General features: G+C 28.3%; 2 protein-coding genes and 2 long non-coding RNA genes across 7 annotated transcripts; 2 read left to right on the top strand and 2 right to left on the bottom strand.

Annotated features, from left to right (window-relative positions):
* The first annotated feature begins 38,224 nt into the window (after positions 1–38,224).
* LOC136078235 (uncharacterized) lies at positions 38,225–42,986 on the top strand. The gene is made up of 3 exons (XR_010637624.1): positions 38,225–38,477; positions 40,579–40,719; positions 42,154–42,986. It is a non-coding gene; the product is annotated as an uncharacterized LOC136078235 (long non-coding RNA).
* A 4,292-nt stretch (positions 42,987–47,278) lies between these two features.
* Positions 47,279–57,390, top strand: LOC100215049 (uncharacterized). Of its 4 annotated transcripts, none has more exons than XM_065793505.1 (7): positions 47,279–47,437; positions 49,525–49,640; positions 50,646–51,496; positions 51,597–51,890; positions 51,974–52,043; positions 52,180–52,302; positions 56,774–57,390. In XM_065793505.1, the coding sequence occupies exons 3-7, from the start codon at positions 50,678–50,680 to the stop codon at positions 56,992–56,994; spliced, it is 1,527 nt and encodes a 508-aa protein (XP_065649577.1). In that variant the 5' UTR covers positions 47,279–47,437; positions 49,525–49,640; positions 50,646–50,677; the 3' UTR covers positions 56,995–57,390. The 4 variants fall into 4 exon arrangements, with proteins under 4 accessions (XP_065649577.1, XP_065649580.1, XP_065649578.1 ...); XM_065793506.1 differs by lacking the exon at positions 47,279–47,437 and adding an exon at positions 47,506–47,524; XM_065793509.1 differs by lacking the exon at positions 47,279–47,437 and adding an exon at positions 49,227–49,443.
* LOC124809212 (uncharacterized) lies at positions 49,075–49,446 on the bottom strand. The gene is made up of 2 exons (XR_010637623.1): positions 49,325–49,446; positions 49,075–49,235 (listed from the first exon to the last, which is right to left on the bottom strand). It is a non-coding gene; the product is annotated as an uncharacterized LOC124809212 (long non-coding RNA).
* Positions 57,391–65,881: 8,491 nt separating the features above from the next.
* On the bottom strand, positions 65,882–66,798 carry LOC136078740 (uncharacterized). Its single transcript, XM_065794534.1, has 2 exons — positions 66,446–66,798; positions 65,882–66,371 (listed from the first exon to the last, which is right to left on the bottom strand). The coding sequence occupies exons 1-2, from the start codon at positions 66,796–66,798 to the stop codon at positions 65,882–65,884; spliced, it is 843 nt and encodes a 280-aa protein (XP_065650606.1).
* Positions 66,799–72,089: the final 5,291 nt, after the last annotated feature.

Below are 72,089 nucleotides of genomic sequence, written 5' to 3'. Positions count from 1 at the left end.
ACTGCAATTGTTTGTGCTGATCTTAAATTTGTTTATATTGATTTTAATTTTGCTTCAACCTATTGTTGGAAACTTTTATAAACAAACTAATTACAAACAACATGGCTAGACGTAGAATAAATTATTTCGCTAGTGCTGTAACGTGTTTGCTTCTGGATATATATATATATATATATATATATATATATATATATATATATATATATATATATATATATATATATATATATATATATATATATATATTATATATATATATATATATATATATATATATATATATATATATATATATATATATATATATATATATTTAATTATTTTAGGTGCCCCAAGAAGTCCTTACGGTCTTATCACAGAGCACCGTGGATGAGTATTTAATCAGAAGTTAACGCCTCCTTCCAAACCGAAGTCGCAAAACTTGAAGGTGGGGTTTAAACCCTGACGGATCCTTTGTTTCAGAGGCAAGTTCGCTACCACTGCGCCACGGCTACGTACATTTCAATCATCATATCTGGAGATACTGATGCATACACATCTTTGAAAGAGGGCCAGCACCAGTAGGTTTTAAGTGGGGAAATGATGCCACCTGGTTTTTTCCAAAAACATTTTTAACATATAAAAACAAATCTTGTAATGTAAATTTTCTGGTAAAATTTGGTTCAAAATTCAGGTAAAATTTTACGGTAAATTTACCGGTAAATTTTAATTCGAAGAGGGAAAATTTTCCTTAAAAAAAATTTTTATTTTAAGAATGATAAAAATAAGTAAAAAAAAATTTCAAAATTTACCAGTCGGTAAATTGTCATAATTTTCTGGTAAACTATCAAAATGTTCCGGTAAATTTTACCTTCGCAACACTAAACAAATCTAAATTGCTCCACAATGTTGAAATCTGTTAATTTACAACTTTTTGCTTTTTCTCCTATATGTCACAGCTGTTTTGATACACCAAACTATGTTAAAAATCCATTGAATGTGTACATTATGATTGCAAGAGATATTTTCTTAAAACAAAAACGTCTCTGTTTTGTTTTCTGCCATTATTGCGGGCAAATTTGTAAAACAGGTATGTAAACAATAGTTTGTTGTTACCTATTTTTCTATTTCCATTCAAATAAATGCAGAATTCTGCAATGAGAAAATTATATTTTAAAGGGCACCAGTTGACTGACTTAGGAAGCGCGGTGGGGCAGCTTCCCCCCCACCCACACACCCTCTATGCTGAATGCACCACTGATAAATTGTGGGTGGTGCCTAATTACTGCATTGTGTAAGAATAATGACTAGCTAAAACAAAATTTCATCAGTTTACAACATGTCGTTGCAAAAAGTATTTAATATATTTAATATATAAGATGTAACAAAATAACATTTTTTGTATTTTACAAAAAACCAAAGTTATTTTGTTAATATCCAAAAGAGAGTGAGGAAATATGGGCGTTAGCTTAATTTTTATAAGTTTCGTTTCTTTAAAAATAATCAACGGAACAATCTTAAATCTGAAGAAAAACTTAAATTTCAAAGTAATTTTTCAATTTAGCAGCAAACAAACTGAAACTTTGACATCGATTTTCTCAGTTTGCGAAAATATAGACTTATAACAAGATAATTCGATCGTCACAAAGTAGCAATTGCACTTTATGTGCAGAAATTTTTATAAAATGGACTAAAATTTAATATCGTCAGGGAGTTGTATGGTGTCATCGTTCAATTTGATAACCCCAGTTATTTTATAGTTGTCTGCATACATTTTGAAATGGTGTTGTATTTTGTCTAGTAGATCATTTATGTTGGTGAGGATGGTCCGAAAGCAGATCCCTGTAGTACACCATTACAGACTGTTTTCAATTTAGATATAATAGAAGTGGTCCAAAAACAGATCTCTGTAGTACACCACTGCAGATTGTTTTCCATTCAGATTTGTTATTATCAATAATTTACACGTTGTAGGCGATTGGTTAGCCAGCTCTCTATCCATTTTTGCATGGTGTTAGTCACCCCATATGATTTCAGCTTATGCAGTAGACAACGGTGCGGAACTTTGTCGAATACTTTTGCAAAGGCTGTAAAATGAAGCTTCTGTCATTCATTATAGATTAGAATAGTGAAGCAACTTTTTTCTTTTTGGAATCTGTGTTGAGCAGGGCTAATAAGTTTATTTGAGATATAAGACTTTCCCTTACCTTGCAAGGGACAGAAGTCCGTTAGAAAGGTAGGTATTAAAATGGGTTCGACTTGTAGCCTTTTTTCAAAAGTGGCAAAAATTTTAGCTTTTTTTTTTATTGAGACGGTACTTTGCTGGCCCCAAGGGACTTAGAAAATATGATGCTGAGTGGAATAGCAAAGCTTTTTTTTTTTTTTATCTTTCATTTAGCCGTACAACTATTTACAAGTTCCGTGTTTTATAATATATATAAAAATGGCAAGGACGAGAAGAAGACAGATTTGCCTTATCACCAAGTCCCTTGTTTTTCCTAGACATTTATATAAATACGTTGTAACTAAAATTAAAAATTAAAAATGAGAGAAAAAAGCAAAATGTTTCAAAGAAGTATATAAAATGCAAAATAGTTAAAGTCTTTCAAAGTTGTTATTAATAAAAGTTAAGAAGTAATTTATTCTCAATAACATGAAGGTTAACTTACGGTCATGCAACGCTATATATATTCAAATTTCAAAGTTATTCATTAAAGTAAAATTTTAATAAATCATTCAAGAAAATCAAAACCAACAGCAAAAAAAGAAAACATGAAAAATGAAAACATAAAGGTTAATTTATAATCAGAAGATACTATATATATACATATATAGTATCTTCTGATTATATATATATATATATATATATATATATATATATATATATATATATATATATATATACACATACACATATATATACACATATACATACATATATATATATATATATATATATATATATATATATATATATATATATATATATATATATATATATATATATATATATATATATATATGTATATATATATTTATATATATTTATATACCTACACATACACACACATACATACACATATATACATATGCACACACATACACACATATACACACACATATATACATACATATATACGTACATACACAGAGTTGTTACGACATAATATGTCTGGCAGATCTGTCGACATATTTTCAGACATATTTTCTGCTGACATAAAATATGTCAGACATATTTTCTATCGACATATTTTGACAAAATTTTATGTCTGAATTATTTTCTGCTGACATAAAATATGTCAGACATATTTTCTGTCGACATATTTTGACATAATTTTATGTCTGAATTATTTTCTGCTGACATAAAATATGTCAGACATATTTTTTGTCGACATATTTTGACATAATTTTATGTCTGAATTCTTTTCTGCTGACATAAAATATGTCAGACATATTTTCTATCGACATATTTTGACAAAATTTTATGTCTGAATTATTTTCTGCTGACATAAAATATGTCAGACATATTTTCTGTCGACATATTTTGACATATTTTAATGTCTGAACTATTTTCTGCTGACATAAAATATGTAAGATATATTTTCTATGGACATATTTTGACATAATTTTATATCTGAATTATTTGCTGTTTGATATTCTTGAAGAAAAAATTATTCTAACAAATTTATTGCGCATTTCAACTTAATTTACAGAGTTAAGTAAAAATAGTTTAACAAATTTGTTGCTTTTTTGCAATCAATTATAATTGAAGGTCAACACAAAAAAAATTTTTTCTGGTGCCGAGCAAACAATTTGTTTTTTGGATTGCATTTCACATTTTGATTTCAAATATGCAACTCATTTTTTACCATCACGTCAAGTTTTAAAGATATTTGGGTTCAGATCTTAAATATTTGGGGTAAATTCCCTAATATTGTCAAAAAAAAGTTGTTCAAAAGTATGTCAACTTGGGTCTCAAAAAAAGCGTATTTTAGAAGATAGTATAGAGATTTTAGAAAATATAAAAATTTTTTTCCTAAAATTTTTTGGCAAAAATATTATTTGAAAAAATGCTAAAGACTCTTAAAAAAATGTCAACAAAATGTTTTTCAGCAATAATACAAAAAATACTTATTTTTATTACAAACGAATAACATCTTTAAAATCTCTATGAAAATACGCTTCTTTTGAGACTCAGGTTGACATACTTTTGGACAACTTTTTTTTCGACAATATTAGGGACTTTACCCCAAATACCCCTAATTTTAATAGTATTTGATAGTATTAATTAGTATGGATTAGTATTGGCGATTTCCCTTATTAGAATGTAAAAACCATCTCAAGCTGAGTTTTTATTACTGAAAATGGTTTTTATTAATATGACTAAACTTAAAATTATTCTCTTGATTAAAATAATATTTTAAAAAAAACATTTTTAGTTATTTTTAACTAATAGTTGATTCATTCAATAAATTATTCTCCATTTTTGACTTTAAATCGTAAGGAAAACGAAAAAAAATAATTATTCCAATATATATTTCACTCAAAACATTTTATGCAAGTTTATGGCAGTTAATTATGCTGTTATAATGCAATTGTCAATTATTTTATTGTTAAATAAATCATAACTATTATAACTAAAAGTATATTATTCGTAATTAGTTATAAATTATTACCGGTTAGTCTTCTTAATATGAATTTAATGAGCTGAATATAACTTTTGTGAAATATTTCAAATTCTTCAGCTTAAATGAATTTAATTTGGCACGAATTTTTTGAAATTCTGTGAACCGCTTTTTTCATAGAATCTTTTGAATTCAATTTTTCATAATGAAATCTATTTCAGGATCAACTAATAATTAAAAATAACTGTAAAAGTTTTTTTTTTATTATTATTTTAATCAAAGAAATATTTTAAGTTTAGTCATACTAATAAAAACCACTTTCAGTAATAAAAACTCAGCTTGCGATGGTTTTTACATTCTAATAAGGGAAAGCGCCAATACTAATCAATACTAATCAATACTATCAAATACTATCAAATGATGCCTCAATACTAGTCAATATTAGTCAATACTATCAAATGTCAATTTTAGTCAATACTATCAATGTCAATATTAGTCATAATCAATAAATAAGTCATAATCAATAAATAAGTCATAATCAATAAATAAGTCAATAAATGCCAATATTAGTCAATACTATCAAATGATACATCGCTAAAAAGGGCAGAAAAAGACCTTTATGAAACAACTGATGTTTGCATATAGGGTTTAAGGTAAACGTTTTATGTAGCAAAATTGATTGCAAAGACATAAAATTATGTCAAAATATGTCGACAGAAAATATGTCTGACATATTTTATGTCAGCAGAAAATAATTCAGACATAAAATTATGTCAAAACATGTCGACAGAAAATATGTGGGACATATTTTATGTCGGCAGAAAATATGTCTCAGACATATTTGACAGATAAAAACCCTGGTTACCGGTTTTTTCTCAATCTATTACCGCGGTTTTAAAAATGATATTTTGTTAATTAAATAATTTGGTATTTTGCTTTCATTTTAATTTGGCAACTCCTAAAAGACGCAACACAGTGAGAGAAAGCAGTTCTTTGATGAAAAAGCAATAAACACGAAGATGACCTTCGTTGCAGGAAACAATAATTCCGAGGTATGGAAGCACTTCTTACACAGCAAGGATCTGCAGCTGGCGAAGTGCAAAACTTGTAGCAAAGAAATAAAGTGCAATGGTGGATCTACCAGTGGTATGAGATTTCATCTCAGATTAATGCATCATATCGAGGCCAATGCTATGAAACAAGTATCAGCTAAAGTTGAACAAAAAGTTGGAAAAATTGATCACTTCTTCGTGACCCAAAAATATTCCTTGGCAGTTGTCTTGTCCGAGTTAGTCGTTATTGATGGATTACCAATTCGATTACTGGAAAAAAGTCAACGTTTAAGAGCGGCATTGGGAGCTCAAGGATACCACTTGCCAAAAGATGCAAAGTCTATCAAAGCAATTAGTATGAAGCACTGTCTTGAGGTTAAAGACAATTATAAAAAGCAGTTTGAAGAAATGAAGAAAGACAAAATTTGTTTTAGCATTACTCTTGATGAATACACATCATCTCGTAACAGAAGGTTTATTAATATCAATGTTCATGTCAAGAATCGGCATTGGAATTTGGGAATGGTAAGAATTTTTGGCTCAATGTCAGCGGATAAAGCTGTGACCATTGTTAGAGAAAAGCTAAAAGAATTTGGAATTTGTCTGGACTCTGATATTGTAGCAGCTACAACTGATGGAGCTGCTGTAATGAAAAAATTCGGAAAAGCTATTTTACCAACCCATTAATTGTGCTTGACACATGGCATCCACTTAGCAGTCTGTAATGTTTTATACAAAACAACTCCGGTCCAAGAAGTCATTCCTGATCTCGATGAACAAGAAGATTTTGCACTTGATGATATTTTCATCTCTGATGACAGCGATTACGAAGATGAAGAAGGTGTTGGATAACAGGTAAGTATTATATATAATTATTCAAAAGTATAAGGCATCTAAATAAGATTATTTTTATTAAAAAAATCATCTTATTTACTGACACTTTCAGGTAGTAATTGAAGATGATCAACCTCCTGAAGTCCGTCAAGATCTGAGACACATTATTTCAAAAGTAAGATATTGTGTACGCCTGTTTCGCAAGTCCCCTGTCAAAAACAATGATAATCTTCAAAAGCACATTCTAGCTGAGTTTAAAAAAGAATTATCACTTATACTTGACTCAAAAACTAGGTGGAACAGTCTAAAGAAGCCTATCAAGATATCCTTGATCGAAATTTCTAGTGAAATACGCTTCTCCGATGAAGAATTTAATACACTTGAAGAATTGATTGCAGCCCTAGAACCATTGAAAGTGGGAACAGAAGCTTTATGTAGACGAGATGCAACACTGATTTCAAGTGATCAGATTCTGAAGTTTATTTGCCTTAAATTGAGCATGCAAAATTCAACTTTCAGCAAAGAGTTATTAGAAATGTTAGTCAAAAGAATAAAGGAAAGAAGAAATCTTGATATAATAAATCTATTGATTTATTTAAACGATTCAGAGACCTTGGACAAGCAAGGGCAAAGTACGGATGTCTTTGACACTCCACAAATGAAACGAAATGCCCTTGCAAATACTGCTGCCAAATTATTCTGTCGTCTGTTTGAGGAGAGCTACAATGATGAAGATAAATAGGAAGAAGAATGTCAAGAAATACCCAATATTGATGAAGGACAATCTTCCTTGGCAGAACAATTGGAACAGTCTATCAAGGATGCTCAGAAGTCTCCTCTAGTTCAAAGAGGATAAGAGAGGGCAACAGTTCCAAATCACTGTTGAAGGAAATGGCCGTTTTTGAGCTGACAAAAACTCGCACAAACAACTTAGAAATTCTGTATAATGCATTGATGGGTATACCAGTAACTAGTGTTGAAGCTGAACGTTCTTTCTCTGGTCTTTTTGTTACAAAACTCAGATCAAGCTTGAATGATAATACTCCTGATGCCTTATGCATTTTACGAGCTTATTTTTGGTTGAAAAAAGCTCAGCAATCAGCAGTAATTTCTGTATTGAATGTCTAACAACTGTGTTAAATGTTATATCAGTCAATCTATAGAATTTGAGTTTATTTAAACTGTTTAAGCTCTTTTTTTGTGATATTTAACTGTTATATCTGAAAGTGGATGTATTGTTTTGAGTTTAATTCGAGATTAACTTTATGTGATATAAATCTGTGTTAATTATAAATCGGTTTGCTGCATTTCAAGCCTTTTTTTATTCCTTTGAAAAAACTTTAAATTACCGTTTTACCGGAAATAAAAATAGCAAAAATTTGGAATGGAATTATTACCGTTTTTCATTATTACCGTTACCGGTAATTATGAAAAACGGTAATAATTCCATGCCCTAGTTGACTCATATATAGTTTTGGGTTGTACAAAGTTGTTACTTGAATATTTAGTCATGTATTTGTGTTGAATTTTATTAAATAATGGTTTGAAGATATTTGGTATTGTATTAATTTTAGTTTTATACATAAAAATTAGTAGATGATACATATTTATTTGGTACAAGTTTGATATTTCTAGATTGTTGAACAATGGTCTAGAATGTGAGAAGCGGTGTGCATTTGATAATAATCTAATTGCACTAATTGCATGTTTTTGTTTGCTAAATAGCTTTTTTGTCTTTGTTTTATTGGTGCTGCACCAGGCAATGTTTACATAATTCAAATAGGAATGAATAAATGAGTAATATATGTATTTCAAACATGATTGATCTAAGTATGGTTTCGCTTTATAGAGTAATCCGATATTTTTAGAAATTTTATTTTCAATCATGTTTATGTGGTCTTTCCAGTTTATGTTTTCATCTAGAATTACACCTAGAAATTTCATTGAACATTCTCTTTTTACGATGTATTCTCCAATAAAAAGTATTGGAAGTGCAAGAGGGATTTTATCTTCTTTATGGAGGCGATAAAAAATAGTATAATTAGTTAGAAGTTCAATGTTGACCGTTTTAAATAATGTTGTTATATCACTGTGAGAATAAAATAAATTTGTGTCATTAGCAAATAAAATAGAATCTAGAATATTAGAAGCTTTGCTTAAATCATTAATATATATTAAAAATAAAAGTGGTCCTAATATAGATCCTTGAGGAACGCCGCAAGTAATTGACATATTGTTAGTTTTTTCATTCCCGAATAAAATATATTGTTTTCTATTAGATAAGTAGCTTTTAAACCAAGCTATGTTTATATTTTTGATTCCGTAGTTTTCGAATTTTTTAATTAAAATACTATGATCAACAGTGTCGAACGCCTTACTAAGATCTATGAAAACACCTAAAATGAACTTTTTTTTTTAAAAAACCTTGAGAAATAATCTGAATGAAATGAAGAATTGCATAATCAGTAGAGTGCCCTGTTTTGAAGCCAAATTGTTTGTTATAAAGAATATTATTTTTTTCTAAAAATGAGTATAATTTGTTATACATAATGCGTTCTAGTATTTTCGAGAAGTATGGAAGAATGGAAATAGGTCTATATCTAGAAATATTAGTATCATCTCCAGACTTAAAAACTGGTATTACCCTTTCAATTTTAAGTTTTTTTGGAAAGACTCCTTGTTTAAACGAAAGATTAAATATATGCAAAAGAACTTTTTTAATATAGAAAATACATTTAATAACAACATTACTACTAACATTAAATCCTTGTGCTTTGTTTAATTTTAATGAACTCACAGCATCTAATAATTCTTTTTCAGTTAACTCAGCATTTTCCATAATTGAGTTGCTAGGAGTCAAGTATTTCTCTTTGTTAAACTCACTGTGTTTTAATTTTGATGCTAAATTTAAACCTGCATTGACAAACACCTCATTAAATGTTTTAGCAATTATAGATTCTTTTGTAATATCTTGATGATGATAGTTTAGTTTTTTAGGAAGACCATTTAGCTTAAGTGTTTTTTTTTCAATTACTTCTTTGATGACTTGCCACGTTTTTTGAGTATCGCCTTTAAGTTTTATTATATTATTTGAATAGTATAACTTCTTTAAAAGCTTTATAATTGATTCAAAGTGATCATTTTTTATACCTTAATTCATTTTCATAAGTTCTTTTTTTCAGAAACGCTTCATACAATCGTTGTGTTTTTTTTGATGATTTTATTATTCCTGATGTAATCCAAGGGTTCATAAATGTTTTAGTTTTAATAATTTTTGTTACCACCGGGAAAGCTTTATCATAGTGTTTTTTGAATATTCGAAGGAAACTGTTATAAGCAGTATCTGTGGTTTGACTTTGTAGAATTTCATTCCAGTTTTCAGAAAATAGAGAATTATTAAAAAGTTCTATAGAAATGTCAGTATATATTTGATTTGTAATAATTTTTTTTTTTGAGGGGTGTGTTCGACAACTTTATGCGCGATTACAAATATTGGGAAATGATCCGATATATCAGATATTATTATTCCAGTTTTTATTTTATTTTTTGTATATTCATTAATTATTATTTGATCAATTGAGGTTGCGCTATTCCTAGTAATTCGTGTTGGTTTATTTATTGTTGGAATGAACTTATTTTGAAATATGATGTTCATTAAATTTTTTACATTTTTATTTGTGTCGTAATCAAGCACATTATAATTAAAATCCCCAACAAAAAAGACACGTTTGTCACATAAAATTTTGTTTTTAATTAAATTTTTAAAGTGTTTTTCAAAAATTTGTTATTGCCAGATGGCGGTCTGTATACAACATGTACAATGATGTTTTTAATGATTTTATTTATAACTTCGGTCGTTAATGATTCGCAATCATTACTAATTGCACTAAATTCGGTTAGAGGTTTAAAATTTAAAGAGTTGTGGATAAAAATACACACTCTTCCACCTATTGTCTCAGAATTTCTGACTTGATGAATAACTTTATAGTTTTGTAGTTGAAAATTTGAATCTTTTTCAACTTGTTTATCTCGACACCAGGTCTCTGTGAGACAAATAATTTTAAAATTAATTTCAACACTATATAAAAAATCTTTAAATTTATCAAAATTTTTTCGAAAGCTCCTAATATTTCGGTGTAAAATAGAGAACTCATTAATATCTATATCAGCAGAAAGATTAGAAATATCGGAATTATAACACGGTCGTTTAGACTTTAGAAATAAGTGGAAAGTTATTATACGCAAGCGCAGTGGAGTTAAAAACAATTTAGAATTTTAATAATGGCTACGGATGCAACGTTTTTAAAAACCATTTTAAAAACGTTGTATCCGTAAACGTTGTCAATGATTGTTGATGCAACGTTTACATCCGTAAACGTTGCATCAACAATCATTGACAACGAGTAACTTGTTTAATTTTAGATAATCAATTAGGCTTTTAACTATTTTTTAAAATGAAATTATTGTAAAAAATAACTTGCAGCTTTACTAAGAAATGTTTTAAATAAAATACAAGACCTGAATGTGAATAAAATCTACTTTCAGCTAAAGCTACTTTTACTGTTTTTGTTTATAATCTTTAAACCTTTTTTTAAAAAATTTTGAGCGTAGAAATTTTAAAATTTTTATTTATTCAGCAAGATGAGCCTTTTATCTTTTTTGCATTTTTTGCTTATATGAGGATTCAATTTTTTTTGTCGGGTTAAAATAAAATCTTAATCGCTAACTTTTTGAAACCTGTTGCTACGGTACTCCTTTCCGATGTATATATATATATATATATATATATATATATATATATATATATATATATATATATATATATATATATATATATATATATATATATATATATATATATATATGTATATATATATATATATACATATATATATATATATATATATATATATATATATATATATATATATATATATATATATACATATTATGTTACTAACATATAAAAATAATATGTTACTAACATATAACAATATTATGCTCTCTTCTTTAAGAATATTGAGCACTCTATTTGTCGAAGGTTCAACAAAAAAAAAAATATATATATATATATATACACACATATATATATATATATATATATATATATATATATATATATATATATATATATATATATATATATATATATATATATATATAGCCACATCAGAAAAGAGTACCATAGCAACAGGTTACAAAAGTTTAATGATTAGGATTTTCTTTTAACCCTGCAAAAAAAATTGAATCCTCATATAAGCAAAAGATACAAAAAAGATAAAGGGTTCATCTTGCTGAATAAATTTAAATTAAAAAATTTCTACGCTCAAAAATATTGTAAAAAAGGTTTAAAAATTGTAAACAAAAACACTAAAGTTGCTTTAACTGAAAGTAGATATTAATCACAATCAGAGGTCTTGTATTTTATTTGAAAAATTTCTTCGTAAAGCTGCAAGTTATTTTCAAAATAATTCATGAAAAAAACTAGTTAAAAACCCATTTAATTATCTAAAATTGAATTAAGTACTCGTTGTCAATGATTAGTTTTTATAATGCTGTTACCGTAGCCATTTTAAAAATTCTTTAATAAATATAATTCCACTGCGCATGTGTATAATAACTTTCCTCTTGCAAACGACCGTGATAATAAGAAGGGCATATTTGCTAATTATTTCATCAATGTTAAAAAAATTAACGTCTGGATCTGAATGATTCTCTAAAAGTATATTTTTATTTGTCTCGAATGCCCTAAAGCTTAATTCACGAAAATTCATACCTTCCATGATAACAAGAAAGGTTATACTAACAAAATATTTAAAGTATAAAATAAAATTATTAAAGTTTTGAAGGTAATTTCCTGAAAAAGCTTGCTGCTCAGTACTTAAGAACGCGTAGTTGAATGCCATTGAATTCTATTAATTTTGATTAGATACGATAGCTTTTTTTTGACAGACTTGTATGGTATGAAGGTGTTTGATTGGTGTATGCTAGTGGAGCGAGGGTCCTATCGACTCGATTTTTTAGTTTGATTGAAAATAACCTTTTTTTTTCAATATTAATTTACCTCACCAAAGGCCATGAAGGCCACTACAGTCGGGGAGGCTACTTAAGTTGTGGTTACAACTCTCTCTCAACTCTGTAACTCCAAAACATGAACGTTGACGAAAAAGGCCGCTGCGCGGAGAAACAAGTTAAGCGAGGTATTCAAGGAACATGGTGAGGATCGAACTCGGAACTTCTCGCTTATGAGGCGAGCGCTCAATCACTACACCACTACTACATTTATTGTGTTGCAGATTACTTTAGGGTCTGTTGTTTACTTGTAAAATTAATTTACTTTTGCAAGTAAAAGTTATTTACTTTTTTACTTTTACTTGTAAATGTAACTTACTCTTAATGGTAAGTCGTCTAAAGTAAACTACTTTGAAAAGTAATTTTAGTTATAATTATGTAAAAAATTTACATCGAAATGTAATTTACTTTTTATATGTAAAAAAAGTTATTTATAAAGTAAACTTACGTAAATATAATGTTTAAAAAACATAACACTTACTTTACAAAGTAAAATAAAACTACATTATAATAACAATTTACTTTTACGCGTTAAAGTTACTAATTAGCAAAAACAGCTTACACAAAAGTAATAAGAAAAAAATTGTTATTTACAATTACAAAAGTAATTTTTTTCTTTGAAGTTTTATACTTTACTTTGTGAGTAAGTAAAATGTAAGTTATATTGTTTACTTTCTCAAAGAACAGTCATTTTATGTTGATTTAACATAAATTTTGAGATAGGTAGCGTATTCAAATCCATTGCCTATTTGAGGGCACTTCTAGGTAATACTTCAGGTAATACTCTGATGTATGTGGCCAGTGTTTGTGGTGGGGCATCGGGAAAGGATTTTTTTCACCTAAATTATAAAGAGTAGTTCTATTATAATTAGGGGCAAATATAGTCAACATGCGGGTATACCAGTAGCGTAGAGTCGTATCTGTTTTTTGCTAACTAGAGACACACACACACACACACAAAAAAAAAGGGTCCTCGATATTTGACAACTATACTTCCAAACTTGCCAACTGAAATGTTAAATGTACAAATGCGCTAACTTAAATGCATATATAACAGCTTAGGGGAGTGGGTGGTATACCCCTTCACCCCCGTTCGTGACGGCCCTGGTCAGCCCTGGTCGTAATAACCACTCTAACAGAAATAAAAATTAATTTATTTATTTTTTTGTTTATTTATTAATAGCTATTCATAAAACTGTTGTCTGGAATGAACTAATTTCAATTAGTCTTTCCAAACAACATCTATTTCTTTTTTATTCTATTATTCAATTATTCCTTTATTATTCTATTATCTAACAATTATTCTAGTTTGACATTTTCAGAAATAACTTTCATTTTGGTTAGATTGGTTTTTAACACGCTGAATAAAAGAAGCCAAAATACAAAACTTAGAATAAAATTGCAAAATGCAGAGCCATTTCCAAAGCAAGAATAATAAACCAGACCAGTCTTTTGAAAAAAACTTTTAAATAACTGATATAAATAACATCAGGATTAATTTAAAAAAAAAAAATTAAAGTTAAAAAAGTAAAAGTATTACCTTAAAAAAAAATTATAACTTTTAATAACCACAACAACCGCTTATTTTAATTTATTTAATATAAAAAATTTAGTAGGGTGGTTCAAAAAAGCACACTTTCAAATTTAAAATTATATGGTCGATTGTGTCTTGATGTTATTTTATCATACAGATGAAATAACATCAAGTTCTTTTTTTTTCAGTAAATTTTTGTTACTTTTTTTACTTAAAATTTTCAAAAATTTAAAGTAAAAAAGTTAACAAAAGTGCAAATCACAATATTTAAACAACCAGATTCCAATCATGTATTTAAAATCAGGCCCGTAGCAAGCTTTTTGTTTTTGTTTGAGAATTTAACTTTATGTAACGACATGGAGCAAACACCAAACATTTATATATTCATGTTTATGTAAAGCTTTTCAAAAGTATTGCGATAATCGGAGTCTATTAACAATAAAACCCTAAAATGTTTCTCCGTTTCATGCCATTAAAACCTCCTTTTCATGCCATTAGTATGAGAGCGACGAGTTTATAACATTTTTTTTAACATTTTAAACTAAATTTAAGTCTCTAATGTCATTCAATAATCTTTTAGTGTTCAAAAACTACGACCATATAAATTTTGAGCAACCTCCCCAATTATTTAAGGGATTAAAATATTATCTTTAATTAAGTGATAAGTTCGTCTGACAATCAAATTCTGTTCCTCATTCAAAAGTTCGTAGCGAAAGTTAATTTAACTCTTTTTTCGTGAATAAGAAATCAAATGATGCAGACTTAAAATTTGTCGAACAAGAATAACGAAGAAAATTAAGTTTTTATAAGTGACTTTGTCTACAAGATCATTTATATTTTTCAAACAATATTATAATATTGTTCAAATTGTTCTTATTTTATTATTATTAATTTGATAATTATCAAATTAATTTTTTTTTTTAATTTAATTCCGTCATTGATTTTTTTTATTTTTTTATTACATAAAGACATTCTTTAATGTAGTGGTTGATTTTTAATTTTTATAATTTTTATTTTTTCTAATTTTGCAGTTACAAGTTATTACTTTTCTTTTGTAAAATATACGAATGGGGGGATGGAGGGGGCAAGAACAAAAATATTCTTACTGCCAAGCCCCTAATTATTCGTACATAATAAATTCATTAAAAACTTATCATCAAAAATTGATGATCAGGTGTTATTCCGAAGTTTGAGTTTAATGAGTTTATTTTAGTTGACAATTATAGTTTTGTATTTTTGGGGAATATATCTAAAAAAATAGTATATATGTAGCTGAAATACCAAATTTTCTTGTTTTAGTATATTATATTTAGAAAATAAGAAATCTTTTTCTAAAATAACATACTAAAACAGAAGAAATATTGGATAGATAACGGAAATTTTAAATAACTTTATTTTTTTAACATATGAATATAATGGTTTAAAAAAAGATTATCCATGAAAATATAAATTAAAAAAAATACAAGATTTAATTTAAATACAAGTATTTAAATTAAATCATGTATTTTTTTTTAATCTTAAATTGATTTAAATATAAGTATTTAGTGGTATTATACCACGTTAAAAGCAATCTAAAAAGTTTTATACTTTGAAAATGCGGAGATTCCTTTTATCACTAAATCAATTAGAATTACTTAATCAACAGCATCTTTAAAAAAAGTATTATTAATAGTTACGTACAAATGAGGTCTTTTAATGTGTTGTTGAAAACCATATTAAACACATTTAAAGACTTTATGGTAACCAATAATATAATGATGTCTATTTGAGATGTAATATTTCAGCAATTTTGCTTAAGATTTTATTCACGGAAAACTGACCAATTAAGGAGTAAAAGCAATTGCTTTTTTTGATTCAGCCGGCCTATTATTAATATAACTATAAAAAACCGAAGATTTTGGTTAATAAATATTGGTAAACAAATCATACTTTTGGTAAACAAAACATACTTAAGAGCCAAACTTAAGTATGTTTTTATTTATTATCACATTAGAATGTTAAGGAAAATGTTGAATCAACCACCTTATTCGGTTTGGGTGTAAACTTTGTATAATCATAACCTTTGAATTTTGAATTTTAAAACTTGTCAACTTAAATTTAGTGTAAGAATATAAAAAATAAAAGTTGTTAATTTGTTACCCTCACATTTGGGGTAAGGATGGTAAATGTTTTAGTGTATTTTTTTTTTTCAAGGCTCTTACCACCACAAGTTTTATTTCTTAACAATTGCTATAATAAATATTTAATATAAATCATTGCTGAGCAACAGCTCGGGTTATACGTATATTACACAGTGGCGTAGCAAAATATTTTTGATCAGTAGACATATGTGGCCAAGGTGCCCAATTTCTGTTTCTCTGGAACAGTAACTTTTCTAAAAAAAAGACTCTTTAAATAAATTATAGGGCTCTTAAACCTTGCGTCTTAAGGTTCAGCTGCTTGTGAGACCGTAAGTTTTGCTTATACTGGTCATGAGGTATCTAGGCCACTGATACTACACGCAGATAAAGATATTTACGTGAAAAGTTCTAAATTTTTCATGCCCATATAAAAGTAACGTAGTTATTTAAACCAAGACTTTTAGAGTTAAAGGATATTCTTGAGCAGGTGAACTTTTTTCGTATCAAAGTGGAAAAAATCTTACAAAAATAAAGCGTCCTCTTAAAATGTTCGGTGCTCCTTAATCTTCAGGGCATGGTGATAATTCAGGAGAGGTTTAAACTTTCTCTCCTTAGTTTATAAATAATAAATACATTTACGCATAAAACTTGTAAAAAAGAACTAAACTACCCTTTCTGAGTCTCCCATGGGTATGTGCGCCTTCTATCTACCTTTTGAATGGCTGGCCAGAGAGTGAATATTTTTGAGCCGTTTTAATTCAGAGAATGGTTATTATAGCTAAAAATATCATGGAACGGAACTAGAGAAGAGGGTTTTAATCATGGGCAGAAATCTGTTATTGATATTTTCAAACTTTACAGGGAGGAAATACCTAGAACCGCGCTAATCAATTATTGCGGCAAACTAAATGTTAGTGATTTAAAGTTTTACTTTTTTGCATTACTTTTGTACAAGATCTTATCAAAGTTATTGTAAAATATAAGTAAATTTATTTACTTACTTTATATAAATTACTTTTAATTTGCTTTACAAATTATTTAAAATGTAAGCTTACGTAATTCAAATTTTATTTTATATAATTTATATTTGATAAAGATTTGTTATTACTTTTAAAATAAAAAGTTCCTACCGAAAAAATATTATTTTATTTGTAAATTTAATTTGCATTTGGTAGCATATTATTTTTATGTAATTTACTTTCATATCCAAGTTACTTTTTAATATAATTTTTTTTTAATTAGTTACTTTTATAGGTAAGTTACAGTTTGAGGAACTTTTATATTATGTAATGTAATTTTCAAAAGTAATTAACTTTTAAATGTAAAAGTAAACAGCATTTTTATGTAACTTATTTTTACATGTAAAAGTAAATTACTTTTTGATGTAATCTTCTTTTACATAACTTACTTTTGAAAGTAAAAAAACTTACATTATAAATTAAAAGTCGTTTCAAAAAAACTATTTACTTATGCGGAAATGCAAATTTACATAAAACGTTTAAAATTATGTAATTTACTTTTTGATAAAAATTAACTTACTCGTTTAAGCAAAAAAAAATAAGTAAAAGAGCCATCTCTAGTTCGCGTAAAAATGGCTTCTTGTTTGTTTAGTTAAATAAACAAGCCATTTTTACACGAACTAGGGATGAATTTTCAAATGAGAGAATTTCAGTCGAACGTTGAAATACGCGTAGAGATTATGTCGTTGTCGGCTTTGCTCCATATCAAACATTTCATTGAGGGGTTAGAGATACAGTTGATTTCTGTTTTACTAGTTTCTAGGTTGAGAAGAGCTATACTTCCTTTAGTATGTGAGGGAAGTATAACTTCTTAACTCAGAATAAGTAGGAATTTTCAAAAATAATTTATCAGTGGCCTATTTTTATCGTTTTCTGCAAAATATTTTAAAAAGAAGACATTATGAAGATATCACCTCCAGAATTTGCCTAAATTTCATAGACAATGGCTCTTAACTAGTAAAAATATTCCTACAGAAATTTAGTTTGAATAACAATGATACATTTATTTGTGTTTATGTGTTTTAGAGGATCAATTATATATACTAGTGCATCATGTGTTCTAGTGCATAAATACTGTTTTTTACTGTTTTCTAATGTGCTCTTATTTATTATTAAGCAATAACTGTTTTCATTATGTAATAATTATATTTTTAATATTAGATTACTAATGAAAAATAAAGAAAAAAATTAAAATGATGCTTTTTAATCCATGTAAATGTTGTTATATCTAGTAACATGGAGCCAATTTATATAATAAAAATTAGATAAATTGATAATAATTATAATAAGGACTTAATAGTCTTGATAAGTTTTTTTGCAAGTATTATTTTAGGTACACACATTTTATGCACACATTCATTTTCATATTCATCCAAGTTTTTTTTTTTTTTTTTTTTTTTTTTATGTATATATTTTGCCGTTTAAAAAATGCTACAATACCAAAATGTATAAATAAATAATTACATGGCCGGGGCAAAATGAAGACAAAAATAGTCTTATCACTAAGCCCCGTAGTTTACATCGTATTTTTACATTATAAAGCAGTAGTTTTATAAGATAAATATTTTATTATACCGTTAAAAATTAATTGAAATATATTTTTATTTAATTAACAAAAGCCGAAAAACAAAAAAAATACAAAAAAAGCAAAAAAATTCTTAATCCTATCAAAAATTATTGATTGTTAATCAATAATTATTAATAGGATTAAGAGTTATTTTTTACGCTGTTTAAGTTAATAGTATCAAGAACAGAAAAAAGCAAACCAGGTGCCTGTTCGCATAAAGAAACTAAAAAGATAAATAAAGTTTATAATCATCCAAAAGGCCTGCTTAAGTGTTAATAAAGTTCATTTATACGATTTGCAAGCATTGTAAGATTTTTTTTTTCCATAACACTCTATTAAATTTTATGCATGTTTAAATGTAGCTTTACAGTATTTTTTTAAACTGAAGGTCCAATATAAAACATAAAAAAAAAACAATACCATCGTTGAAACGTGTATTATTGTCAGTATGATTAGAATCGAAGTGCGATTATTTCATGGTTAATTATTCAGTCTTTTAATTATTTTTTACTCTTTAGTTTCTGTACTAAAAACTTTTAACCAGTTTATTTCAACATGATTAAATTACTGTTTTTCATATTTAGAAGAAAAAAATGAAATTGACACCTTTTCAAAATTAAAAAATTGCTTTAATGTTTTATATAAATGTTTGCTTTCGAAGAGTACATCGAGAAAATTGTTCTGTATTTTTTTTAAAAAAAGATAAGACTTAAATAAGAAATTTATGTTCACGAAAAGTTTATAAAAAAATTATTCAAGAATACTACAGTTGTGGCCAAAAAGACCACTCATAGTTGTTATAGATAATTACTTTTAAATGTTTAATATGCGTGCTGGCAACACACTAAACAATCACGAGTTGTGCAAATTTTGAATAAACAGTGTGTATAATTGGTTTCGACATTTTGATTCATTCGTTTATCAAATTTCAAACTTTCAACTTTTCGAAAGTTTGGTAATTTTATGTATGATGGGGAAATACACGTGGCTGGGAAATACACCCAATTTAAACCCCATCAAAAACAAAAAAAAGCACAACTTTCTAAATAGAACTTCATTAGATATAAAAATTTTAAAAAAAATTCTCAGTTATAATAAAAACTTAGTGTCACAAAAAATGCCATTGTGAGACCAGCAATTGTGAGATAAATTATAAGAAACTTGGTAGATATATCCTTATTAAATATTAAACTTATTTTTAAAACGCTTTTATACTTAATTAGAATAATTTGTAAAATTTTTTTGCTTTTAGCAAATTAAAAAACGATTTTAAGTAAAACATATTGTACAACAAATATTAAGTTAATTTGAATAATAGATTGTGAATAGAACCAAACAAAGCACTCCTTTTCTCTCACTCTCTCTCACTTTATATATACAGTCTTGGCCATAAGTTTGGAACCGATTAGGTTTTTTGATATAATTACACTTTTTATACCCAAAATATCAACAAAAACTTTTGAAATCATTTTTATTTTAAATATTATATACAAGTAAATATTCTGTCATGTATAAAATGGTATCAGTATTTTGAATAATGTCCTTTGGCACCCAGTACTGCTGCTATTCTCGCTGGCATTGAATCGGACAATTTCGCGCAGTATTCTGGGGTTATGGCAGTTGTCCATACACGCTTGATGGCATCAATCAGAGACTTCTCTGACGTTGGATTTGTGGCAGCAACCTTCTGCTTAATCATTGTCCACATGTTTTCTATTGGGTTTAGGTCAGGACTTGAGCCAGGCCATGGACCCAAGACTTCGATATGTTTCTGTCTTAGCCAGTTGGTTACAACTGCTGCTCTGTGGCAGGGTGCACCATCATGCTGAAATACCTTACATTTCAGAATGTTCATGTGAGTGTTCAACTTTTCCTTTAATATCCCAAGGTAAACTTGAGCATTGATGGTTGTATTCTTTGGCATGAACCATATGCCACCTCGACCTGATGCCGAGAAACTCGCCCACACCATAACGGTAGGCGCCTGCTTCACAGTGGGAACAACATACCTGATGTTGTATCTTTGTTTTGCAGGTCTCCTGACATGTCTGATATATGAGGCAAACTGAGAAAAAGTTGACGCATCTGAAAACATAGTTTTTTTCCAGTCTTGTGCAGTCCAGTCTTTGTACTTGCGACAGAATGTCAAGCGGTCACGGATATTCTTTTTACTTAACATGGCTTTCTTTGCTGGACGACATGATGGCAGCTTGAATTCCTTCAAAAGGCGTCTTCTGATTGTTCTTGTACTGGCAGGAAGTGATGAATTTACTGCTATCTGGAGAGATGACCATGTTGGATTTGCAGCAGCAAGCCGATGTATCACCCGATCCGTTGTGGCAGAAGTTATGCGAGGTCGTCCAGACCTCTTTCTGGATTCCAGAGTGCCCAACTGCTTTGCTCTTGCAATGCCTTTGGTGACAGCAGACTTAGATATGTGCAGTATACCAGCTATTTTACTGTGAGAATAATTCTGCTGGTGTAGGATCATCATCTGTGCCCTTTTCTCCTTCGACAATTCAATACTTCTAGTCATTTTACGCACTGTACATGTTAATGTAGAATACTTACTGCTAATAATATAAATAATTATAAATTAATAGATCTATTTTTATGAATAGTATATATTATTGAATGATAATTTGCAAACATTTATACAAATAAAGCGATTTATTTGCATATTTTTACTTCTTATATAACAATAAAAGGATAAATTAATTAATTTTATACTTATAAGAAGTTAAGCCTTACCTTTCGCACTGATATGCAGTTAATATATATGTAAATCAGCTAATTAATTGATTAAAATATAATGTATAGTTTGTTAATATAAGTAAGTATATTTCAACATTAGTTCAACCGAATATTAGTTCAGGTAAACATTAGTTCAAGGGAACGATAGTTTAGGCATTGAACAGTGTATAATGCAGCTTAATGAGGGTCATATTGTTCACGATGCTCTGCTGTGGTGTAAAGTTACACGATTCACGTTTTGCAACGATTAAGAAGTCGCGAAGGCATTTAACTATGCAACTGATGCTGCATAAACACGATGCTGCAGCAGTTAAATGCCGTACGCGTCATAGAAACGTTCCTATGAGAAAAAAATTCATCGGTTCCAAACTTATGGCCAAGACTGTATATATATATATATATATATATATATATATATATATATATATATATATATATATATATATATATATATATATATATATATATATATATATATATATATATATATATATATATATATATATATATATATATATATATATATATAGGGTGCCTCAGAATAAGAGAATTTTCAAAACAAAAATACGTATCTCATTAAATTTGGTGCAAATATATAGACAAAAGGTTTTAAAACATACCGGTCACTTAAAGACCATTCTAGACCCTCCCTCAAGGCTCATTTTTTTTTTTGTCAAAAATTGCTGATTTCTGTGACGTTGAGGGATGGTCTAATATAAACCAATTTGGCTGAATTAAAAAAAAAGGGCCTACTCTATATATATTTTGCATTTAAAATCAAACGTATATTTGTTTTTGTTTTATTACCGAGCATTTATTATTCAAATTATCCATAAATTCGCAAAATTTATGACTTTTGTCGTGATATTAAGAAAGCATTTGGAGTATACAAATACATTTTTTCTTTTTTAATAAAAATATTTTTTGGTTATAAAATATTTTACATTCTTTGCTACTTTAATTAGTTACGTATTTGAAGATAAGTTTCATTGACATTCTTCCATCCCCCTTCGCCTGCCATTTCCCAAAATAAAATAAATAGCAAACAATTACACTTTATGTGCTTTTACTAAAGTTTTATATGAATTTATTTTTAAATAAAAAACAAATAATATGAAGCCACTACATTGATTTAAAATTTGAAATATACATTTTTGATTTTGAATTTTAAAATTCAAAATAAAAATTTAAGTAACTGAACAAGTATTGATATGAGTTTTCAGAAACACAAGATTTTGCGCAATAACAGTTTGAGTTCTTCTAAAAAGATTTTTCATATTATCGATAAAACTACGCCTGCTATTTCAGGTACGTGTTGCATAGAAATAAAAATAATGCAAGTTATCGATTTGGTTTTATGATATTTTGTATTTACCTGAAAAGAAGTCATGGTCACTAAAGTACATTTTCATCTCAATATTGACACCAATCCATCACACATTTATACTCTGTAAGATAAATAATGCGAGCTTATTTATACTATTTATATAGTATTGATAATACTATTTTAATAAAAACCAATATGGTTTAGGAACGCAACTTCCAACGGGTATAGATATCTTGCAACACTTTAAATATTGTCTATCAAATTTGCCAAATGGAATTACAAAAAAGTTGGATATTCTATATTGTCCTCCAAAGTCAAACTTAAAGGTTGATAGGTGTCAACCAGTTGAATGTGAATGTATCATGGCGAAAAAAAAACATCCATGGATTAAAGCAGGGTTTCCAGTTATTAGCGACAAAAAAGTTTTAAAAATCTTGAGCAAAAATATTCTAATTTATTAAAGAATGTCAAAAGAAACTCAAAACAAGATATTAAGAATCAAATAGGATTTTAAAATTTTGTTAAACGTATTTTTTGGATATGAATTCCAGAACCAAAAGATTTTATTCAAAGTTACAAGCTAAGATCCAATGAATCTAAAATCAAAGGTTTACAATTCTTAGAAGATCAAGAAGGTCCAAGATTATATCATTAGGGTCCTCTAGACACCAAATAGACTAAGAAAGTAATTTGATTATGTTTTGGTTGTGAGAATTTGCGTAGTGTAAGTTTTATTCTTTTAAATGTTTAGGCAGTTTTGCGTCAGATCTTAATTGAATAATGCTCTCAAGGTAGATGAACTATTGAGTTTCTCTACTATATGTAGTGAAGCATTAGTGTATAAAATATTGATTTAACTAACTTTTGTTTTTGGACTTTATGTTGATTCTCATCCACACATTTAGTTTTTAAATAATATACTCTTTATAGTTTCATAAATTTATTAAATATGCTCTAACTTTGTGTTTTTATCGCTCTAGCAACTTATAATTACTAAACTTATCTTTATATAAGCTAAAATCATTAAACATAAAGAAGTGCAAAAATGCAATGAAAAATGGATCACCGAGTAAAATCATAAAATTTTACGAAGAAGAAGTCAGCAGAAATGATGAACTAAGTTCAGATAACTTTTCTGATTCTGACTTCGAGCAAGGCGAATGGATAAAAAGAAAAAATAAACCAAGTCGGGCCAACATTCCTAAAGATATTTATTCCGGAAAGGTTGCTTTAATAACAACTGTTAATAACATCTCTACTATGGTTCTGCAGAGAACTACAATGGCGATTGTTCAAGCTGCAGTAGACATGAACGCCATCAAACAAGTCTCTCAACTGCAGTTAGAAGAATGAAAAGAGAAAATAAAGAAATTTCAAATAAAGAAGATATTAAAACAAAGAAGATATTAAAACAAAAGTACGTTTCTCTACATTCCTATGTATAATTCATTTTGATGGAAAAACTATATTTGAGACAAATAAAGGAAAGAAGCGAGCGACTAGCTGTACTAGTAAATATTAATGGTGAATCACTCTTGTTGGATGTGCCTTCTTTACCACCCTCTTCAGGAGGCGATCAATATAAAGGAATAATGGAGTTGTTGGATGAATATGGTATTAAATCAAATATTGGTGGATTGTGCTTTGACACAAAAGCAACAAATACTGGCATTACGAAAGGGGCTGATAATAAAATTACCTATGAGTTAGGTAAATACATTCTCCAGTTTGCTTGCAGGCACCATGTTACAGAGCTAAGAATAAGTCATTTTCAGAAATATGTTACTCATGAGGAGAAGGTAGGGCCAGAAAATCTTTTTTTTAAAAAGATTAAGAAATAAGTTTGACAATCCAGAGTTTCATTACAATCCTGAAAGCATATTAAGGTTTGATTAACGTGCATAGTAACAAGAAATTTATAATATTATCAACCAAATAATATTTTTATCACATATGGCCGTCGACACCGGGCCATGTGTAATAAAAATATTATTTGGTTGATAATATTATAAATTTTTGTGAAAAAAATTTATTGTCAATTTATTGATTTCTGATTCTCTCAAGTTTTGAAAATTATCTCATTCTGATTCTCCCTATATACATATATATATATATATATATATATATATATATATATATATATATATATATATATATATATATATATATATATATATATATATATATATATATATATATGTATATATATATATATATATATATATATATATATATATATATATATATATATATATATATATATATATATATATGTATATATATATATATATATATATATATATATATATATATATATATATATATATATTGGGGGAATCAGAATGAGAGAATTTTTAAAACAAAAATACGTATCTAGTTAAATTTCTGTGAAAAAAGTGTCAAAATTTTGTCAAAAGTTGCTGATTTCAGTGACGTTGAGCGAGGGTCTAATATAAACCAAGTTAACTGAATTAAAAAAAAAGGGCCTAAACCAAATATATTTTGTATTTAGAATCATACGTATGTGTATAATCAATGGTTCTGTTATATTAAAAAAAATGTGTTTGTTTACTCCAAATGCTTTCTTAGTATTACAACAAACTCACCAATTTTGTGAATTTATGAATAATTTTAATAAAAAATGCTGGGTAATAAAACCAAAACAAAAATACGTATGATTTTAAATGCAAAATATATGTAGTCTTTTTTTTAATTCAGCCAACTTGGTTTATATTAGACCCTCCCTCAACGTCACTGAAATCAGCAACTTTTGACAAAAAAATTGACACTTTTTTCACAGAAATTTAACGAGATACTATTTTTGTTTTGAAAATTCTCTCATTCTGATTTCTCCAATATATATATATATATATATATATATATATATATATATATATATATATATATATATATATATATATATATATATATTTTATATATATATATATATATATATATATATATATATATATATATATATATATATATATATACATATGTATGATGTTGTACTAATAACATTTCATAAAACATTTAAAACTATTCACTATTTCTTCAAAACTTTATTTATTTTTTAAAGAAGACTGAATGAAATTTTTGCAATGATTATTTTTAGATCATTAAATAAAAATTATTTCTTTCAAGAAATAATTCTTATTACGTCAACATATGAAAATACTTTTTAAATAGCAGCTGTTAGAAGCGTTTCAAATAAAATAAGGAAATTTAAGATGATAACATGAAATTTTATTTCTAAATTGACTTAATAAGGTAAATAAAACATGAATCATTATAAAGATTATTAAAACCACTTATCATTAAAGTATCAATGTAGTATTTTTGAATGTACGATAAGTATGAACTAAAAAAATGTCATTCCATTTGTATATTATTTTACTTAGATTCTTTTACAATGGCAAGACAAAAATATAAGACAAAAGCTTGTAGCTCAAAACAGTGATTTTAATATACAGATAGACAATTATGTGATGGTATTTATGCTGTTGAAAAATGTATGGTTGGGGGTCGTCCATAAAGTACGTACGCCAAAAATTTTGAAATTTGACCCCCCCTCCCCCTGTTGCCATGCGTACTTTTATGTCCCCACCCCCCCCCCCTTAAAAGTACGTACGTTTCTCAAATACCCCCCCCCCTCAAATATCCCCCCCCATCCCTCCTGTTTTTTTTTTTCTTAATTAAAAAGTTTAATTAAAAAAAAAAAAGACGGAGGGTACCTTAGATACTTTATACTACCGCAAAGCTTTTTGCTTACGCATTTTAAAAACGTCTCTAAGTATAAATGCAAATAATAATTTAAATAAATTAAAAATTTACTTATGTAAGTGTGTATTTGGGCGAAAGGTTTATGCGGCGGCAATAGTCGACGGAGATCCAGGTTCGCTTCTCGGTGAATTCTAGGAAAACTTTTTTTGTTTTTTTAACGAATCAAATGTAAATAAACTATACTTAAGGTGGGCGTTTTTTTCAGGCACCCCTCTTTAGTAAGTAAAAAACGAGTCTAAGGTGAGATCAGTAATATTGAAAACAAAGGGTAAAACCCAGTGGGAGGGAGCAACAGCAAATTTTGTGCCCTTTTGCTATTTTAAGAAACTTTTTATTTTAGCAAAACCTAGCGGTCTTTAAGACGCCATTGACACGTTTTTTTTGGGGTGACTCCGTCCCATCAACCACGGCCCTCAGGTCTTACCCAGGGCCAGTATATAAGGGCGGGCATGTGTCCATGGGCCCCCTCAGGATTTTTTGATGTTTTGATTTTTGATGATAGAACACTTTCACACAACGTGCAAACTTAAGTTTGTTAATATGCCAAATGAGGTGGCCTTGCAAAAAATTTGGATGGCGGAGGCCATCCAAATTTTTTTCCAAATCTAAAAGTTATAACCATGCAAAATTTACACCCCTCTCTTTTTGGGGGTCGGGAGGGTAAGCGTTTTAAGGCTTTTTGTTCACAGGCCTCCGCCATCCCGATATTTTGCAAGGCCTCCTCATTTAGCATAGGTATAAACAAACTTAAGTTATGAGTTTGCACGATGTGTAAAAGTGTCCTATCTGGAACATCAAAAAATTCTGAGGGCGCCCATACATGTGTGTGCATAGAGGAAAACTATACCCTCTACTTCATATACCATACATCTTTTTATGTTGGCAAACTAGAATCTTTAGTCAGAATGTAACTTTTCTATTGATTAGCTGGTTAATTGTGATAAATTAGAAAATCGAAGTACGTACTTTTAAATTGAACCCTCCCCCCCCCCCTCCCATACGCTTTCGTACGCTTTTTGAAGATTCCCCCCCCCCCTCCCCCCTATGAGCGCACGTACTTTATGGACGACCCCTTGTGTATAAAGCGAACAAGACGTTAAGAATTCTTCATCAGACGCTTCGTGATAAAATATCTGGAAGAACTTCTTTGAAGATACAACACTGCGGGTATGAATTGGAACTAGGGGAACAAATTGAAAACAAGTTAATTGAGTGGTTACTAACATGCACCAGAATGGGATTCGCCATGTCTGTAGTACAGCTATTAGATACTGTGCAAAAATATTTGAGTTCCAACAAAATAAAAACCCAGTTTACTGAAAAACCGTCCTGCAAAGGGTTGGTTTTATGCATTTCTTCGCTGTCACAAACAGCTATCTAAAAAACGAGGTGAATACTTTAACCGAGCTAGTGGAGGAGCAACTAAAATAGCCATAAGAGATTAGTTTGCTGAAATTATGAAACTTTTGGGAGGAAATGCTCAATATTTAAATAATTTGATGCGCGTTTTCAATATGAATGAGGTGGTTTTCAGTTGTCATCAAAAGAATTTTTTTTGACAACTGAAAACCACTCTCATTCATATTGAAAATATGGTTGAGAGTGAAGAAAATATGGAGAAAGTATTGGCGGAACTTTTGCTCCATCAATAAAAAATGTTAAATATGCTCGCCTTCCAAATAGAATTAGAAATGCTGGTCCATCAGGATCCACAGTGGGCTAGAATTAACTTTTACTAGACAAAACTAATAACTCTTCATATAAAAAGATTTTAGGACCATTTTTGCACTGTTCAGTTATTTGAGGAAAGTTTCAATGGTGACATTAGTTTTAATTTTGGATTGTCATGGATACCTAAATTGCAAGCACATATTTTATTACCCATAATAAAGATAAACTGAACTAAAGTAATAACTTTATCGGATTGCTCCCATAATTACCACATACAGTATTAATATACTACAAATGTAGTGGTACTAAAATTTTTTTATTTGGTTTATCGTGATACCTAAAATACTTGGAAACGGTTCATTTTGCATAGTTACTAACTTAAATTTCTTAAAACATCAAAGTTATAAACAAGACTAATATTAATATGGCATTCTGATTGAAAATTATCTTATGCTTTTTATTATTTTTTTTAGAAAATTAAACACATATCCAATTACCAATTTTAAGTGTTTTTATGCAGTTCTAGGGCTTTCATGAAATTAAATTTCATGAAACTAATACATAATCCATATAAAGAAGAACCTAAAGTTTAAACTTTTTAGCGTATATAATAATATAAAAAGTTTGATTTAAAATTATTTTTCATACCAAAACTCACGTATTCTGATAATTGTAAAGTATCTTTAGCTTCTTTTTCTTTACCATTTTGACCCACACTACAATCCAATGCAAACAATAGTTCAGAAGATGAAACAATGCAACTAGTAGCACCAATCTTCTTTTCTTTGTTTTAATACTTGAAGTATTTTAATTCACCTGGGGTCTGCCAGACACTACAGTTGAATAAGAGCAGAGTTATCTTTATCAAAGGAGGCAGTTAGGAGAACATTTTTATTATAAATTACTAATTGAACCGATATCGGTTCATTTTGTAACCATTATTTGTTATTCTCTTTGAAACGATCTTTAGAGCTTTTGCATATTTTCCACTTTTGTCAAAGATGAAATAAAGGTTATTATTTGCGGTTAAGGTTTATGAAATAAAGGTTATTATTTGCGGTTAAGGTTTATGAAATAAAGGTTATTATTTGCGGTTAAGGTTTATGAAATAAACGTTATTATTTGCGGTTAAGGTTTATGAAATAAAGGTTATTATTTGCGGTTAAGGTTTATGAAATAAAGGTTATTATTTGCGGTTAAGTTCGTGCCATTTACAACTGCATCCAAAATATTAGGATTAGTTAACTTCAAGTTCTCTTGTACTATATTAGACGATAATTCGTCTGACTTTTTTTCCCGTGAACTTCGGGAAGTCAGACGAGAAAACTTTGGTTATTTAAAAAAATTAATAATGGCGAAAAATATTTACGCTTAGCAGGTTTAAGGAGAAATTATTTTTATTTATAGTTATTATTTATATTATTGTTGTTGGTATTATTTTTGTGGTTAACATCGTTATATAACTTTTACAGTTACTATTATTTCTTCCTTTTCTTACAATTATCACCTTTTATCTGACTTTACTTTTCTTTTTATTATCACTATTTATTATAATTAAATTTGATAGGTGTTTACTTGAGATTAGTATCATTACTATTTGTAAATATCCTTGATGTAAGATCTTTTATTCAGAATAAGTTTGATTTGATTTGATTTTAATTAATTTGTTTTCTTGATCCTTCATTCAACTCAAAAGCGGAGAAACAACTAAAACTTTATTATTGCACATCCTAATACATATTCATATCGAATACTATCAGGTGCTTGTCTTTCTCTTAGCAAGTTTAAAGTGAAGGTAAAAAAGGGTTGACATTGAAACACAATTGATTTTTCATTGCCTGTTGGTTGGCAAACGAAACAATCTACGCAATTGCTGAGAGCTATTAAAGATTATTTTTGGTAATCCTTCAAAGATTTAATACAAAATAACTCAGAAACTATTTAAAAGCATACTCTAAGTTATCTTTTTCGCTTGTCATATAGCTTCTGAATACCACTGATAATTAATAATAAAATAAATTTTAGCGCATTTTTAAAATAAAACCCTCGAAACATTATGATATTTCATAAAGATCAAAGCAAAGCTGCAGGAACATATTTGTTCCGATAGATGATAAATTGCATTAGCGCAAAAACCAAAGTTCTCTCGTCTGACTTCCCAAAGTTCACGGGAAAAAAAAAGTCAGACGAAACATCATCCAGTACTATATATGAATAAATATCAATATTTTTCATGTTTTAAATATACAAAAATATGAAATACACTTACAAAACCTTATAATAGATATTTTAAGATGCATTAATATTAAAACAAGTTTGTAAAACTAATCTAGACTCACTGAAAACCCAATTATAACACAGCTGTTTAGAATAAAATACATATAATGTTTTCGCCATATAAAACGGATACATCATTAACTTGTAAAAATCATTATCATCAACCAGGCGGACATCCGCGGATTATAAACCAAATTTGTATTAATAATATACATATAAAATAATATATTTAAAGTCTCAAATTACTGGACCACCTTGGACTGTAAAAGTATTTAATTATATAATGAAATTTTATCTGAAATCATTTTATTTGACATAACTTACGTGCAAAATAGTGTTGCAATAGCTCATTTAAAAAACAATACTTGATTTTATTAAATTATGCAATAAAAAGAGACGTTTAAAAATTAACAACTATTTTATGCTTATTAGTAACACAAAAAATATTTTCAAATTTAAAAAAAAAAAGTTGAAACCTTTTTGCCGAAAATGGCGCATTGACCATAAAGGACAAGAAATAAATAATGAAAATGTACCAGAAGCATTAAACTCATTTATAATTGATCCTTTTAAGGCAAATAATATTAAAAGTGGCTTTAAAAATACCGGAATTTTTCCATTTGATGCTAATAGTGTTGACTACACAAAAATTGTTCAAAGATTATCTATGTTAACTGATGCTCCAGCTCCTTATTTAGAATAGAATCATTCAAGTGTGACTTTATCAGCTTCCTCTCCCATAATCTTTATTGAAAATTGGATTGATCTAAGTATTTTAGAGCAGTTTAAAACAGCTGACAAACATTTAGGTTGGAAAGGTAATCGTGAAATACCTCCAGCTGTATCATTTTTGGAAAAGAGCCTTATCTGAAACATATAAGACCATAATTTTACCTGATAAAATACAATAGGGTAAAAAAATACAATAAAAAGCCATCAACACCTTGTAATTTAAAAAAAGTTATAACCGACATGAAAATGCCTGATTACAATATTGCAGCGGTAATAGAACCAAAACTAGCTCGTTTCAGTTTGAAAATAGTAGCAGAAATCATAAATCTAATCGAAAGTGTTTTAATATGGCCAAAACAACCAGTCTAAATGTCCAAACGCAAAGTAGAACGTTTACCACCGGTTGTAACATCTGAAACGTAGCAACAAAATTAAAAGACAAAAGTCACAAAAAAAGGATGAAAAATTAAGAAAGAAGCAACTAGCTACAGATAAAAAGTCAAAAATAAAGGAAGAAAGATTAAGAAAGAACCAATTGACTACGGAGAAAAGTTATTAAATGAAAAAGCTAAAAAGGAAAGGAAAAACATGAAAATATTGAAAAAGAAAGTTGCAAAAGAAAAAGAAAGCCTTGAAACTGAGTCAGAAAACGAGTTCAATTCAAATGTTGACATTAATTATAAAATTAGACTCAGATAATTATGATGAAACTCTATCCTTTCCAGTTTAAGAACTTAAAGGATATGTACTAAAGTAATGGAAATACTTTAAAATATTTAGTTTTAATTCATAATAATATTTTCATGATTATTTAATTAATGTTTATTTAATATTCTTTTTTTAAATTTATATACCTAAAAACGTTTTATAAAATGTTACTTCCTTATCTTTAATTGCAAAATATTCGGGAAACAAATTGAGGTGCGTAAAAAGGTTGTGAATTTAATTTTGCAAAAACCCATCGACTTTATACTGCATGATTGCTAAACATACAAATGCCTTCAAATCTACAATCATAGATATTATAAATAAGTTTAAGACTACTCAAAGCTTCGAAAGAAAACCTGGAAGTTGAAGAAAGAAAACTTTCCATAAATTAAAAAAGGTGAAGTTGATTCTCAGTTCAATAGCAAGAAATCCGAACTAGTCACAGCAAGATCTTGCAATAAAATTGAAGACATTGCGTTCTTATACCAAAAAAGTATTTAAAGATGCTAAAATTAAAGCATTTCATAAGAAAAATACATATAAGAGAAGCTTATATGATGAAACTGAAGGAATTTGATGCGCGAAGAATTTGGTTAAAATAAATACTTCCAAAAAAAGTGGATTCATGTTACCAATAAAGTGAAAAAGGAAAAACCCTGCAAAATAATGGCGACTACCTGCTATAAAATTCGATCTCTTGCCAAACAGCCCATCAAACCCCTTCAAATTATGTAAAAACTCTAATTGATGTAAACGCGTTTACTATAGCTAAAATTTAAAAATAAAATACATTTATGGTTTTAGAGAAATCTCAATTTTAAGTTGACCGGATTTTTCCATATGATAAAGCAGATTTTAAGATATACTATAAGAGTCAACAATATATACGATAAGTGCGAAACACTTGCTATAACAATGGAAAACTGCGTTTTAAAAAGTTTGATCAAAATAAGTACATTATTGATTTAACTTTCAGAGTGAAAATAATTTTAAACTAACCTTATAGTATTACATTGATAAAAAACAAACTCATTTCCAATGCATTTCTACTTTTTTGAGTAATCTAAAATGTTATAAGACCTTTTGTTAAACTCACGGTAGGTGTGGGTACGACCCTAATTAAAAAGTTGTTTATCGCGCTACAGTTTTTTTGAAAAACGATGTCGAAAGAATATCAAAATAAAGCAATAAAATTTATATTTAAAATTAAATAAAGGAGGAGAAACTTTTTTAAAGGAAGATTTTAATTTTAAAAATAAATTTTATTTTATTATTTTGATATTTATTAATTTAATTTTTGGATACTGCATCAGTTAACTTTATCAAAAATTACTTAAAAACAGACAACAGTTTGTATTAAGTTTCTTAACACTTTGGCAAGCCCAAATCAACCTTCATTAAATTAAAAGTCAGCACTACTCAAAGAGTAGCGTAATAACCAAATAATTATAAATATGTACTTAGTAAACATGAGTGCTACTCATACATAAGAACTGACCTATCCTAAATAATATTAGCTTGATGAAGTGTCTTAAAGGATATCACCCCCATTTTTTAAATATAGACAGTAGGAAAAAATTTTGACATAAAGTAACAAACAATATAATTAACGTGTAAATTTAACAAAAAAAATTTTTTGGTCGACGGTTGCATAAACCCCTAAAAAAGACACAAACAAGCTAAAAAATGGATTTGCGCAAACCAAGTTTTAGCAAAAAGTAATAAAAAAGTAAAACTTTGATAACATTTATAATAGGTGCATGCTTGTTTTAAACGGAACAGATTTTCTTTTAAAAGTTCTGGGTCTGAAGTCCACCTGTCCACCTAAACTGGTGTCAGAAAAAAGGTAATTTTTTGAAAAAGCAAACTAGCCATATTAGTTTTTTATAATTAAAAATAATTAAAAAAACCTCAAACTGAGAAAATGCGCAAAAAGTAAAACAATAAATTAAACAATCTAATAACATGCCAAATATTACATATAAAAATCTAATTGAAATAAGTAACCTCCTGTTTCATAGTTTTTACCCATTTCAAGTAACCTCCTGTTTCATCGTTTTGCCTTTTTTTTATAAAGTTTTGTCACTTTTCTTCATCTTTTTTTGCCCTTAATTTTTGATAATGCAACTTATTATGCAGTTTTCCTTGATAAATTGACCATTTAATGCGGATTTAGTTAATGTCATTCAAATTGTTTATTGTATAATATCCAGGAACCAAGGAAAATTGAGAAATAACGAAAAAAATCAAGAAAAAACTCCGTCGGAGTCGAGAAAAAATCGGAGTTTCGATAAGACTTGTATTTATTTTTTTTAATTTTATATATTTCAATTTATAATTCATAATAAATTTTTAAAAAATTTATATTATAATATTTCTTAGTACTTAAATATTTTTTTTATCACAATCTTTTAACGAACAAGTTTTATCTAATAAATGGCTTTCTAACCGGCATCGGTTAGGAAAAAGGCGTAAACTTTTAATTAAATGTCCTTCCGCGGTGCTCTGTAATAAAGACTTCTTGGGGGTAACTATAGTAAAAACTAAAAAAATAAAATGAAAAAAAAGGTATTTATTCTAAAGATCTTTTAAAATAATATTTTAAAAAGATGAAAACATCTGTCATTTCATTAGACAAATCTAGAAGACGAGGAGAAAACTCTTTCTGCTTCCGAGGAAGTTGCTTGAATTCTGTGAATGGCTAGTTCAAATTTTAAAACTGCTTCTGATTTCACACCAGTTACTTCATATTCTTTTAACTAATTGGTGAAGGTCTTGACTTTTTTTGGCTTTTTAGCTGTTGATTGATTTTGATATAGAACTTCTTGAATTTCGACAAAAAAAGAGTCGATTGTGATGGTTCTTCTTGTTTGCTTTTAGCGCGATCATCTGATTTCGGTTGGAGACTATTTTCTTTTGTTGCAAATATTTGATCAAATAATTTTGCAGTATAAATTTGAGTATCTTTTTTTGGAGCGTAAAAAAGTGTCTGGTTTTTATTTAAAAAAAAATCGGGATTGTGCAAACAACGATTCATTGATACCAACATAATGTTTTTACGATTTCGTAAAAACATAAAAAATAATTAAAGGTTGTAGAAACTGACATTAATTCTAATTTTCTAAAAGGAGTTAATCCCCAGATACGAAAATCATTAAACATTTGGCTTCAGGATAAAACATCTTAATTTTTTCTGAAATTGTGGACGCTGACTTGGGCAATTACGCCCATAATTTTCAAAAAGCATTCTTAGTGTTTCAAATTGAGTTATGGACCTAATCGAATATACATCAAGAGCTGTCAACTTGGCAAGAAGATAGTTTAACGACATCTTAGTCAAAACTAGTCTGGAACTGGATGGTTTTAAATCTATTTTCTTGCAAGTTTTGACGTGACCAATTAGGCCGTTTGTGCTGCTTCCTAGACAAGCGATTCTTTTATGGCATTTTTTGCAATCTCCGTATTTCTTATCATTTACCACAACTTTATCAAAATAATTCCACGCCGAAACCATTTTTCTCTATAAAAGAAAAATGATCAATTTGACTGTGACAGATGTTTGTTTTTAATTTTATTTTAATTGCAATAAGTTATCACATTTTAAGTTATTAATTAAGTTATTTATTCTAATAAGTAAGTATAATTAAACATTAATTATTATTATTTGTTATCACTGATAACATTTTATTACACAATTTCGCCACAATGCACAGTGGGGCATATATAAGACTTATGATGGACAAAATTATTTTGATCATACTATATACGACATTATTGTAAAAAAAAAGTGTTATATGTTTAAAACTTACCTCATTATTTTCAGACCAGTTTTGTATATATTATAAATAATGATCTTGACTAAATATTTTTATTTATAAAAGTAAACTATTAAATAGTTAAAATACATTAACTAATATCACATACGCATTATATTTTAAAAGTTACTGTTTACAATATCTTTGCTTAAAAATTAAAAAATTCTTGCTTTTTTGACAAAAAAAGATATTTTATTATATATTACATTTTATTATACCGCAACTAATTTTTGTGGATTTAAAAAAAGACTAATATTAAAAAGATACCATTACACTCAAAAGAGTTTTTGAAATAGTACAATGGAAAAGTACGAGTATGTTTTATTATATGGTTTTGAATAGAATAAGCTTTTTTTTTTTAGGTTTTTTCCACCACCACCACCTGGCCCACTGTGCATTTCTAATTGCTTTGCGATGTGAATTAGTGTTGATATTGAACAAAGAGAACACTTATATTTTGAAAACAACAAGAACTACTGTAAAAGCAGCGTAGAATTAAAATAAGAATTTAATTATTTTACGAGTAAAAATTGATATTTTCTAAAAACCTCGTCGAAGTTCCGTCAAAGTTTCTCGGTTTCTCTCGAACTCCGAAACTCCGAAAAGCCGAGAAAAATCCGACGAGACGGAGTTCCGAATGGATCCATTGTCCAGGAATAACGTTAAGTTTTTCGTAAATTAGAATTAATCATTTCATTCCAACGTTAAAATTAGCTACTTCATCGTATATATTCAAAAATTTTCCTTTAAATGACTCATCAACATTTTGAGTCTTGCCATGAAGATATTTTTAAACCTCATCTTCTTTAGTGAGGTCCTCAAACACAGGTCTGGTTTTGTATAGAACCTCTAATAGAAGACCAGGACCTAGTTTGTAGGTTTTGATGCCATTTACTATGTCGCTATTAAATTTACACAAACTATTAGCGCCATTTGAACAATGTGTGTCATGCCAGTTGTTAACTTTTGATGATTGACTTGAAAAAGAGTAGCAAGCCCTGCTGATTTTATGGCAACTAATTTACCAGTATTTTGTCTGATTGCTAAACTAAAGAAATTTTGCCATTGATCAAATGTTCCATCTTTCAAATTGTCGCTAAGTCTTCCTTTCACTTTTTTTTTTAATTACTCAAGTCGGGATCCAACATGCTTTTGATAGTGCCCAGAACATTCTAATTCGGTCACTTGAGCATCAGGATAAACATTAGGGTGCTTCAAAAAACAACATTTTTGAAAAATATCTGCAGCTCGCACCTTAATGTGTTCTATATGATAAAATAACACTGGATTTAAAAGTCTTTTGAATAAAAAATATTTTTTGGGATATCTCAAGACCCTTTAGAATTTAATGGGTTATTAATATTAACAAAAAAATATATTTTCAAAAGTATGTCTTGTTGGGTCTCTAATAAAGTGAAATTATATAAAAGTTGTATATAATCATCATTTTATTAAAAAAAATATTATTTCAGATTTTACTGCTTAGAAAATCATATTTTTCAACTGAATATATTTATATTTTATCGTAATATATATTTTATCAATTTTATTACATTAAATGTTTAAGAGTCTTGAAACTTTTAAATTTAGTTTTATTTTATCAATAAAACATATTAAGGTGAAAGCTGCAGATATCAAAAATATCGCCTTTTAAAACATCCTATTAAAGCTCATTCAATTGGCTCCTTCGCATTCCATTTCACTTGCAGAACCAATAAAGTTCATTTTACAAAAATGGGAATTTTCCCACTGTGCATTTGGGATTTGGGCCAAAGCATTTAAACTGCTTTTAGCAAGGTTCTGATTTGAGGAGCATCCCTTATTTACTCAACTCAAAAAATTGATAGTTCACTAGCAAGTCCTCGCTTTTTGTTTTTGTTTTTAATTATTGTTGAAGTTATTTGGAAACAAGTTGGCAACACAAAACACAGCATCTAACAAGAGAGAACTGTCAATTATTCTATAACCAATCACATCTTCGTTTTTAAAATTGTAATTTTTATCTAGTGTTAAGTTAAAAAGAGCTTCAGTTTTGTGTTGAAGGGAACTCGGTGTATTGGAGATGTCGGTTTGATTATGAACAAAAGATACATTATTAACACTTAAAGAAGCAGGAATTACAATATTTATAGTTTCACTGCCACGAAGCACCTTTGCATTAAGAACTTTTCTTTATTTTACTGCTCATTTTGTTCTTGGTTTAACTCTTTCTACTTTAACCATGCTTAGTAGTTAAAGAAATAAAAAATTCGATAAAATTTGAGCTTAAATATCGCAAAAAGTAATTGCCGGCAATGCCGGCAATTACTTTTTGCGATATTTAAGCTCAAATTTTTAATTCTGGGGTTTATTGCCGGCAGGAAGTATTGAAAATCAATTTTTAATTAACAAAGTAAAAAAGTATCAAATTCTTCGCATACTTTAATTTTTAAAAGAGGCACATATAGCTTTTAAGATTAAATATTTTAAATTTCAACATTCTTGTTAATATAAATGGCTTACTTCTGTCACGGTGCCATTTATTCATCTTTTGAAGAAGCAGAAGAAGCTTTGCTATATTTTTGTAAAAACAACTGCCATCCAATTAATCGGGATACAAAAAAAAACAGTAAGTAAACACTATATACAACATATATACAACATGTTTTGATCATGTTTAACATGATCTTTTATCTAAGGTGGAATAAGTAAAATAAAATAAATAAAGTGGAAGAAGTAAAATGAATTTAAATAGATTAAGAATTATTCGCTCATAATCTTAATTGCTTAATGATTTTCATTCTGTCAATTTTATAAAAAATTTTGAGGTCTTAGGTAACAAATTCATGAGATTTTAATTAGTAAGTAGGTTTTTAACTACAACTTGGCCAATTCACATCAAATTTCTATAACTTGGTATCAAAAGAAAGGTGTAAAGGCGGGTAGTGCTACAGTTAAGGGGGCTAACAATATTATATTTTTTTGTGCTTATTGTGCTTTCATCAGTTAGGGACGTGTGTAAAAATGTTAAACTATTTTTTTTATTATTGATTATTATATATCATTGAAAAGAGGCTAAAATCAGCATTACAATAGTGAAAATTTCATAACAAAATAACAATTCCACAAAAAGTTATGCTCATTTAAGTAACAAAATTTGATTACAAAGATTGCTTAATAACACTGTGACCAATTTTAAAATGTCAGATTTGGCTAACGGTAGTTTTATTATGAAACTTTTTGTTTAGAAGCATAATGTTTTGCTTTAAAATATTTTAATTTAGGTACATATTCTACTACATTATCTTTTTCAATAAAATTTGGCATGCACACTTGATGTCTGATCAACAACAAAGTTTTTAAGAAAAGTTATTTCAATAAAAGCGGTGTAACTACAAAAAAAAATTATACAAAAACAAAGTTTAACTCTTCTACTTTTTTAAAAATGTCAATGTTGATATAAAATTCTAAAAAAATACGACAACAAAATATATCCTTACAACTGAAACACTAAGTACGCTTTGTTAAATTGGTCAAAGATTTTTATTACATAATTGGTGCCGTAACTCATTGGATAACACATACCTACATCAGTGAGACTTTTTAAGATTGCCGCATGCAAAACCCTCAGTTGATGTAGCGTCACTCCCTTGCAGCTGTGGGCTATAAGATAGTCAATGTACTAAAGCCAATTAATGTTCTACAATTCACTATATCAAATGAGGGTTTGGCAAGTCTTCATTGATAAGAGCGCAATAACCAAAAAAAAATTGTTTCAAGATGTAGCTTTATCATAAGAATATTCTACAAACTTATGCTGGTTTTTACCATCTCCGAAAAACATATTTTATAAAACAGTGTTTTTGAAAAAATTAATCATTTTTAAATACAAAAAGTTAAAATAGTTTTATTCCAAATCACCACTAAATATAAGAGGTTTTTCAAGTTGGTGATTGCCATATGGGTAATACTTTAACGCACTCTAGTAGCTAAAAGAATAACCTAAAAAACTTCAACTTTCAGTTTTTGTGACATTAACAATTTGAAATCAAAACACTAACTTATTTTTTAAAGTAATTAAAATTAATAAAAACATATATATATATATATATATATTTATATATATATATATATTTATATATATATATATATATTTATATATATATATATATATATATATATATATATATATATATATTTTGTGATTTCGATTTGCATTATTAGTTAGTTTTGCCAATTATTAAAAAAAAGTTGCACTTTGTATTTTTTATTGTTACATTTTAAATAATGATCATTAGTTAGTAACAAGAGTTACGATTGTATTTTTAAATGATATAATTAGCAAATATGCGGTAGTGGTGTAGTGGTAGAGCACTCGCTTCATAAGCTAGAGGTTCCGAGTTCGATCCCAACAAAGTCCCTGGTAGTACCGCGCTCAACTTGTTTCTCCGCGCAGTGGCCTTGTTCGTCAAGTTCGTGTTTTAGAGTTAAGAGAGGGTTATTATGGTGTGGATAAATATAGTTTAGCTACTCAAAGAAAGTTTAAAAGAGCGAGCTTTACACTTAAAAAAACTAAGTATGGATAACATATTTTTGATATTTTGAGGATTGTTGAGCATTGACCGACAGTATTTTTTGCTTTTTTTGCTGAATTAGATAATTTTTTTTTCTGCAGCTCTCCTTTTGTTTTCCTCAAACTGCGTGTTAATAACTCCATGTTTTGCTTTAAGATGTGTATGAAGAATAGAAGTTGAGTACTGTTGTGCATTGAGTACATTCTTACAATGATTGCAAGAAGCTTTACCCTCTTTAGTTGTATTTTTGTCAAAATGGTGCAAAATCGGACTTCCTTTGGCATTTTGTCAAAAAAGGTAATGTTTAAATGCAGCAAATTTCTCAACAAAATATTTATTTTTTTAAGTAATGTTTACATTATAAATATGTATATAAGCAAGTTAAGCTAAAAATCATCAATAATAATATTAACAAAATTAGTTATCATTATATGATAATAATAATTAAATAATTATGAAATGACTGTAATTGATGGTGTGTCCCTCAAACAGTAATCTGATAAATGCAATGACACCAAACATTAAAAGTTATAATAGTTACACTAACAGTAATAATAAATGGCAATATAAAAATGTTTATGTGTATATTATATTATGTATAATTATGTATAACAAAATAATAAAAACTGATTTAAAAAATGTATAATAGAAACAACAGTGTAAAAAAAAACAATAATAGTAACAATAATAACAAATGACAAATAGTAAAAATAAAACCATTAATGGAGAAATATTTAGTTTCCAATAAAATAACACAAAAACAATAAATATCACTTCATTAAATAAATTAAATAGTTATAAACTGTTTGTTGTTTTCTCAGTAACATCTGGTTCATAACTTTAGCGCTATGGCTTTTTATGTTCTCACATGAATTCCATGTGAATGATGATTAATACCAATCATCGTGTATCTATTGTGGCAGTCATTAGTTAATCAAATGTACCAATCATTATGTAATTAATTTTGATACGCAAATAGCGCAAATACTAATTTTTGACATTATTAACAATTTGTTAATAATGTCTAAAATGGAAATATTGGTGTAGCAATTGTTACAAAAACAATTTAGCAAAAACCAGATACTTAAGCTTTAAACTTTAAATTGTATCACTCTAATAAAGTTTATTATATGTTAGTAAAAGTTAAAAATGAATTAAAGAAAATATTGCACAATTTGTACACAAATATTAAATCTGATTTAAAGTTTAAACTAGATTTTAACCTTTTTAACAAATAGTCGAATGAATAGCGAAGTACATATTTAGTGACTAAAGTTTCACAATTAACAAATATTCATAATTTGTAAAAATTTTTGGAATACCTCGTATTCGTTAAACTTCATAACTGAAGTTTAAGGAATATTTGGTATTCAACCAAATTAGTTAATAAGAGATGGGTTATAAATACAACTGTAGCACCATTCGTTAAACTTTGTAACTGAAGTTTAAGGAATATTTGGTATTCAAACAAATTAGTTAATAAGAGATGGGTTATAAATACAACTGTAGCACCATTAAATGTTTTTTCAAAAGTGACACATGTTATACCTTCGAAACTGTATAATACGCGTGAAAAAAGATTTATGGTTTGATTGTTTATTTTTTTACTTTTTTGAAGATACCCAGCACTTAAAATTAAAAATTAAAGACTCTTAATTATTTTGGCTATTTATAAAAAATCTATAATTACTACCATGTTTTAATTGCTATAATAATTTTAAATTTTTCCAGGCAGCGTACTCTATTGCAATGAAGATTGCTAACATTTTAAGTGACGAGTCAAAGGCAACATTTCCGCAGGCTCTTCAATATCTCAATTCAATTGAACAACAGGTTATACGTGGAGAATGGCAACAGCATAATCAAATGCTAAATGGAGTTAAAGCAGACATCACTACATCGATTTTATCTTCATTAGGAAATTCAAACGTTCAGGGCTTTGAAACTCAATCATGCCTTGTTGAGTCAGAAAATGTTGATGCTGAAATTTAGATAAAGTGCTATTGATATATTAAAAAATAGTTTAGATGAGGACAATTTAGCTGTAGAGACAAACAATTTGACAAACAAAAGTATAAATAGTCAAATCTCAGACGATCAAATGCTGAATATGTCAATTCAACATCTAAAATTTCCTGCTATGGCAATAAAACAGGGTAGACCTCCTTTACCTTGTTCTCAGCGAGTGTATAAAAGTACTTGTCTGAGAGTATGGGAAAAAATGACAATCTTAGAAAAAGATTCATTTAGACTGAATCATATTGTTAGTGAATATGCAATTGGAGATATTTTAAATTGTGCTCGTAAAGGCCAATGCAAAGATATTCTATGTAATTTCAGTGCTATCGTTTGTGACAGTCGATTTGGTTTAAATGATCTAAAGTCTTACTTTTTGAAAAAGTCTTTTACAAACCAAGAACTATAGTTGATATAGTATTTATATTGATTCCTTGTCTAATTTTCATTATAATCAATTACTTACAGATTATTTTTTATATAAGCAGAAAAGTTAGTACTTATGCAGAGAGTTTTTATATTTTTGTATAATAGCCGTTTTTGTTAAGAAAGCCGTTTTTGTTAAGAAATTTTGTTAAGAAAGCCAGTTTGTTTTATCTTAACTGTTTTAAACCAAGAACTGAAGATGATGTAGTATTTTTATTGATTTTGTGCTATATTTTTAGTAGAATTAGTGGCTCTCTAATATATTTTAATTAGTGGCTCTCTAATATATTTTAATTGTATGAAAGTAATAATACAGAGTATTAATACTTTGTTAGTAATAATACAGAGATTTTTGTATAATAGATATATATATATATATATATATATATATATATATATATATATATATATATATAATAGCGCTTGAATTTTGTTAAGAAAACCAGTAAGCTTTTTATTCTCCGTTTTTCTTTACCTTTAGTTAAAGAAAAACGCAGATATTGTTTTTTTCGCGACTGTTTCCGCCAAATTTCCTTAAGGCAGGCGCCAGCTCAGGGGGAGCCCCTGTGTGTGTGTATGTATATATATACATATATATATATATATATATATATATATATATATATATATATATATATATATATATATATATATATATATTTATATATAGGTATGGTTACTGTTGAAATGACATCATTTGGTAGATTTCACACAGAAATTTACCTTTTGAATCATTAGGCAACAATCAGATCAAATATGGAACAAGAACAAACGACGATTCAAGTCAAAAGTTAGTAAGCTTTTATGAGTTTAAAATTAATTTAATAAATTAAAGTAAAATGATGTTTTTAGAAAAAATTAGATCCAAATTGTGCACCCTCTGTTCTATTACTTTTAAAGTAAATATTCAAAATGAATGTTTTAATTTTTACGTCGTAAGGTTAACGTGACCAAATTGGGTGCAAATATTTGACTTTTTTGTTCTGTTGCATTACAATAAAGTTATTGTATGCCGGTAGATAATTGATTATCTGTTATTGCATTGCAAGCAACTCACAATTATATATTTTTTGTACTGCCGACAGATATTTTATAGTCCTTCTTTGCATTGCAACCAGTTCATACTATATTTAGCACTGCCGATAGATAATTTGTAGTATTTGATTGCATTGTAAGCAGTTCCAAGACTGTAATCAAACTGCCGGTAGATTCAATGCCTGTTATTGCATTGCAAGCAACTCACAATTATATGTTTTTTGTACTGCCGGTAGATATTTTCAAGTCTTTCGTGCATTGCAAGCTGTTCATATTATATTTAGCACTGCCGTTAGATCTTTTAAAGTCTTTCATTGAATTAGAACTAGTTCACACTATATTTAGCACTGCCGACAGATAATTTGCTGTATTTGATTGCATTGTAAGAAGTTCCAAGAATGTAATCATACTGCCGGTAGAATCAATGTCTGTTATTGCATTGCAAGCAACTCACAATTATGTTTTTTGTACTGCCGGCAGATATTTTAAAGTCTTTCGTGCATTGCAAGCAGTTCTTATTATATTTTGCACTGCCGTTAGATCTTTTAAAGTCTTTTATTGCATTGCAAACATTTCACTTTTGTATTAAATTTTGCACGCCGACAATTAATTCAAAGTCTTTGATTGCATTGTAAGAAGCTCCAAGACTGTAATTATACTGCCGGTAGATAATTCAATATCTGTTATTGCATTGCGAGCAACTCACAATATATTTACTTTGCGTTGCCGGAACATAATTTAAAGACTGTAGATGTATTGCATGCGGTTCTTTTTTTTTTCTTTTTTTTTTTGCACTGCCGTTAGATAATATGCCAGTAGATACAAAGTCTGGGTTTGCGTTACAAGCAGATCCCTTTTGCATTATTTTTTGCACTTCTTGTAGCTAATCTGCAATCTATGATTGCATTTCAAATAATTCATTATCATATTGTTTTTTGTACTGGCGGCTTGAATTTCAAAGTTTATGTAAATCAATTTGTCAGGTACTAACTATGTCATATTTGTCAATTAATTTTTTTCTTTGCTTGTGCTGCCAGCAATTAACCCCTGTATTATTTGCTGGCACTGCCGACAATTAACCACAGAATTATTTGCCGGCAATTACCGCTAGCCCTTAAATATGTCTTTTTTATTAAATCTAACAAGAAGCCAAAAAAGCTTTTTACCTTTTAACTTTATCAGGATTTTTTTTTGCAACAGAAGTCGTTTAGATACGTACGTATACTACTAGTAGTATACTACTAATGAGTTAATTAACTATTTAGTATCGATATTTTTATTACTTAAAAAAAGTAAAATTTTTATGCTTAGATAAATTTTTAGATATAGCTATTATGGCTTTTGAAATCTCCATACATTAAAATATTTGAAACTGTTCAAAAAATTTTTTCAAAATTTTTTGAAACTTTCGGGGGTTTATATTTAAAGTTGAGAAATAAACACCCAATCAATAAATTTAGTTTTCTATTCAATTAACATACGTGGCTTTAGGTGAGGCAAGAAACCCCCATATATGAAGGGCAAGACGCCCTATGAAGTTTTTAAAGCTTTTAGTAAGTTTAATTCTTATAAAATAGCATATAGTGGCGAATTGAATAAATATGATTTATTTATATTATTTATTTATCAGCTTGCGAGTGAAAAATGTTTTAATCTAGATGATTTTAGGCTTAGACTATGTTTATCTATTATATTTTAGCTATTATATTTACCGATATATATAAAGTTATATGTATGATATATATATATGATATATATATAAAGTTATATGTAGTCTATAAAAATAATTTCATTGATTTTAGTAAATTTTGTAAGTTCTATTTAAAAAAAAGTTAATTAGCAAAAGAAAATTTATGATTAGTTTCTTTTTTTCTTTTCTGAAATCTAGCCTCATCCATAGTTAAGATGCGCCCCTATTCCTTTCAGAAAAAAGTCCTTTAGAAAAAAGTGGGGGGGGGGGGCACGTGCCATCCGGTGTCGTCGGCTCTGCTTTGGATTAATTACCAGTAGTATAGTTATTAGACGTTTCTTTTTTTTAACAAAAAAAGATTGAAAAAAACAGCATTGGGTTAACTAATTGTGCTGCTCGGTCGCCCCAACCTATAGTTTCCGAAACGAAAACCTTAAAAAAGAAAATCTGCAAATTGACATCTACTTCCCCTTATAATATAGATATATATATATATATATATATATATATATATATATATATATATATATATATATATATATATATATATATATATATATATATATATATATATATATATATATATATATATATATATATATATATATATATATAAATCATTTTGCATATAATATTTTCTTTGTAACGTTGATAACGGATGAAAAACGACCTAATAATTTAAGTTTGAAAGAATGGCTTTCGCAACAAAAAAGCACTAAATAATTTAGTTTCAAGATGAAGGTAGTTTCCATCCTTGCAGTGTTTTCAAATACTCATAATTTAAGAAAATCTTCGATGCAAGCTAGATCTTTTTAATTCAAATTCAAATTCCACCCATCAAATAATTATAATTATATACACTTGATTATGTTTTTGGTATACCCGAGTTTCCGCTTTCCTTTGTTACGCATTCCAATAAAGTTGGCATGTCATAAAATATCTCGTTAGATCTTAACGATATTAAATAATTAAGAGAATCTGTCATCGTTGAAAAAGTTTTGTAAAAAAAAAAAAAAAATGGTAAATGTCAAATATTAGTCGGACAATTTAAAAAAGAAAGTTCGATTTTGTTTAGAATGTTTAACTTTTTATCGAAAAAAGTAAAAGAAAAATAAAGCGATATAAAAATAATTCTTATTTTAAAGTTATATTTAATATTAAAATTATGTACAACAAAGAAAAGAACCAAAAGTTTTTATTCACTTAAATGTCTTTTATTACAAAATGTTTTTTTAAGGTAAAGTAATTATTAAACAAAATCAAGTCTACCACTTAAATGCGAGTAGAACGCATAGTACACGGAATAGCCTTTAGATAACAAAAAAAATTCTTAAAAAGTTTTTTTACTTTAAATTAAATTATCACAAAAATATCAGGCGATAAGCATTTTAATTCCGCTAATTGCTGATATATACCCCCTATACGTTACTTCAGATACCGATTTAATATGCTTTACGTAAAAAGAACTGCGTTATTTAAACACGCAGCCCCTTGTTCTGTGTTTGTTTATACTTTAAAAACTTCTTTACGCGGATGGATGTGATCCAAGGTTATTTTATGTTTGTATTTTTCTTTTCACGAAAACATCTGTTTCAGAACCAACAAATCTTACAATAGAATCAGAAATAAACCGTGATGATGAACTTGTAAACAATGCTATAATAGACTTATACCAACCAATCAAAAAACACTTAAGATATGATTACAACAATCAGCAGCGTTCTACTGTCGTCACGTGATTGCTTATGAAATTCGATTCACTTGCGTCGACTGATAGGAACGATAGTTGAACTAGCGAAACGTTATAATCTTTCAGGAACCTTATGCTCGCCGCTAGACGTTGTAAAAGTAAGTAATTTAACAAATATTTATTTATTACAAACTCTTTTTCATAAGTTTTTTTCATAGGTTTCATCGATTGTTGGCGAACGTGAGGTTAAAATTTTTTCTTTTTATAAACTGATATTTATTATATTTTTTAGATGAAACATTTTTTAACGAAAACTTTGTGTGTGTGTATATATATATATATATAATATATATATATATATATATATATATATATATATATATATATATATATATATATATATATATATATATATATATATATATATGTATATATACATATGTATATATATATAATATATATATACATATAATATATATATGCATATATATATATATATATATATATATATATATATATATATATATATATATATATATATATATATATATATATATATATTTATACACACACACACACACACACAAAATTAAATTTTAGTGTTTTATTATATTAAACAGAACCAAATAAATTTTTTAATAAATTCGCTTGAAACGTCCTTTACAAGATACTGAGTACGATAAAATAAATGAGTTGTTAATACTTATTTAACGACGTAAACAGAAGCCATTTAGAGCGTAGCAGTTGACTTAACAATACAGGTCACTTAATCTCAATATTATTAATCCGTTTATATTTGTTACGACGTTGTTGAGCTGTCTATCGATTTCCTGAAGTGCTCGATGTTTACAGCATTCAATGTTCGCAGATTAAAGAGAGCGTTTAAGATTTCAAATTTCAAATTTAATATTGTTTTATACGATATAAACTTTATAGCATAGCAGCGCATCAATTTGTTTTTTTACTGTCCTTTGTTAAACTTTTTTAGATGCCACTTTGCAAATTTGACTTATCCTCATAATTCGCTCGCATGTTTTTATTATCTATAGATTACAGTTTGATAAATTGTTAAAGGAAGTATAAAATTGTTTAGTAAATGACTACCAATTGTTTTGTTTTCACACTTCCTCTGACCATGCCACTCAGAACAAAAAAAAGAAAGTTTGTGAAAGAGTCACCCTCCGTCTGCAAGAATAAATAAAACATGTAACTTGATCTAATGACGCATAATAAGGAATGTAGATTGTTTAGATGCTTGACACAACTATTAAAAGTCCTTGCGTGTACTAGTTACCCCCGTGAATGTTATGCGAAATAACGAATATGTGGTTAAAAGTTTTTAGTTTTATTATTTTATTTTAAAAAAAAAAAGCATTTTTATTTAAGATTTTGACGTTGCTGGGAAGAAAGTTGTATATGGTATACTCTATTTAAAAAGTTATATGTTAACATTTCTTGAATTTTTTTTATCGAATTCGTCGGATTTTCTCAAAAACAATTTGTTTACAATTAAATCAGTCAGCTTTGTTTTATAACGAAGAGTAAAATGCAGACGTGGAACTCAACTAACTCTTAAAGCTCGTAAATTAATCATAGCCTTACATTATCATGCATTAATATGTATTTAAATTTATAAAATGAAAATATACATAATAAATACGCATATTGTTTTAAAAATAAGTATTTAATAAGTAGAAGTATTTTATATTGGAGTGTGGAATTCTCGTGTGTATTGCTAATTACATCAATATAGGTTGTGGAAACCATCATCTCGTTCGCCTTGTTTCTTTAAACGTTTTTACTTTTTTTTTTTTTTTTTTTTTGAACAAATCTCCGTAGGCGTTGTAACTGACAGATGTTTCTGCTATATACTCAATACGATTCTTTTATTGACATTCCCTTTAAAGATTTTTGACAACTTCTGTTAAAGTTATTAAACTGCAGTTGTCGGCGTTACTAAAATTTTTTATTAATTTTTTTTTTCAATAAAACTTAAAGTAAGTTTTCATGGATTTTTGATACAACACGTGTATCTAAAAACCTACTATTGTTTATTCCCGCCTATGAGGTTCCAGATGCTTGTGGTCTCTGTTAGCGACTATACAGCGCTTGAATGCGTGTTTTTAAAATAAAAACTTCTATGATAGAGAACAGACTGCGATTGGTTAGTGTTAGTTTTAAACCGCAGGTGCGACTTATTCAAGGCTATCATTGAGCATACAATGATTTGTTTTTTTCTTTTTAGTACATCTAAAGTTTCAGCTAGAAGCTGCGTTTATACAGAAGGGAAGCCGCTTCCTTTGGGTTAAAGTTAGCTGCTTTAAAATATTACGCTAGAGTAAGCCCGTTGATATACTTGAGGTGAGACGTTTGTTTTTGTTGTTTTTTTTCTGTGTGTTTGATTAAATTTTAAAAACAAACTTTTTATAAAATAACTTTCGACACCGATTCCCAATTTTGAATATTTTAATCCACGACGGAAACTACTCGCGATCATTTAATACAATATTTATATTTTCGTTTGTGTTTATAGTTTCGTATATAGATCTGAATAGATCTAATAACGTCCTGTTTTTATCTTCATTCCGGTCCTCAATTGTTATCAATATGTCGCATAGAATCTTTCCTATCGCACTGCATTGTTGATTGTAAAAAAGTAAACAAAATATTCGACTACTTGAGCAACAAGTTTTATAAAAAGAATGCTGGAATTTTTCGTAACAAATTTTTTTTTAAAGTTAATAAATTGTATTGATAGCGAGGAGGGATAGTTATTCAATGAAGTTCACAGCGAGACCTCCCTCTTAATGAACGAATTAACCACGTATCTTGTAACACTCAATAGAATTTGTGAAATATAGTTCGCTAATTCTATAAACTTAAACGCTTTCTTACAACTTTGACTAACTGTATTTAAAAAAAAGGGGGTGAGTTAGTTAATTATAAAATCCAAATTGTAAATAAAATGTTGAATACGATTTACAATACATTTTAATGTTGAAAAGATTTTTGGAAAATAGTTTTTATAATTTATGTTTATAGTAGAAAATTTATTTATTGTGTAAACCATAGCCTTAAAAATGATTATTCTGAAACCTCCTTCAGGGTTTTTTTTGATTGGTTATGATCTCGCCGCGGTTGCTAACTTCACAAGTTCATTGAAACAACTTCAAAACATGAATCGTAAATAATTGATCACCTCATGTCTCCCAATTTTATCGAATTTTATAGAGATAGAAGCTACGATAACATTATTGAAAATATATGTCTTTGTAAAAACGACGCTTTTTTAAGATCTAATTTTTTTTTATCTCTATTTTTTTTTTAATTGTTAAATTAATACTTTTTAACAATTTCCTTTTTCAGAAAATAAGTAGAAATAAGACGAAAAGGAAAAAATGCACAACAGTTCAATGGATAATAGCATGATAGTGTGGCGAAAATGCACTCCGTTTTGTGACAAGTCCGTTGAGTGTCCTGAACATCACGAGATTCTTCAGGCTGTAGTAAATTGTACAGATCAGTTAGGACATTTGTCTAATTTAGAAGTTTTAAAAAATAATATAGAAAAGAACGAGAGCATGGGATGGGACAAGAACTCTGAAATACCTGACCCTGTCAGGGAAAATTGTTTGCCTCTGATACACTGGGCCGCTTCTCTTGGAAAATGCAATGCTTTAGAATGGATGTTAAATTCAGGTTTTGATTCAAAAGTAACAAGCTCTTTGCCCGAAAGTCTGGGAGAAAACGCTCTCCATCGGTGCGTCATTTTTCTATACAAATCACGTCCAAAGTTTACTACAAAAGAGTTGCGACCAAAATTTCGAAAAGTATGTTCACTTCTTTCAAACTTATTGTCTATTCCGGAATTTTTAAATAGCAACACGCCTTTGCACACTGCAGCAACCATGCTATTGAACTCAGATTCTCGTTTAGTATTTTTTGTAACAGCTATTGATGTTATGGCTGCGCAAACTCGTGAAATGTCAGAAGAACAGCGTTCAGCGGTTCTTGATAGCAGAAATAACGAAGGCAATACTTGTCTTCATATTTTAGCTCATATACATGAAAAAGGAAAAATAGATTATGCATGCCAATCAATTGCTGCCCTTTTAAGAGCCGGAGCGGACAAAACTATGAAAAACGACAATGATCAAACTCCATTAGATATAGCTATACAAAAAGGATGCAACAGTATAGTTGACGAACTTGTCAAGGTAATCATTATTAGTATTTATATTTGTAAAAATTGTTAGTACGTATATTTTGATAGAAACTCATACATAACAAAAAAATTTTATAAAATTAATTTTTTAGATAGTATATCCATCTCATACTACGTCAACGTCCGGAGATTGCCATGATCCTCGTTCGTTAATGACAATGGTAGAAATTCCATCAAGGTCAAGGGCAAGTCCAATTAGTTCACTTTCTCTACAAAGGCCATATTATTCGTCAGATATATCTCGATCTCCTACTCGGAGTCGTTCGCCTCTTCACGGTTCTCCTGATTCCCCAGGTTTACATTCGCATTATAACGACAGAGAATTACCAATGGTCGAACCTGGTCTGTATAAAATAAAGCAAGAAGGAGATTTAAAAATAGACTCAGTAAGTTATTTAAATACTCAGATAAATAAAGAGTTATCTTTAATTTTTCCCAATTACTGTTTTTGAAATAAATTTAATTTTAGGCGGATAGCAGTCAAAATGGACATATTTATCCGATGAGTCCTTCTTCGCTTTCAGACTCAAATTTTGACGGTAAAAAATTACACTTTTTACATATTTTAAAAAGAATTTTGATTGAACAAAGATCAAGTTTATTTATATAAAACAATATTAATACGACAGTTTTTTGCATATGATATATTATGTAATAAAGCTTTTTTGATTTTAGTAAATTCCCCGTTGCTAAATCATCTTCGCGAAGCTGGCCTATTAAGCGAAGTCTCAAATTTGTTAGGACGAGCTAAGGCTAGGGACGAAGGCCAACTTCGCAGATATCAACAACAAGCAAAAGGTAATATTGTTTAAACATTAGTGTGTTTAAATATATTAAGTTAAAACATAATTATATTTTTATTAATAAGTGTGTCTATATATGTGTGTGTGTATATATATATATATATATATATATATATATATATTTTCATTTGGTACGTCATTATCGTAGTATCGAATGGATAGGCTTTTAGGACTAACTGCTATAATCCATTTAATTTTTTTCTTTTATTATGAGTTTCTAATTTAACAACTTGTAAGATAGTATTACATAATTGTAAAAAATTCAAGCTTTTATTTAAAAATGTCCAAAATAAATAATTAATTTTTTTCATTTAAACTTTTCGAGTCTTTTCATCGCATATGACTAGATTTTTAATGAAGGCTGCGTATATTTAATGATCATGCATACACGGCGACTTAAAAATGTTTGATATATATTTTTATTAATATGTATCATCGTTTGTAATGTATGTATCGTCGGTTGTAATGTATGTATCGTCGGTTTAGAGTGTAAACCTGCTAAACTCATTATAAGTAACTTTACTGGAGAGACAAAAATCGTAGTTATAAACAAAGAAGTTAATCGTTTTAAGTTTTACTCATTACGCGTTTTTGTTCATTTAAAGTCAAAAACGACAGTAGCTGTCTTTCCGAGCTTGTTTATTTATTCATTTTTTGTCTTTTGAATAATAAGTAAAACGTAATAACGGTCAAAAATGGATTTAGGTTTACATTCTTACGCCAACAAAATTGTGGCTTTTTTAAACTAAGTAAAATTTTACAAGTTCAACCAAGCTCTTTATCGCTATTTGATAATCTGTTTACTTTTCGTATTTTATGCTGTTTACATAAATACTATCTTTACTATTAGATAGTGCATTATATACTACTGTTTACTAATTCTGTATTAATCAGTACATAATTCCACTCCTCAAGAGAAAACAAGATAAAAATTTTTACGACTCAATAATTTGCAATTATGTTTATTAGAATTCCTAACTGCTTAAATATTTTATGTTTATCATTGTTGATTTTAGCGCTAAAATGATTTTTAGTCTATTACCTAAATAATAACAGTTATAAGTTCGAGATAATGAAAACGCACTTACCGCAGTTTTTACTTAATTTTTATTCAATTAATCTTGGATGTCAAGTGTTTTGTAAAAGCTGTTGTTAACATTAGTTTTTTTTTAACATATATTTTTGAATATACGTATATTTCGCCTTATCGAGAAAATTCAAATAATAAATCACCAGTAAAGCAATTTCAAAAACATGATTTTATTAAAAAGTTTTAAAAGTTCTGTCAATACCTTAAGAAATAACTGTTTGAAAAAAAAAGTATTTGTGGAGATAGCTTTCACAAATAGTAAAAATTCTGGATTTTATGTTATCTTCTATGTTATAATAAACGTCAAATGCAATATTGAATGCGAAAAATCACAATGATTTGGTTTACCGGAAGAAACAAAAACAGCCCCAAGAAGTGATCTCCCAAAGAGTTATTTGGGGATTTTTTTTTTGAAAAACCTATTTGACTAAGAAATGGTCTCCCGACCCATTTTTTTTAATCTTAATTATCTTACATCATATTTCATAAGAAATGTTCAAAACGTATTACATAATAATAATAATTTAGAACCCCCTTATAGGGAGTTGAAAAGTTTATATAGTCTATTGGTTAAAGCCCAAAAATTAATTTTAATATAATTTGTACTAAATTAGTAATAGATTAAAAGAAAACAATTTTTTTTTAACGAAAATCTGCATTATTTGGTTAAGGGCTACTTTTGACTTGAGCTTCAATCACTCCGGTTTAGAGAAAAAAATATATAAAACTGTCAGAATTTTCCGATGCTTGATAAATACTTGCAATAAGTACTCGTTTATATATATTTTGATTAAAGCGTTACAAAAAAAGCTCGTACTTTTCTACCTCGTCTAAAGTCAATTGCTTAAAACCACATTTATTTCTAAAAGTTTTTTTTTAATTTTTCTTTCCATTATTTCCAGTTGTGTTTTGTTATGCAATAACGTTACTTGTGCTTTATTATATAGCAACGTTAATTGTGCTTTGTTACGTAATAACATAACTGTGCTTTGAAAATTTAATTTGAATAAGTTATTCACGCCGAATTCAAAACTCACACAGTCAAAGTAGGAACAAATTTCGTTTAGCTTTTAACAAAACTAAATTTTTGTATTTTACGTAAATCTTGTTCGAATGCAAAAATTTGAATTTTGTTTAAATTTAAGTAAAATACGAGAAAAAGTTTTTAAGCGAATTAAAACGATAGTTAAAAATAGATAAAGCAATACCAATTTGATTTCTCTATGGTCAAAGAAATAATTCTTACTAGAAACAAACATCTGGTAAAAAATGAGCGACTAGCTTGCTTATCGTGACTTTTTTTATCATGACATTTTTTTCAAACATCGGGTTTGTTATGACGTCATTAGCTAAATTTTCTAGCTTTGTAGCTAATTACATCATAACAAGAAACCTATGATTAGACGATGGCTGAATATCTTTGCAGGTAACAATATTGTTATTTTCTTATGGTTTACAAAAAACTAAATTATTACTTTTTTTTTTCTCCTTAATGTTATCAATGAGTCCCACAATGAACTGGGTAAACTGGATGCTTAAAAATATTTTTTAATTAGCCAATAAGTCCTATGTGTTTGCCAACCTAATCTCAGCAACTCCTTTTTCAGTTATAAACAATTCTTAAATATTTTTCAGTTATAAACAATTCTTAAATATTTTGCTTTACAAAGTCAGTGTAAGGGTGTTTGCCTCTTGCAACGTCTCTTGCTATAATAAAACTTTCTTTTGTTGTAATATTTGGTTCTTTGATAAAAGATTAAAATTATATTTGATAATTTTTAATAATTCTGTTAAGCAATTCGATTTCATTCATTCTGTAATTTGATTTTAAATGGATATTCTTCAAAAGAGTTTTCTTACGTTTTGTTACATTAAACACTCTGATTTTTTTTTTTTTTTTTTTTTTAATGAACAGAAGTTTTACTGTCCAATATTTCTTTTTTGTTGTTGTTGTAAAGTCAATTATTGTTATTATTTGTTCTATCCAGGTTTTATTGTTTCTAACAATATTGCTAAGTTCATTACACTTTTGAAAAGAGCCAAAATGGCTACCCAAGAACTTCATGCGGTTTGCAAGTTACTAGTTAGTTCTGTTCTATAACTTTAATTAAGTTTGTTGTACTTGAAAATGGAAATAAAAGTTGTATGTATAAAAGTTGAGCATCTAAATCCAGTTTTAATTTCTTTGAATTTCCATCTTATACTTTTTTGATTATTTTTTATGTCGCATACTGGTTAAGATTATTAAATATTTAAAATATATTAAATTAAATATAAAATGTAGCCTTCTAGAATGTATCGTAAAAAAAACTATAAAAAAAAGTTAAACAACCTCAAAAAAAACACGGTAAATCATTTAATAAAAATACGTATGTAATACTCAAAATTTTAAATTAATTTTCTATACCTTATTATCTGTATTTATTATAGATCATATTGATAGTATTTTATTTTTATTTTTTATTTATATCTATTACACATTTTATTTATTATGTTTTGTGATAAAAGAGATCTACGTGATTTTAGACATGTTAAAATCTTTATGTTTTAAAATGATTTACTTCTACATTATAACATTAAAAAGTAATTCTTAAACGAGTTTTAAGTGAAAATATTGTCAAAATAAATTCTGCATTTGGCCTAAACCCGGACTTCAAATTTCAAGTCTTTTGAAACTAGCGGCCTCGGAATTTTATTTTCTGGTTGGCTCTCTAATTTTTGGAGAAATGTAGAATGGTTGGAATTTCCCTCTGATAGATTTTATTATTTATTTATTTATTTATTTATTTTTTGAATAAAAATTGCATCAGAGCATTCCATTCCAAGCAAAAATGCTGAAAGGAACAACTCTGAGTGGAACTATGTAAGAAGACTCATTTGTTTCAATACCTTTGCTTTTATGTTAAACTGGTGGGTAATTTTTCTATATTACCTCAACACTCCACCAATTTACTGTTTTTGTATTTCCTGATATCAACATAAACATCTTTTTTCATTCCAAGCCACATTCTTTATATTTAGAATAAAAAAAATTTTCTTATATTTTTTTTTCTTTAAGTTAAAAAAAATGATTCCGCATAGATCACATTGGGAATTTTTAATAACATTTTGATACATTTTCAATATTTTCATGCATTTTGTATATATATATATATATATATATATATATATATATATATATATATATATATATATATATATATATATATATATATATATATATTTAATGCATGCGCTTTTTGTTTTTATGTTCTTTGTGATTGTTTTTATGCTATTATATCAACAAAATTACGTAATCAAATTTGTAAATCTTTATGCATGTTAATTTTTTTTTGTGGCTTCTCTATTTTTTTTAACCTGAATTGTTTCTAATTAGATTTAGATACTCAGATAGTCTATAAACTAAAGGAAATTGATAGAATTAACCAAGAAGTCGAAACTCTACGATTGAAAAGAAACCGTTGTGACGAAGAAGAAGCTAGTTTACGAAAGAGGTTAGCTTCATGTTCGAGTGCTATAAGAGAGCTTCCTAGAGAAATGATTTCTGGACACATGAAATCTTCCGCTTCGCCTCCTATATCATCAAACACACTCTAGAACATTTTATCAAAATTAAGAAAAAAAATTAAGAAATTAAGATTGCAAAATGCGGTTGTTAATTTTGTATATAATATATTGCGTTTCAATTTATTGACAAAGACTTTTGTTTTGTCATTTTAACTTGTTAAATCTTAAGTTTGTCTATATTTTTTGTAAATATATAATCAGGATTAATTTTTTATAACATTTCTTTAATTCATGTAAATGTACTTTTACTTAGTGAAAGTTTGTTTACTCTAACTCCTTCAAATTTTTAATCCGACTTTTAAGTCTTTTTTGGTTTTCGATGTAATATTTATTTTAAATATATTGAACCAATGAATTTTTTTTAAAGTTAACCTGGGAAATTTTGACTCTAGAAATAATAAACTGAAAGATATGTTTTAGTATTAACGTTGTTTTATATTTATAATTTTATTTTTACTGTAAATTGACTTTGCTTAAATCTTTATCTAAAAGTTAAATTTTGAATCAAAAAACCTTTTTTTTAAAAAGGTTTTTTGATTCAAAATTTTGTTAGTTTTTCGGTCAATTTATTACCATACCATCATTTATTACCAGTTTTACCACTATTTACAACAAAAAAAACTCAATTTAACATCGACTATTTTGTTTTCGTAAAAAGTAAACGATCGATAAGCACGATGAAGCACGTATTTTACAAATAAACTCTGATAAAATAAGCGTACATTTTTTGTGTGCAGTTTTTGCAATTTTTATTGTTCAAATAAAAGTTGATAGAGAATCATCATTATCATTATTACTGTTATTATTGTTGTTGTTATTATTATTTGAAACAGTAGATGCTTAAATGATAATCTAATAAATTTTTTATTGGATCATCATTTCATAGATCTATTTTAGAATAGTTCACGCGCGCGCGTGCAAATATACACACGCACACAATATAGAAAATTATATCTTATGATTGCTTTTCAGAGAGCTTTCATTGTTGAAATTTGCAAGTAATTCGTTTTTAGAAACTATTTAGTTCTATAAAAGGGTTCTCGATACGGGTTGACAACTTCAAGAGTTTTTTTTTTTCAAGTTACCTGTTGCTATGTTCGATTTTGTTTAGCTTATTTATAAATAAATGTGTTATAAAATGATATCATAAATTCTCATTTTATAGCACATTTATTTATGAATATATAAATAAATATTTATATATTCATAAATAAATGTGTTATATAATTTGTCAGATTATGAATCAATAGAGAATAAGCCCAAACCAAGAAAACCAGGTGCATCCAGCACCTGGTAAAACGAGTCTAAATTGTCATTGTTGGGTGTGTTGATCTCTTTTCTTGGTTTGGGCTCATTCTCTATTGATTCATAATCTGACAAATAATAATCAATGAATCTAATTTACAAACAAAATAAATTTGTAAATTAATTGATAGGAAATAATTATTACGGTTTTTCATGGTAATTCTTATCCTTTGTATAAACCTAATCTCTGTGTCGTTTTTTGTATGTATACGTATATCATTATGTGATAGTATAAATAGTAATGATTTTACTATTTAAAATATGTGTAAAAGTTTAACGATGCAAGAAGCAACATAGAATTAAAGTATTAGGATCACCGTAACAAATAGGCCTACTTCGTAAGAAGCAAATGCTTCAACACGATTATTACCTAATGAAGAACGTCTTGCTTTTTTTTTTTAAGGCGGCAATTAAAAAATGTGAAACTTTAGACAGTGGGGTAACTTCGAGTAAAACTCTTTCTACTAAAAGAGTTATACTCAAAGAGTTTTACTTTAAAAAAAAAAAAAGTAAGTAGGACCTAAGGTTGGGTTTTTTCAAGTTTTTTTTTAGCTATTCAACCGTTCGTACGGGTCTAAATGATATAAAATAGTTATTCAACTTATTTTGTTGTAAGTGTAGAAAATTTTTTAAGCGTGGACATGATCCCTTTTTACAATAAATTAGTTTTGATAAAGAAAAAGACTTGCTAAAATTTTTATTTAGTTTATTTCGCCGTTAAAAATGTTTACAATGTACAACATAAAAAAATACAATTGGCTGGAGCAAGAAGAAGGCATAAATTAGCCTTATCACCGAGCCCCAATTGTAACGCAAATAAATATCTGTAATATATAAGTAACAGTATTTAAAAAAAAAAGACAATTTTAAGATGTTAAGAAACAAAAAAGTAATAAAATAATTTAAAAAAAAATGAATTTATTAAAATATAGTAATTAAAATGACAAAATTTTCTGTTTTGGGTTACAAACTGAACGTAATTCAATATATATATATATATATATATATATATATATATATATATATATATATATATATATATATATATATATATATATATATATATATATATATATATATATATTGTATATATTACTTTTTTTTCGAAATAATTCGAAATTAAAATGATAAAATTTCTGTAGCAATATCATAAAATATATCAAAGAAAATTGTTGGTAACTTCTAAACTAAATATTTTCAATGAAAGTATGATAAAGACATTGAAATTCTTAATATTGACTTTTGTTAAACGATCAAGATTTTTAAATTTATGATGCTAATTTAGTTTAATAACCTCTGAAAGTGACAGAGAAAATCTACTGTATCAAAATCCCTAAGTACTAAATAACATCTTAATTTTATTTATTTATTTTTTATTATTTTAGTTTGCAAAGTCAGTCGTTATACAATAGAATAAACTATTAAAATACTTTTACAAATATATAAATATAGCAGACTAACAATATAAACTAGGTTTCCGAAAGAAGATCACATGGATCTTGTCATCGGGACCTTATAAAATAGAATAAAATATATAGTTTTTTATATCTTTTTTGATATTTTTTTATTTACAATAATTGTGAAGTGCAAGGTAATATGGAAGAATACATATATATTAATCTTTTACACGAGTTAAAATGTAAATAATATAAACTAGCAAAATATTGTAAGCAATATAAAATACAAAATGTGAGAAAAAAATAAGAAAAAAAAGTTCACAAGTTAAGTTAAAATAAAAAGAAATTAAATTTTTTCAAGTGATTAGTAATATTGTAAAATGTTATCTTGAGAAAGAATAAAATTTTTTGCTTTGTTTTTAAAAAGATGAAGAGAATTAGTTAGATCAAAATCAAAATTTGGCAAAACAAGTTTATTCCACAGGTGTGGCGCACGATAGGCAAGACAGAATTGATTAAAATTTGTGTGACAAAAAAGTTTTTCTAAAAAATTTATATTTCTAAGTTTGTATTTGTTGGTTGGTTTTAAATTGAAGAGATCTTTAAAGACTGGAGGAGATTGTTTTTCCACATATAAACAAAACATAAAATTTTCAAGACGTTGAGTTCATATATATTTAAAATTCTCATTTCAATAAAGTAATGTTTACAATGAGAAAAACGATCAGCAAAGTTAATTATGCGAATTGCCCGTTGTAGTTTACTTTTTTCAGTACTTCCCCAGGCAATATTTGCATAGTTTAAGTAACAATGAATAAATGAGAAATAGAGTTGTCTTAAATTTATCTTATTGAGATAATTTCGAGCTTTGTATAAAACTCCAATGTTTTTAGAGACTTTAGAGCATATATAATTAATGTGTTGATTCCAAGTAATGTTCTCATCGAGATAAACACCTAGAAATTTGGTGACGTGTTCTCTTTTAATTTCAATATTGTCAATAAATATTTGAAACAAGTTTGAGGGTAAGGAATTTTTTTTCTTAAGCGAATGATATTTATTCTCTTCTGCGGTTTGGTAGGCGTGGTGACGTTCACAGTCAAAACAGGCATAGGATCTCTGTCGATGTTTATTGCATGGTGGGATCGTTTCCTCAACCGTTTCGAGTCTGTCTTGTATGTACACCCTTGTGGAGTCATAGTGCTCTCGATTTTTGATTGAGACGATTGAAACGTTGCATCCACAGTCTGCGCATTTTGAGGACTGTCCAGTACGAGCATTGGTTTGACATATTCGACACTCTGGGTTCCCATGCAAGGTGAAATATCGTCGAAAGAAACGCCTGTAGTCCCAGGCGAGCTTACCGTCGGGCTTGCACAGGGCGTGCACAAGGTAGTGGCCATGGTACTGTAACTTGTTGCAACTGTGGTGGTAGGCTGCATGCTTAACTCGTCCAAAATCGGAGACCCAAGATTCTCTTCCATCAGATAAGATGATGTCATCTTGAACATTAAAAATAATGTGAAGTGGTCTATAAGTAACAGTTTGTAACTCAACTGTATCTTTTAAAAGAAATGGCTCTGCTTGAAGAGGTTCTGAAGCTCTTCTAATAAATTCTTCTTCTACTATTTTAGATTGACGATGCTTACTACTCCACATTCTGATGCCAACTGAATAAAATTAGTGTTTATATAGTCTTATATAGCACAAATATGTTAATTCAATTAGTTGTGATTGACGGCAGAGACAATGCGGCATTCAATAGCCCCCACCCACCCACCCACGTAAGTCCTATCAATACGGCTTATCTAGTTGACATGTCTAGTGACATGTCCATTCAAAAAATAATAAGACGTATTTATAGGACGTATCTACACTACTTGATCCAATTTTCGGTAGGGCGGCGGCGCCCTCTAAATGACTTAATTAATTATAAAATCTACCCGCGGGTAAATCTTTTATAAATAACTAAACCACTTGGGGCGCCGCCGCCCTACCGGAAATTGGATCAAGTAGTGTATTTGTTTAAATATCCTAACAACACAATAATGTAGAATAAACATAAACTTACTTCATAAAATGATCTGAATGCATTTCTCGGTTAAACACGGACAACACTGAAGTGTAGTCACACGTTGCAAGTTAAGATATTTGTAAACATTTTTGGTAGGCATTATTTGTACGCGCGTACAAATAAAAGAAAAAGTTATTTGTACGCGCGTACAACTAATTTTTTCTTATTTGTACGCGCGTACAAATAATTTTCTCTTAATCGTACGCACGTACAAATAAGAAAAAATTAGTTGTACGCACGTACAAATAAGAAAAAATTAGTTGTACTCGCGTACAGATAAAAAAAAAAAAATTAGTTGTACGCACGTAGTTTAACGCACGTACAAATATAAAAAAAAAGTGAAAATACTAAAGATAAAATATGCCCAGAAATGGTATAAGGCATTTACACTATTGTGTGAAAGCTAAATTGAAAGTATAGGATAATCCTATATTGAGATTTTTTATGCGATTGCTTAACGATTAAGTAAGTTGATAAAGTTTAGCAAAATAATTAGTTTTTAGTTTAAGGGGCAGTTGAAATAATACGTGACATGTGACATTTTGTGACATTTTTATTAAACCAAACCCCCTCTTATATCTGACGTGACAGTATTTTTAAATAAAAACATAACTCCAAGTTTGTAAGCTAAAAGATCACTAATTCTTCTTTGATAAGAGTTTAAATTTAAAAAAAAGTTTTGTAAATTATTGTATCTGTATTGAAATTAGGTAATGTGGATAAGTTTTTGATAAGACATGAGTTTATTACCTATAGAATGAAACCAAAGAAGATTCGGCATTTTTGGGTGTAAAACTACATAAAATATTTGTTTGTTTTTTTGTTGTTTTTTTATGATTTAAGAATATGCAATTTTGCTTGCCATTTCAACGATGAGAGTCCATCAAAGTCTTTTAAATTTTTGTTTTTCAAGTTTTTCCAAGATTTGTGGCTTTGTGACATAACCAAAAATTCAGAATACCGGGTATTAGTTTTTTTAAATAATAGCTATGGGTTATATTTGATCACAAAAAATGACTTTGGGAAAATGTGAACAAAAATGAACGCATTGTTTTGCAAGCCTTGTAATTTGATTAATATGGTTTTGTGAGTTTTAGCCCATACTTATTAGCATATGAGAGAGTTTTTTTCTCGAGCAAAATTAAAAAAATAGCGAGATTTATTTAATATGCCAATTGCAGATGTTATTTTTGATTCAATGTGTCTAATAGGATTTCTCTATGCTAAATTTTCGTCTATTTGAACAGCAAGAAACTTTGCATATTTTTCACGTTTTATTGTTTTATTGTTAATAAGCAACTCCGAATTTTTAACGGTAAAATATTCACTACTCTGTTTTATAAAATAAAGTATAGTTAGTTTTTCGCAGTTAAAAGATAGTTGTTTTGATCTGAGCCATAAATTAAAGTTATTCAGTTCGGTAATCATTGTTTCGAACATCGATTTTATATTATTTTGGTTATAAAACAAAGTTGTGTCATCTGCATACATTGTAGCAGATACTATAGATGGTGCTTTATACATATTATTGATATGAATTAAAAAAAACAATGACCCAAAGATTGAGCCGAAAGGGACCCCGCATTGAATTTGATATCGGAACAATCAATAGCATGTCATGATATCGGAACAATTAAGAACGTGAAGCCAATATTTCTTTGATTTACCTAAAATTATTAATTTGAGAGAACCAGCAATCCCAGCAATAGAAATGATTCATTGTACTAAAAAAAGTTGACCGGGGCTACTTGGCAGCGTGGGTACGTTAGCGATTTGTGAATAACATCACTGCCTACTACTAGAAAACACCCAAATTCAAATTTTTATAATGGATCATTAAATTATTTACTATAGTAAAACATGTAGGAATTCAACCATGTGATATGTGTTCCGATATGTATTGCGATATGTGTGCTTTTTGCCCTAAAAAGTACTTTTAAATTATTGCAAAATAATTTTAAAAAGTAATTAATGATTCTTAAAAAATGAATGACCTAACAAATAACTTTGACTATAACAACACAGTCAGGTATGGTTTCCCTTGGTAACATTATACAGTTATCAAATTCTTTTGATTCAAATTCCTTTGAATCCAAAGAATTTGATAGCTGATCAATCCGTTGTCATTAAACTAACGGATATTCTGCTATAGTTGAAATTTTAACGGATTAAAGTCCGTGGATTTTATTATTTTTCATAAAAGTGATTTATTACGTTAGGGGGCATCTATAAAGTACGTACGCAGTAAAACCAATGGTTTCAGACTCTACATTCCCCCTTGAAGGCAGCTGTACGCTTTTAACGACCCATCCTTATACTGCTTACGTAAGCATTATCTATTATAAAAAAAGTTTCTTAAAATAAAAAACAAACAAATTGAAAACTTTTTTTTAAATCTACATTTTTTTAATTTAAGTCTGTTTTTTTTTATTTAATTATAAAGAGGCAGTTAAAAAAGGGTATAAATTTTCTTTATTTCTTTATTTATAAAGGGTATAAATTTTCTTTATTTTATTATAAAAGAGGCAGTTAAAAAAGGTATAAATGGACGGGCAGAAGATCCAGACAAAAATTGCCTCGTCATCTGTTTCAAAAAAAAGAGGATAAAATATTAGTAAAGGTTCATGAAAAATTTAGTCAAACCGCTCACTTACTCGCCGTCTTGAACCAGTGCCGTACCCTGCGATAGTTTATACGGTAACAGTCCGTTACCGCCCAAATAAAGCGGTAATTTTCCATTTCAATGTACCGGTACATCGGTTTAGAATGACCCTCCTCATCCATTACGCCCCTCCCCAATCCCAACACTGCCTAAGTAAAAACTTTATTTTAGGAAGCCACCTTAGAGTAACAAACAATCAGCTGAAACAAAGGAGTTACATTAACCATGAGCGAAACTAGGTTTTTTCAAACCGAGACGAGACCAAGACGAGAAGTTAGTACTTCTCGTGAGACCGAGAACGAGACGAGACGAGAAATTTAACAATTTTTGAAAACAAATTTATTAAAATCCAAGTAAAAAAAAAAAAAAATGTAAACATGGTTTTGACAAACAGACACAAATGACATTTGTCAAATGTAAACAACTTTTTCAAATATTAATTCAGAATTTTTTTGCCAAACTTCTCCAACAAGACAATGTTTTCTCTGATTAAGATGATTTGTTCTACTTTTTCTGGGTGTAAGTTGTGTCTGGATGATCGGACGACATTTCCACCTGAGCTAAAAACTCTCTCTGATTTAGTTGAACTTGCTGGAATAGCTAAAATTTGTCTAGCTAGAAGAGATATCTGGCAATGTATTTGAATGCAATTTCCACCAATCAAGAATCGGAAAGTCTTTTTTGGCATCAGGGAGATGATTTTGTTGTTTGAAATTTTTTGAAGAGCTTCAAGTGAAGTCCCTTTAAAGCAGGATTTAAGTAGTTTGCTGCAGCACTCAATAAGTTTCCAGTGTGACAAAGAGGAAATTTTTTTTCAATGCAGCTTTTCAAGATATTCATACTGGCACATTTCGCTCAAAATAGGATTCAGTTAGATGTTGGCTCTTGTGTTTCAAGTCTGACGTTTAACTTGCGCTTCAGTTTTGAATTAGGAGACAAATTTGCTGAAAGGACTCTGGCAACAGGTTGGCACTCAACATTATCCTTAACCTGTGAGGCTAGCCATTCTTTTGTTGTTTGAAATTTTTTGAAGAGCTTCAAGTGAAGTCCCTTTAAAGCAGGATTTAAGTAGTTTGCTGCAGCACTCAATAAGTTTCCAGTGTGACAAAGAGGAAATCTTTTCTCAATGCAGCTTTTCAAGTTTTTTGCATACAAGACACCGTAGCTATTTTTTCCATCCGTCTCAATAAATTGATCAATTTTGTCATGGATTAAATAAAGAGAATCGGCGACAGTGTTAATTGTTGGAATCGACTCAGCCGACCACGTTTCTGTAGCTTCTTTAAGTGGTGCCAAAATTTCTACTGCTCCCTCGATTGATTTCCACTGTGGTGCACTAATGGTCTTTGAAGAAAAAATATCTTCATTTGCACATAAGCTGATAATTGCACTCTTTAGATGTAGGACAGAAGCCATAAAATTCAGTTCACTATTCCATCTTGTGTCAACAGATTGGCGTAACTGTCTAAAATTGTTTCATTAAGCGTCTGATTCTAATTCAAGCAACTCAGCTGCAACTGTTGACTGGTGAGTTAAAGAAGCCAAATCTTTGCATGTTTGCAACGCATCATCCGTTCCAGCAGTCATTCCAAATGAGTCTCGAACTGCACATTGCAAAATATGATTGTTGCACAAGTATTGGTCAAGGCGCTTTGTCAATTTGACTGCAAGTTTCATGTTTCTTGCCTGGTCGTTCACGCAGTACATTGGCAAATCAGCAGGCAAATTTAGTTCTTCTAAGAAAGAATACAGCTTTCCTTCAATTAAGATACCTGTGTGTCTGCCTGGAAACTGTTGGACATGGGGTGTCCAGTGATGTAGTCTCCAATTTTCATCAATAGCATGAAAAGTCCAAGAGATGTAGCTGTCCTGAGCTCTAGAAGTCCAAAGGTCAGAAGTAAATGCAGCACTTTTTAGATAATAGGCGTAATCTCCGTTATTATGCTCTTCTTTCCAGCTTGAACTTCTCCTGACCGAATTGAAAGCTTTCTTGAATATGTTGTTCTGTGATGAAGACTCAGTTTAGGGTTTGCAATGTCAAACAATTTCTTGAAACCTCTTCCTTCGACAGCTGAAAAGGATGCCAGATTAGTGCAAAAGTAATCCAGCATTGCAGAGTCGAACTGTTTTTGAATGGAATTGTCTTTGTCATATTTGGACCTTGTTTCAAGCATTTCGACCATGGTTCGTTGTTTCTTCTTAGGAGGAGGAAGAAGAGAGTCGTCAGTTTTTTCAGAATACTCAACGTAATCTTGGCTGTGTTTTTTTTCGAGGTGACGATGAAGTTCGCTTGTGTTTCCATCTTTTGTTTTCAAAGACTTTTTGCACGCCTTGCATTCAGCACCGTCACTTGTTTTTTGAAAATATCTCCAGATTTTGTTTTTTCTTGGTGACATTTTTGATCGTTGAAATGAGGCAAGAATATTTCTTTTCAATATGAACAATATGTGTCAAGTTGAGTTCCACTGGTAAACTAATAAAATTAAGTCGAAAGTGCACCATTTTATACAAAAAGTTTTTGTATTTAAAATCTTATTAAAAATATTTAAAATCTAATTAACATTTTTTAATTAGATTTTTTTTTAAAAATTTAATTAAAAAATCTAATTAAAAATCTAATTAAAATCACGGAGTCAAAATATTAATTAATTAAAAAAACAAATTATTAAGCATTTTGTAAATTATAATAATTTTTAATTTGGAAAATAATATAATATTTAAGTCTCGTTCTACTTCTCGTTTCTCACGAGAAGTCCCATTTCTCACCAGAACGAGACGAGATCTCGCTCATGGTTAGGTTACATGATTTTTTTAAAGCATAACGCTTCTCAGCATAATTAGGTTCGGATTTTTTCTTCTTATATTTTGTAAGCATACATATAAAAGTTAAAGTGTTTAAAAAAATTATTTATTATGTTGGTGCATCAAATTATGCGCAGTTGATATTCATTAAAATAAAGGAGTTATAAGGTTGTTGAAAAAAATAATCCGTTAAAATCACTCCATTAAAATTAAGCAGGAATCAAGCCAGATAATTCTAATTTCATAACAAAATAATCCTTTATTTTGTAAATTTATGGATTTTTTTATTAATATGACATAAATAAACATTAGTGTATTAATGTCATACTAGCAGTAAGCAACCCGTAATACGGGTTAGTAATAAATAACAAATTAATTTGATATATTTTCTGAAAAATATAAAATACAAATTCATCTATATATAGGGCTGCGATTGTCCCGGTTTTTCCGCTGAATAACTAAAAGTTTTAATTAGTTTTGCGCTCTCCTCCTTAAAAATCTTCGCTCTCCTCCTTAAAAATCGGGGCAATGGCGGCCATCTATATAATCTTTTTGGTTTTGCTCGCTTTCATTAGTCTTGGCATTAAGTCAAGACCACGTAACTTAAGTTACCAGATTCTTTTTAATAACAGCAAGCACCAGAGAAGGAAAGTCAAGTACAACTCGCCAATACCTAAAAAAAAAAAGAAAAAAAAAGGTCCTCTTAAACTACAAAAGCGTTATTTTACATACTTATTATATTATTTTAGAATAAGTAAGTTTATTAATAAAGGGGAGCATTATTTTACATATTTAATGTGTTCATGAATTAATAACTCGTAATACATTTCTTAAACATGGTCATTATTAATTATGGTACCAAATAATACATAAGAGCTTAGTAATAACAGAGTGTTCCAATAATGTTCCCTTTATTAATAAACTTTCATTAAACAGAGAGGAGACAGACAGTCTTTCAAAGGCACTGTTTTAAAAAAAAGTTGCAATAAATTATTATAATCATAACTTTTTTTAATGATAATGACAAAAAAAAATATATTAGCAAAAAATAGCAATAGCACAATTAACTATAGCTATGTTAATTGTGCTACAGCTATTATGTGGCTTTTTTTTGTTACCACTAAACAAAATTTTTTATACCTCATTTGTTTAGAATTCCAATTTCTTCATAACTGTTAAATAATGATTAACGCAGTAAATTTCATATCATATGAATTTACTAAATTAAAACCATTTTTCAACAGTAAAGCAAACTAATATAGCGATGAAAACTAAAAAAAAAAACATTTATTTTTAGAATAATTAAAATCAGTTATATAAAAAATTTAATAAAATTTGATTAAAAAAAAAAATGTAGTAACTAATATTAGTATTAAAACATATAACAAATCTGAAAATAGTCTAATTGTTAATAGTCGTAAAAATTGATAACAAAAAAGCTATTATAATAGTAATAATAATAATTAGAGATTAAAGTGCCATTATTTATAACAATCACAATAGCGATGAAGTAATTCAGAAGCACTAAAACAAGTTGGCTATGAGTTTGAAAAATCGTTTATAAAAAGTTCATATTTTAGTCTTTTTTCAAATGTTTCTAAAGAGGTTGAGTTTCGTGTGTTCATAGATAAACCATTCCAAATTCGAGGTGCAGTCATACAAAAAGAATTTGAACCCAGAGAAGTTTTTTGTTGACGACGTGTAAGTTGACAACTGTCTAATGATCTAGTTTTTTTTTTTGAAGTTCGGCTTTCTAGGAGTTCAAATAAATATGCAGGAGATTTATATAATAAAATTTTATATGTCATAACTGATATCTTATAGATTATTCTTTGATTTATTGGTAACCAATGAAGAGATTTCAGCAATATTTCTGAATTTAAATGAATAGGAGAATGGAAAACGATTCGAGATAAGCTATTTTGAATTCGTTGGAGATTTTTAATATTTTTTTGATAAGTACCAGATAAAAGACTGTTACAATAGTCAAGCTGAGTGTTAACAATGCCACATGCAATTGTATTTGCAGCTTCTTTAGTCAGACATGGACGAATGTGGCGAAGTGCACGAATATGGTAATTGCAGGATTTAATAGTGTTGTTTATGTGCTTGTCCATAGAGAGCGATGAGTCTAGGGTGACACCAAGGATTTTTACTGAATTTATCGTTGTTAGTGTTGTTGCAGAAATAACAATTTTTAAATCATTTTTAATTTGTTTTCTAGATCCAAATAAAACAGCTTCTGTTTTATTTGGGTTAAGCAGAAGTCCATTTTCTAGAAACCACTTTGTTACTGCATCAGCACACACATTGATTTCATTAATGCTATCTATGCCTGGGTTGATGACAGTATAAAGTTGGGTATCATCAGCATATTGATGATGATTGGTACCGAGTTTAGCTATAATACGATATATAGGTGAAACAAACATGGAAAATAGAAATGGGCCTAATACACTACCCTGTGGTACTCCTGTTGAACTTGCTATTAGTCTAGATTTTGTTGATCCAATAGAAACAAAAGATTTTCGAGAGTGCAAGTATGATGTCAGCCATTTTAGTGCAATATCTGTGACACCAAATTCATCTTTAATACGGGAAATCAGCAGGCTGTGATCAATTGTATCAAATGCTGAAGATATGTCAAGAGATAGGAGAATAGTGTTCAAAGGATCTAAAACCAGATTGTGAAGGATTGAAGTTAATAGATGAAGTTACGTGTGGAAGAAGACGAGATAATGCAAGCTTTTCAAGAATTTTGGAAATTGTATTGAGATTTGATATTGGGCGTAGATTTGATAAGTCGAATTCTGCTAGTCCTGATTTTTTGGGAATTGGTGTTATTTGAGCAACTTTATATGAGGCTGGGAATATTCCAGATTTGAATGAGAGGTTAGCAAGGTGAGCTATAATTGGACTGAAAAGTTCTGAACAAGATTTAAGGATGTATGTTGGAATAATATCAAGTGGCGATGTCTTAGGTTTGAGAGCTTTGATTATTTTTGACACATCTGTAGGTGTGACTGTACCAAATGTTGTTAAAATATTTACCGGGGGATGTAACTCTGAGATGAATTTGGATTTTGGATTTTTTGCAAGCCTTTCCTGGATAGTATTTTTTATACTTTCAAGTTTGTTTATGAAATATTGACTTATTATATTGCATTTTGCTTCTGGTATTGTGTTTTTAGTTTTAGAACTATTTGAATGTAGTAATTTCTTGGCAATATTTCATGTTTCTTTCTGATTACCATATGCTGAATTTAGTTTTTCCTTATAGTGATTACATCTTGATTTACGAATTGCTGCTGATGACTCGCGGCATGCAATTCGATATAGTTTTTTATCTTATAAGTTTCCAGTTTTTTTATAACAACGCTCCAGTTTACGACGTCTGATTTTTTTATTCTTGGCATCTGAAGATAACCAATTATCATCATGTTTACCAGGTCGCATTGAATATTTCCGAATGGGCGCTAAATGATCGAGAACAGTTGTTATATTTGCTCTTATTTGTTCAGCATAATCATCCACATTGTTTTCAGGTGATAAGCAACATGGCATTACTTGCAATTCTTTTATAAAGCATGACAAGTTTAGTTTTCTAAAGTTTCGTTTTGAAAACCAAACAGTTTTACTATTTGAAGGTTGATGATAAAGTGCAACCCGAATCATATAGTGATCTGAAATACCCTCATCAGTTACTTGAATATTGTTGAGTGAAATGTCATCATGTCGATTTATTACTAGATCAAGCAAGTTGGCTATACCGGTAGTAGATGATATGCGGGTTGGAGATTGAACTCTTTGTATCATGTTGTAGGTGTCTAGAATCTCAGCAAGCCTTGGATTGCAGGTTGTTGGAGTAGTACCTGGGCAGTTAAAGTCACCACACAGAAGTATTTCTCCAGATAATGTTTGAAGTTCTTCTAGGAGATCAGATAATTCGAAAATAAAATATTTGTTGGAATGATTGGATTTGATCGGTAAATAGCAATAATATTGTAGATATTATTTGCCAGATTTATATCTTAAACTTATCATGGTATCGTAGAATATCTGAAAGTAATGAGTTCTTGAGTGTGATAAAAAATAGATATAACACAAGGTTAAATTTCAATTAAAATATAAATATTAGCACTTATCTGATGGGTCCAAGAAATTATAATTGGTAATTTAAAATTAAAAAAAAAAAGAAGATATATAGCTTAATAAATTCTAATATTTACATTTTTAAAGTTTTTTTAAAGACCTAAGTGAATAAAAAACTATAACAAACCCTGGTCAACATTATGATTGTTACCATGGTTACTTACATCTTCATGTAAGGCCATTCTAAATGACCTTTTGTAAATGACTTGTCTGGAAGCAGGTTGAGCAACATCTTCTCCAAGGAATACAAACGCACACAGTATGCCCAGAAGGTAAAGTTTTGGAAATAGAATCATAACTAATGATCAAGATATCCTAGAAAACTCATTGAGGACTTTTTAGAAAGATATTTTTTGCTTGTTAGAGGAAAATTTAAATTTTCAATATTAAATAATAATTTGGGGACTGGGTTCAAATTACTATATTTGGTCATTTTTGATAAATTAGTAGTTTTTGATAAATACTCAAAATTAAATTTTTTTTAGATAGCAATTAAAAAAGTAATTTATTAGACTTAACGAAAAGAAAATTCAAAAATTTAAATAACTTGGGGGTCTGGTTTCTACTGTTCTATTGATTAAAAGTTTAGTATTTAAAAACAAGTATTCTGTCAAATTTGGATTTAAAATAATGTAAAAATAATAAAATTATAAGGAAAGAGGTCTAATGATTTGAACGTGCAACATATATTTGAAGATAAAAAGTTAAAATAGTAATTTTCTCATTTGTTTTT

This window comes from Hydra vulgaris, chromosome 03 (assembly GCF_038396675.1).
Source record: "Hydra vulgaris chromosome 03, alternate assembly HydraT2T_AEP".
NCBI classification, from domain to species: Eukaryota; Metazoa; Cnidaria; class Hydrozoa; order Anthoathecata; family Hydridae; genus Hydra; species Hydra vulgaris.
Note: the sequence above shows the minus strand (reverse complement) of the source record. Positions and strands in the feature narration are given on the sequence as shown.

Excerpts from the sequence above, each read along its gene's own strand:
- LOC136078740 (XM_065794534.1), bottom strand. The coding sequence starts at position 66,798 with ATGTCACCAAGAAAAAACAAAATCTGGAGATATTTTCAAAAAACAAGT. Across the intron at positions 66,372-66,445 it reads GGAAGAGGTTTCAAGAAATT|GAGAAGTTCAAGCTGGAAAG; the intron begins GTTTGACATTGC and ends CAATTCGGTCAG.
- LOC100215049 (XM_065793505.1), top strand. The coding sequence starts at position 50,678 with ATGCACAACAGTTCAATGGATAATAGCATGATAGTGTGGCGAAAATGC. Across the intron at positions 52,044-52,179 it reads TTCAGACTCAAATTTTGACG|TAAATTCCCCGTTGCTAAAT; the intron begins GTAAAAAATTAC and ends TTTTGATTTTAG. Across the intron at positions 52,303-56,773 it reads ATATCAACAACAAGCAAAAG|ATTTAGATACTCAGATAGTC; the intron begins GTAATATTGTTT and ends GTTTCTAATTAG.